This window comes from Musca vetustissima, unplaced genomic scaffold, assembly GCF_032173495.1.
Source record: "Musca vetustissima isolate MV318-11 ecotype Yass unplaced genomic scaffold, APGP_CSIRO_Mvet_v1 utg797, whole genome shotgun sequence".
In the NCBI taxonomy this organism is placed as follows: Eukaryota; Metazoa; Arthropoda; class Insecta; order Diptera; family Muscidae; genus Musca; species Musca vetustissima.
In genome coordinates, this window is record NW_026878826.1 from 185161 (window position 1) to 247853 (window position 62693).

The 62693-nt window shown below is 34.5% G+C and overlaps 1 protein-coding gene across 2 annotated transcripts; it reads right to left on the minus strand.

Moving 5' to 3' along the window:
* Window positions 1–17487: 17487 nt before the first annotated feature.
* On the minus strand, window positions 17488–59429 carry LOC133323598 (protein PALS2). 2 transcript variants are annotated; one of them, XM_061532514.1, is made up of 10 exons: window positions 59288–59429; window positions 54137–54255; window positions 25699–25851; window positions 22564–23007; window positions 21428–21526; window positions 21204–21365; window positions 19015–19225; window positions 17887–18218; window positions 17742–17816; window positions 17488–17675 (listed from the first exon to the last, which is right to left on the minus strand). In XM_061532514.1, exons 1-10 carry the CDS (start codon window positions 59382–59384, stop codon window positions 17499–17501), a joined length of 1869 nt encoding a protein of 622 aa, XP_061388498.1. In that variant the 5' UTR covers window positions 59385–59429; the 3' UTR covers window positions 17488–17498. The 2 variants fall into 2 exon arrangements, with proteins under 2 accessions (XP_061388498.1, XP_061388497.1); XM_061532513.1 differs by having other exon boundaries at window positions 22516–23007.
* Window positions 59430–62693: the final 3264 nt, after the last annotated feature.

Consider the following 62693-nt stretch of genomic DNA (forward strand, 5'->3'; position numbering starts at 1 on the left):
TGGATCTGAAGCATGGGTACTTGCGCAAGCAGATGAGGAGTGTTTGAGGGAAAGATTCTCCGAAAGATTTATGGGCCGATCTGCGTTTCGGCATAGTTAAACGTATCGAGCTGCAGCGACTACATTGGCTAGGTCATGTTGTGAGAATGGATGAGGATGTCGCAGCTCAAAAGGTATATAAAAGCGGTTCTGATGGTTCTCGAAGAAGGAGAAGGCCACGAATTCGATAGAAAGATCAAGTGGAAGACAACATTTCGGAACATGGTCTTTCAAATTCGAAGGTCTGCGCGCAAGACCGACTCGCCTGGAAATCTTTTTTAAACTCGGTTTATGGAACAAATGCTCTGTCAAAGCCAGCTAAGTAAGTAAGATGACCTAAAGCCTTATTAATGTATGGTTTTCAAGTCGCTCCAGAGGCCTCTATTGAAAGCCGAACATCACAAATGTTACACGGTAAGGGTTGGTTGTTTTAAAAATGGTCGGTCAATATTTAGATGTTCAACTGAACCAAGGTTTTTGTGTGTAAAATAACCAAATTTGAATAGCATGACATAACAATTTACTCCGGAACAAAATTATTTGGAAAATATGCCAGGGTAAGAAAGAGGTTTTGTTGACCTCTAATATGCAAATTTTGGCCCAGACTCGGAATATAGATCTACAGAATATTATAGTTCGGTGGCACTTTTGTAGGGTATCATATCAACGACCCGTCCCACTATAATGCTCCCCACTCTGTTTTTTTTTTGTGTCTTTAGAGAAAAACTTCTATTTTTGTAAAAATTAAAAGAAACCAGTAAGGAAAGTTCAAAAGTCGGACGGGCTGACTATATGATACCCTTCACCACTTTGAGATTTTAGATATCTACATTAGCCTGTATATAGCACAGACATAGATTCTTTGGAGGACTATTGAGATGGAATCGGGCGAAATTAAATGTACTATCTAGATAGTTATTTGAACCAATTGAAAAAACCACATACACATACCACTCTGAATTTTGTATGAAATCGAGTAAAACTATGTATGGGAGCTATATATAAACTCATTGACCTAATTATGCAACCGTTGCATACACCATTAGTTGTTTGTTATCACTCTAAATTAAATTTAATATCCTCTGCCAAATTTCGTGTAAATCGAAGAAACATAGCCAATTCGGTGCAACATTTACATAAAATCGAACGAAAATATATATAAGACCTATATAAAAATCTGAACCGATCTCAACACACCTTATCACACATCATTTTGTCCTCAATTGCATTCCCTAAGGAACATTTTGCTCAATCAGACAAATATTGGGAGTTTGGTGTATCATTCACAAAAAATCGGACGAAACTATAAATGTGAGCTACATCTAAATATCAACCGATTTTAACAATGCTTGGCATATATCACTCTAGACTTAATTCAGTACTCTGTGCAAAATGTTGTCTCAATCGAACAAATATTAGGAGTTAGGTGCATCATTCACATAAAATCGAACGAAACTATATATGGGAGCTATATCTAAATATGCACCGATTTTAACAAAACTTCGAAGATATCAGTCTGGACCCAATTCAGTACTCTGTGCAAAATTTTGTCTCAATCGGACAAATATTGGGAGTTTGGTGCACCATTTACATAAGATCGGACGAAACTATATCTAAATATGCACCGATTTTCTCTTAAGTAAAGTCCAAAATCACATACCTCTTCCACGAATCACGCACCTCCTCAAAAATTATAACGGGATATAAAAAATATCTCATTTAATACGTTTAGAGAAGCGCACGGATTATCAGATTATTTACGAAACATAGGAGATCCACAGATGTCTTCTCAATGTTTTCTATACAAAGAAAATTTCTAACCATTGAATATTTAAATTTTGGTATTCCTAGACCAAAATTTAAATAGACACAAAACTTCCGTTAATAAAACGTCGCAAAATTTCTCTGTGAGATCTTCAAACATAGATTATTGCAGGAGTCTGTGAATATATTAAACCGCTATAAAATACATATCTTATTCTCATAGTATATATTACTGTCTTAAAACGCATCGAAGAGACCTAACTCTAAATATTTTAAAAACTTATTTTATTCCCTTGAAATATATTTTTCATGGATAGTATTCTTTTATAAGACATAATTTATTGGTTCAATGTCCAATAAAAATTTGACAAAATATATGATACGTTTATATATTTCCATGTGGCTGCTCCACGGTCAGCCTTAAGGAAACATTTCAATTTCTAATACAATTGGGCGCCATATTTCATGATATCAGCTAAAAAAAGATACTGCACATCAGTTAACTAGAATTTTAACATAAATTGCGTACGGAGTTTTTTTCAAAACTTTAACTAGACCCTGAAATAACAACTGCATAACATTTCATGGAATATTAACAAAAATCCATCCACACCTCCGCACACACACATATACACACCCAACCAACCAACTACTTCTTCATTCTCAGGGGTTAAAAAGGCACGCTAGTCCAACATTTTACCTGAACATCTTAATTAAGGTGAAATGTTTATTGCCACGCGAGGGCCTTTTGTTTGGTGTCCCACTGTTTTTCGGAGGGCCATAAATAATTTATGTTAATCCAAAGTAACCTTTTGTTGGGAAAACATCGGACATGCCCTTTAACAATGATGGTTGACGGTCGTTCGGTTCGGTCAGCCATTATAAATGGAATTTAGAGAATGGCTTCTTGCAAGTCTGTCCACCGACAAAAACAAAATTCCAACCAACCCATCATTCAGTGAGCCAGCCAGCCAACCGGCCATAAATGAGTTTAGCCTCTAAATGTAATCACCTTAGAAGAAGTGAAACTAGATCAGCACTTTAACTTGGCTAATCCAGGGAGACTACCTGCCCTAGTTAGTTAGTTGCAACAGTAGTTACAGTTACTAATCTCCCTATTTTGTTTATGGTTTTTACACAGATAATAATAATCATAATCCTTGTAATCCCGACGAAGTAAATTGTAAAATTTGTCCACAACATCTATAATCCTCGCAATGGGTGTTTTTATTTACTGCTTAACCTTTGTTTTTAGTAAACAGGCTAAGCAGTGCTTAGTCTATCTTTAAGTAGCCCACAATTGTTGGTTGTTTCGTAAATTATGGCCCTGCTGGAATCCAATGTAGATTAGTTGCTTATTTGTGACAACCACTCGCATTCGTGAGTGTGTCACCACTCATCGATTTGTTTTGTTTTTGTATTCCCCTTTATCAATGGACTGATTGACTGACAACTAAATGGTCTAAAAACGAAGTAGACACTTGCGTCTTAGCGTAAATATTTGCAATTTGCGGTAATTGCTTTGTCACGGTTTACCTACTGACAACGATAATTTAATTTATGATCGGTTATTCGAAAAAAGAAAATGCAATTGGAAACAATTGCAATTTAGATTATTATTGACTTTCACCGATTAGCCACTTCCATAGTCTTGTGATCAATTATTGAAGCCCCTACCGATGTTGACAGTTGTTCACAATTTTCACCAAATATGACATGACAAGCAAAAATTTTCGTTTAATTCAGCCAATATGTGGTGCGCATTTAAATTCCTTATAGTACGTTTACTTTTAATCGGATTTTGTTAACCCAGTGGATTTCAATTGTCAATTCCTTTGCATATATTTTTGCATAAATAAATCCTCATCATGTGGGTTAACCTGCTATATATGACTTCGCAGACATCAGTCTGGATCTAATTCAGATCTCTGTGCAGAATTTTGTCCCAATCGAACAAATATTGGGAGTTTGGTGCATCATTCACATAAAATCGGACTAAATTATATATGGGAGCTATATCTAAATCTGAAACGATATAAAAAAAACTTCGCAGACATCAATCTGAATATGATTCAGTACTCTGTGCAAAATTTTGTCTCAGTTGGACAAATATTGGGAGTTTGGTGCATCATTTACATAAAATCGGACGAAACTTATATGTGAGCTATATCTATATCTGAACCGATTTTCTCTAATTTCAGTATGGTTCGTCCTTGGGCCAAATAAGTGAACTGTGCCAAATTTCATTCAAGTCGGATCATAAATGCGACCTGTATTTTGTTAACAAAAATACATGGACGGACAGACGGACATGCGTAAATCGAATCAGAAAGTGATTCTATGCATATTCTCAAAAATAACCATGGGTCTATCTCGATTCCTTTTGCCTGTTGCAAACATATGCACAAAACATAATACCCTGTACCACAGTGTGGTGAAGGGTATACAAATTTTCTTCAGAAGTATTCACCACACTCACCAGATCCCGAAATTTATTACTTGTGATAATTCGGTTAAAATCTTTAAAATACAGACAATGGGGCGAGGCTTTTATATAGGGGGCTACATTAAATAATGGGCCTATATCAACAATTGTTTACAAAGATTTTTCCCTCCATGAACCTCTAAGAGCCCACTTTGATTTAAAAATGTGGATAAAACGTCAATACAAATTAATATACAAAATATGAGCCGATATTGTTAATTTCTGTTAAAGAGGTATAGGGGAGACTGGGGCACCTTCGGCACTTTTTGTTTAGAGCTCTATATCTCAGTACTTATTCAATATATATGTAATAACTTTATGGCTGATTATTGTCCTCTGACACTTAATTATAAAAAACTAGTACCAAAAAGATATCAAAAATTAGTATTGGTTTTTACAGTTTTGTAATTTTTACAGTTTTGTAAAAAAAGTCAAATTCGCCGAATGTGCCATAGTCATAGCCTGGTAATTATCATCGCTATCAGTCTGGTTGAAATTCAGATCCTCTAAAGGCTCTATTTGGTTTTAATACGCGCCACAATGTTTAAATTTTAGGGCTATATTTTCTAGCGGCGGACGTTGAAATTGTGTGTGCGACACCATCAGAAATAGGTTTTTTCTATCGCATTTTCATCAATACAAGCACGTTTAGTCTTATATATGTAATTTCGAACCATATTAAAGGATTATTTTTAAAGACAAACTCAAAAACATTTAAAGGAAATAATATTGCACTATCTGTATATGGCAGAATGTGCCCCACTTTAAAATCCCGAATCTATATAGTTTTTTTTCACTTTTTTCTATCAGTCTTGTAAAAACATTATATTTTTAATCATTTCTATAATAATAGACATCGTAATTAACCACTTTCTAATAATTATACCATGCACCACACTGTGGTACAAAAGGAATCGAGATAGACCCATGGTTCCTTTTGAGAATATGCATAAAATAACTTTCTGAGTCGTTAAATTGTAAACAAAGTACAGGTCGCATTTATGATCCGAATTGGGTGAAATTTGGCATAGGTCACTTATTTGGCCCAAGGACGAACCCTATTTAAATTGGGAAAAATCGGTTCAGATTTAGATATAGCTCCCATATATATTTCCGTCCGATTACGAAATTTGGCATAACGTAATGAATAAGGTCTAAAACGATGTGTATTAAGTTTCCTGAAAATCGGTCTAGATTTAGATATAGCTCCCATATATATTTTCGTCCTATTTAAGGTAAAAGGTGCACCAAAGTCCCTATATATCTTTCGATTCGCACGAAATTTGGCATAGCGTAATGAATTAGTTCTAGAATGATGTGTGTTAAGTTTCCAGAAAGTCGGTCCAGATTTAGATATAGCTCCTATACATGTTCGTCCGATTTAATGTAAATGATGTACCAAAGTCCCCATATATATCTTCTGTTTTGCACGAAATTTCGGATAGCATAATGAATTAGGTCTAGAATGGTGTATGTAAGGTTTCCTAAACCTTACATACACCCATTCCCATATATTTTTTCGTCCGATTTAATGTAAATGGTGTACCAAAGTCTCTATATATCTTTTTATTTTCACGAAATTTGGCATAACGTAATGAATAAGGTCTAAAACGATGTGTATTAAGTTTCCTGAAAATCGGTCTAGATTTAGATATAGCTCCCATATATATTTTCGTCCAATTTAAGGTAAATGGTGCACCAAAGTCCCTATATATCTTTCGATTCGCACGAAATTTGGCATATCGTAATGAATTAGTTCTAGAATGATGTGTGTTAAGTTTCCTGAAAATCGGTCCAGATTTAGATATAGCTCCCATATATATTTTCGTCCGATTTAATGTAAATGGTGTACCAAAGTCCCTATATATCTTCCGTTTTGCACGAAATTTCGCATAGCATAATGAATTAGGTCTAGAAAGGTGTATGTAAGGTTTCCCATATATATTTTCGTCCGATTTAATGTAAATGGTGTACCAAAGTCCATATATATCTTCCGATTTGCACGAAATTTTTCATAGCGTAATGAATTAGGTCTAGAATGATGTGTGCTAAGTTTCCTAAAAATCGGTCCAGATTTAAATATAGCTCCCATATATATTTTCGTCTGATTTAATGTAATATATATTTCGAATTGCACGAAATTTGGCACAGCGTAATAATTAGGTCTATAATGATGTGTATTAGGTTTTCTGAAAATCGGTCCAGATTTAGATATAGCTCCCATACATATTTTCGTCCGATTTAATGTAAATGGTGTACCAATGTCCCTATATATCTTTCGATTTGTACGAAATTGGGTATAGTGTACTGAATTAAGTCTAGAACGATGTGTGTTATGTTTCGTGAACATCGGTTCCGATTTGGATATAGCTTCTATATCTGACCAAATGAAAAATTTAGTATCGGTTGCAGAATGTCATGTTTATGAATCCAATTTCATTTTACTGGTCCTTTAAAAATGCGACGTCTGTTAGGATTCATCTGTTGAATATTGGTCCCCGTCCGACTTTACTACTTTCCTTACTGGTATTGTCTTAAAATTTTAAAAGTTTTATTCACGAAATACTTACGAAATGGAATGGAAATATTACAAAACATCTGTAAAAATACAAAAATCCGTGCATCTAAATATGTTTAATAGCTAGAAATTTCAAACTTTGTGACAATTATTTATTTCGATATTCGATACCTATGTATCAAAACTGGTTATGTATGGTGAGAGCTTCATATCGAAAACGCAAACGCCAATGGTGCCCCAGTCTCCCCTATTGGGGAGCTTGAGGGGTCAAATCTCGTATTAGGTGTCAAATGCGAGGTTTGACAACTCAAGCTCTCCAAAGTTCCGAACCAAAACGTGGACATATATTGTACATTTTTGGTATGAAGATTTGACACCCAATAATAAACCCAAATATTAAATTAGAACCAATTCGGTTGAAAACATGTCCAAAGTTTCTCAAAATACCGAATAATAATAAATGGGGGCTATACCGAAACATGGGTCAATAATGAACATTTTTGGGTAGGCACCGAACATTTTGGGACCATCCGAAAAGGTGAGCCAATATTGATCATTTTTATTTAGAAGATTTGCTACCCAATTATAAACCAATATACCAAATTGCAGACAATTCGGTTGAAGAACTTGCCCAACGCACATTAAAATACCGAATAATTTCTAATACTGCATATGGAGTCTACCTTGAAACATAGACCAATATTGATAATTTTTAGTAGAGAGATTTTCCACCCAATGGAAATTCAAAACTTCTTAGGCTAGCAGAAAAAGCGCGATATAAAGAGAAAAAAGTTAAGTATTTTGGAAACTTCCATCTCTGTTATGAACACATGTTAAATTTTGTTTTGATCTGGCAACTCCTTCATATAAAAAAAGATCTTTAAAAAAAAGACGCTTCCGCAATTTTTTTGTAATGGAAAAATTAGAAATGTGTGCTGTCATTAAATATTTACATAAAAAAAGGTTTATCGGGACAAGAAATACATAATGATATGGTAAATGAGTTAGGTAAAAGTGGAGCACGTAGTGGACGTCCAAAAACAGCAACAACACCAACAACGGAAATTGTAGCCAAAGTGCATGATATGGTACTGAATGATCGACGAATAAAAGTGCGTGAAATTGCTAATATCATGGTGATCTGAAATGATCGAGTCCATTTAATTTTGCATGAAGAAGTACAGATGAAAAAGCTTTGTGCAGGATGGGTAACGCATTTGTTAACAGTCGATCAAAAAACGCATAAGAATGAACATTTCTCAAGCTTGTTTGGATCGTTTTAACTGAAATAAAATGGATTTTAAACGTCGTTTCATAACTGTCGATGAGACAGAGATCCACCACTATACTTCAGAGATAAAAGAACAATCCCAACAATGGACTGAAGCTGAAGGAAGTGTCCCAAAGAAGGCAGAAACAATTCAATCGGATGGTAAGGTTATGGCAACGGTTTTGGGACTTCAAAGGTATTTTATTGGTTGACAATCTGCAAAATGGTAAAATAATAAATACAGAGTACTATTGCAAACTTTTGGATCAATTAAATGTAAAAATTCGAGAAAAACGTCCTGGCTTACAACACAAAAAAAAATTTTTTTCATCAAGACAACAACGAATGAAAGTACGAGTTGCATTACTACCCTTGTTCCCAAATCTAAAAAATCCTTCCCGGCAAGCGTTTTACCTCAAATGAGAATGCAATTACAGTTTTTAACGACAATTTTGAAGGCCTTGAAGAAAACTATTTTAATCAAGGTATAGAATTTCTAGAAAAGCGTTGGACTAAGTATATTGAATTTTCGGATTATATTGAAAAATAAAAATGTTTTAACAAAACTAACTAAGGTTTCGTTTAATTGCCAAAAGGTTTAATTTAATTTGGAAAAGGTTTCGTTTGATTTTGAAAAAGTTTCATTTAATTTGTAAAAGGTTTCATTTAATCTGGAAATGCTGTATATCTTTTTTATAAACTTCATCACATTGTGGAACAGGGTATTATGTACTTGTGCATATGTTGATAACAGGCAAAAGGAAACGAGATAGACCGATGGTTCCTTTTGAAAATATGCATAGAATTACTTTCTGAGTCGATTTATATATGTCCGCCGTCATATATAAATCGCCGTCCATGCTAAATTGCAAAAAAAGTGCAGGTCCCATTTATGATCGGAATTGGATGACATTTTGCACAGCTCATTTATTTGAAAATCACTTATCGTTGAAATCGGTTCTGATTTAAATAAAGGTCCCATATATAGTTTCGTCTGGTTTTAAGTAAATGATGCGCCAAGGACCCAAAATATGGTCGATATGCAAAAACCTACTAAAGATAGTATAAACATTGAGCGTTGAAATCGGTTCGGATTTAGATATAGCTTCCATATATATGTTCGCCCCATTTTAAATAAATGGTGCACAAAACTCCTCATGGTTGTCAGATTGACACGAAACACAGAGTCTGCAGTAGGCAGTAGTATCATGATCTCACTTACTGGTAAAGGCCATAATATTGCAATGGCCAGTAATGACTCCTGTCATTACTCTAATTTCAGCACAGGTTCCCGCGTCTACCTAATTCGTCTGCTTTTTCATTACCCGTGTCCTGGTACCCAACACAGCCGATAGCTGTTCTACACTCGAGGACGACCACAGATTTGTTGCAGGATTTGATGGATTTAAGAGCCGCCTAACTAACTACAAGGATGGTCACCGGTTCAACGATTTCTGCATCCAGACTTGTTATCAATTCCGCTGCCTTACAGATCGCGAAGATTTCAGCTTGGAAAACACCACAGTTGCTATCCAGCTTGTAGGTAAGCTCAAGGCGGCTGCCTCCGTACCTTCTTTCATCTTGGATCCGTCTGTATAGAAACCAGACCGCCCAGAGAAGTATTGCTAGGTTTCCAGTCGACGATGTAACGACTACTACATCGTCAAATTTCAGGACTGGTGATGTATAGTCGCTTATTTTTACATGTTGGTCCATTCCAGTCTTTTTCGAAGAAGTAAGATCCAATAACAACTTCGGACAAGAGAGCGCACCTAATTGTGACATTCTGCATGTAATGGCCTCGGTAATTGCATGAGGTTTGTCATAAACCCAAATACGACAATTTTGTTTATTAACGTAGCCGAAGTTGGACGATTATGTAAACCTCAATATACTCTTGAAGTACGATTTGTGGTTGTGGCAGAATGACCATTTTTGTAGTAGGTTTTAAACATTTTTATAAGTTGTGAAATAGATAAACGATCCATTTTCGTCCATGTCAGACTCTCATGAAAAGAAAAAAACAATAGTTAGACAAATATCGAACTCCACTAACATAATTTTGAAACCACGAAATGGTTAAACCTTGTCCCTACAAAATTTCAAGTGAAAATCTCAACAACTCTTGAAGATATAGTCGATTTATTGAGTCAGCATCAAGTGACGGCAAGAGTGATTCTCAAACTTTAAACGCATTTTTCTCGAAGCAGTGTTTTACAAATGACGGGCACGATAATTTATTTGCTTTGCTTCCATCCGTATGTATCGTACAACATTTTATGTCGGAAAGGAGTTGCTACCCTAGCTGATCATAAGGAACCTCACTTCACCCCTTCATAATAAAAGTGTCCACAAAAAAATGTAACTATTTATAAATAAAAATAGTTATAAATTTCAAATTTGAATATTTGTTATTTCCAATATTTCTATTGGATTCTTCAATTATCATCAGGGCATTGAAGAAAACTGTGTTGTTTTTCTGTCGACGAACTTACTTTAAACGTTTCCATCAAAATTATAAAAATATTTTCCATACAACAATTTATATTAGTCTTCTATTTTTATAAACTCTACTTTTTAACTTCCTAATACAAATACAAACTACTTAGCACAGACATAAACCATTCGAATATTATAATGTGGCAATACCCTTTAAATGTTACCATAACCAATATATTTTTCCAACAACTGCAACCAACTTCATATTGTTTATAAACGACAACTGTCAAATTGTCACGAAAAAACAAAGTCATCAAGCAGTTGACAAAGAAGAAGAAGAAGAAGCATTCATTATATTGCAAAAAATTTCGTTGTTTTCTCAATACAATTTAGGTATTCTCAAAAATGGTAAGTTTTCTTAATAAAAAATTATTTTTAAAACTTAATGTAATTAATGGTTCATTTTACCTTTTAGGAACAATCAATTAAAGTTCAACCCACTGCAAACACCGTTTTGGATGCCGCTCCAACTGTGGCTGCTCCCGGCAAAAGCAATTGCCTAATGCAAGTTGCTCACATCCATAGGCTGCGCGATTCGGAGGCTAACTATGACACACATCAATATAACTTACAAATGCAAGTGTTGAGGAATCGTGAAGGCTTAAATGCCCCTCTGAAAATGGGAATGGAGTTGCATGCTGCCCGTCAAATTGGTCGTTTGCCATTTTTGCAGTCAAGGTGAGATTGTAGATACGAACCTCTGAGTTTTCAAAGGCAATTTAAATGAAAGTGGTTTTATGATTGTCAATCCTTCGGTCGACTTCCTCCCAAGGACAGATGACAACGTTTTGAAAAAGGAAGGACCAAATGCACTTTACGGACACCTCTCAGATCATTTTGAAATTACTATAGGTAGCCCTTCTGATGCCGATTACAATAACATAATTCTTTCGGGGAAAATCAGTACTTCTCCGAGAAGTACTGAAGTACTCCAAAGTTCCAAAATTACCCACACATCTTATTAAATATCTTTCAGAACACCACTCCGAAACGTTTGAAATTTTTACTGTAGATAGTGTCCATCACAACCACATATTTTTTCAGAAGAACTTCATACTTCCGGAAATATGGGGTTTCGAAATTTAAATTGATACCACCGGGGGTTTAAGACTTTCACCTATAGACAGGTGAAAAATTGGACTATGCGAGCAGAATTTTCTATTCATTTCAAATTTTTTTGAGTAGACGGCCATCGGCCGGGGATTTAAAGCTTTCTACTATGGACAGTGGAATATTGGGCTACGCGAGCAAAATTTTTTTTAAATTATTTTTTTTTCTAAGTAGCCAGACTTCGGCCGTGGATTTCATATGCATACCTCTGTTGAACTAAGACAATCCGAGATGAGTCTCTTAAGGCAAACAAATAAAAATTATTTTTAAAAATTTGGAACCCCATATTCGGAATCCTCCTCAAACAAATTAAAAAGTTGTCATTCGTATCAAAATGACAATCTGTAGCAAAAATTTCAAAACGTTTCGGAGTGGTATTCTTTAAGATATTTAATTAAAATTGGGGGTGCTTTTTGAACTTTGGAACCCGATATTTCGGGAAGTACTAATTTCCCCCCGAGAAAATTTATGTTGTTCAGATCGGCTACCTATGGTATAAATTTCAAAATGATCTGAGATGTGTGCGTAAAGTACAACTGAAATATTAAGAGTCCCAACGGAGGCTTGAAGGCCCCTATCTAGGAAATTATGAGCTTCCGCATGAAATATATATCACTGTACTCGGAGGATATTGCTGTTACGGTTCATGAGCAATATAGGTGTTATGAAGCGAATGGTGAACCGTGTATGGTCTAAACTTAGTTGATCTTAATAGTTACACTAACCATAGATTTAGTGCAACTATCGGCTATATAGACCATTAATTTGTAGTGCCTTTATCAAAAACTGTCACTAAACTGTGATACCGTAGACTTCCGTAAACCAAAATAGCATATCAGAAATCAGCATACGTGTATACAACGTTGTCATATGCTGGGGGTATATATCTTTCGGTTACGCCGATGTTAAATTCTATAGGTTCAAGTTTCAATACAGTTCTTTGTCATATTCAATTTAACATAGCCTCACAATACGTTACATTTTAGAACCCTCTTTACTTTGGCTGCCCTTCAACACTTACATATCTTCATTTTCTGAGTAATAATCTGACAATGACAATTTTCAGTTATTATTTATATATATTTATATAATCTGGGTTTATATTTATTATATATTTCATATTTCCTTCTTTTTTACAGCCGCATGATGGAAGATGTTTTATTGGGCCGTGACGAAATGATCACATTCCCCGACTTTTTGGGTGTACCAGAAAATTTCGAATTCATTCGTCAACCTCATGTTGTCATGGAAAAATCTTTAGGAATTTACTAAACATCTATTATCCAAATTACATTAAATGTACAATGGAAACTATATAAAATATGTGAAGAGGTTTTTTTGTAATTAAACATTTAAGAAAATAAATAAAAATATGTAAAATGTATATTTTTAATTTTTTTTATGTATTATAGTTTTTTTTTAGTATGAAGGTACTAGATAATAAGTTTGGAAATTGTTAACAATATATTCGTCCTTATAGAATATCGTATATGATCGATAAAGATATTTGCAACTGATCGTATGTCTTCTGATAAATCTGAATATTATTTTAATGCATAATATACCACCGACGCTTTGGCATAATTTAAGGTCGACAATGTTTCTTGAGCGATGTCACTGGTACAACCAATCTACGACTGAGGAATATATCTATATTAATAAAAGAGTAAAGTGATTGACTGACTGACTTAACGATTCATAAACGCCCAGACAAAATGGATCAAGCAAGAATCTTGAAATTTTGGGTAAGGGTCACTCTTGGTCCAAAGGTGGAAGACAAGGCTGGGTTTTTGGAAATTCGTCATAGAACGGTACTAAATGTGATACCATTTGTATTTGGCGAACCCGTTTGAGCTAGAACTCTTAAATTTTAAATGAGGGTCACTGATGAAATGTAGAAAAAATATAGCAAAGGATTTTTTGGACATTCGAACTATAAGTATGCGAAAAGTACTAAAATGTACTAAATTTGGTATAATTTCGTAGCATGTGAATGGATAGAGCTAAAAACTTGAAATTTGGAATTCGAATTAGGGTTGAGATGTAGGGTATATTTCAGGAGGTGGTTATGAAAGATGGAATCTTGACATTTGGAGTTAGGATCACTTTTGGGGGGTAGAATTGAGCTACTTAAGAATTTTTGGAAATTCCTACTAATGTAAACTAAATTTTGTACAATTTAAATTTTGGTGAAATTTGTACTAAATGGTACCAAATGTGGATATGGGTGAACAGATTGAGCTGGAATCTCGAAATTTGATGCTAGGATTTGATGTTTTTTTAAGTCTACTAAATTTGGTACAATATAAATTTTGACAGCTGGAATCCTGGTGTTAGGGTTACTGTTGGGGTGTAGGATTGGTATATGTAGACGTATATGTAGAAACGGTACCAAATGTGGATTTGGATGAACCGATAGGGCTGGAACATTGAAATTTGGAAAGGTTTGGAAATGTTACTGTTGAAGTAGTTTTGGAAATTCATATCTGTGGGTACTAAATTGTACAATTCGAATTTTGGGTGAACTGATAGAGCTTGGATTCCGAAAATTTGAAGTTAGGATCATTGTTGGTATGTAGTATTAGGCTATTTAGAATGTTTTGAAAATTCGTACTAATGGTACCAAATTTGGATTTGGGTGAACCGATAGAGCTGGAATCTTAAAATTTGATGTTAGGATCACTGTTGGGGTGTAGGATTTGTCTTTGTAGAAAGTTTTGGAAATTCGTACTAATGTGTACTAAATTTTGTACTTGAGTGAACCAATACAGCTGGAATCCTGAAATTTGGAGTTAAGGTTATTTTTGGGGTGTAGGATTGGGATATGTAGAAAATTTTGGAAATTTATACTAATGTGTACCAAATGGTACCAAATGTGGATTTGGGTGAACCGAACACTGGAACACTAAATTTTGGAAATAAGGTTATTGTTGGAGTGTAAAATTGGGGTATGGATATAGTTTCGAATATTCATACTTATGGGTACTAAATTGTACTACATTTGGTACAATTTGAATTTTGGGTGAACTGATGGAGCTGGGATCCTGAAATTTGGAGTTAATATCATTGTTGTTTTGTAGGATTGTGCAATGTAGAATTTTTTGGAATTTCGTACTAATGTGTACTAAATGGTACCAAATGGTGGTTAGGATAAATGTTTGGTTGTTGAATTGGGGTATGTAGGAAGTTTTGGAAATTTCTACTAATGTGTACTAAAGACACTAAATTTGGTAAAATTTGGATTAAGAGTGAGCCGATAAAGAAAATTGAAACTGAAATTGAGTACTAAGATTTCCATTGGATTGATTGCATGATGTAGATAGTAATGGAAATTTGTACTTATGTGTTCTAAGTGGTACTAAATGTGATACAAATTGGATTTAGCTGAACCGAGAGAATCCTGAAATTATAATTAATGGGTCGATTACGGATGGTAACCATAGTTAAGTGGCATTGCCAAATTTGATTTATGGATGGCAAATGTTATCAACTTCAGTTGCTTCAAATATAATTTTTCGGCAACCACTTATTTCTCGTTACATTTTGACGTCTTAAATGTAGCACCCAAATGTAGCACGCGGCGTGCGGACTTTTGGCCAAACCAAAGCCACTACCGATGATGTGTGAAGAAAAGTAACCAGACACACCTATTATTGTTATTTTTATTAGGCTAAGCACTTCATATGCATTTTGCAATTTATCTTTAATAGGCCTGCAGGCTTTGAATTACAAGTTAAATAAAATTTAATTGAATTGTAGTCAGCTTCCTTTAAATTTATTAGCGAAAAATATTTCGCACAAAATGTCATCTCTTTCTCCCACTCCCGGTAATCAAGAATAGCTAATTTCCCCCAAAGCGGATTTTTTCGCTTTCGAACTTCATTCAGAATAAGGCGAAAGCGAGATTGCAAAAAAAAATGCACTGTGAAATGTTGTTCAGAATAAGTCGAAGGAGAATAGCGAGTAAATTCACGTGGAATTGACATCCAGAATAAGGCTGAATAACTTGTCTTCGACTCCCAAGCAAATGTTATTGGGGTCAAACCTACGAAGAAAAAATTGCATTCTTCATTAGAAAAATAAGATCCCAAACTCTTATTATATGCCAAATACCTCAGAAAAATCCTTGGCCACAAACTAAAGTGGATAAGGAATGTGGATGAGTGCGCTAATCATGCAAGAACTCGATATGAAAGAGCTAGGTATTAAAACCGGAAATGGTACATTGCATGTTCCAGTACATGAATTCATCGCTGTAGGAGGTCACAGTCGTTCGATCATCTATTGAATATTACATTGTCGAAATCCGTAAGATCTACTGCGAGAACCCCGCAACAGAGGGTCTGAGAATCCTGGCTGTAGAACTTTAAAATGTTGTGACAAAATCTTTCAAAGTTAAGCTATAACATTTTATCTCTTTCTTTATTTCCCTCCTTTTTTCCTTTCTCCTCTATTTTATCTTCTATTGAAATAAAACTGCAATTAAATATTTGAGCCAAATATGCATTCTATATTGTATAACACATCTTAATACATATATTTATGTAAGTTCGAAAGCACAAAACAGCTTTAACATTATATTTCGATATATTTTTGATTTTTTGTAATAATAATTATAGTAATAGTAGTATAATTCAGAATAGTATAGTCAATATATGGTTTGATTTTATTTTTGTGTTATTGTAATAATACATTTAATATTTTGTTGTAGATGATATATGCATGTTTTTTTATTTATTTCCACTATTGCTAAATGCAGAAAACTTCTATGGGAATTTCAATTGAAGTTGTTTTTTTATTTATTAAATAATTCATAGAAACTAATAGAAAATGGTTTTATTGAAAAAAAAAACTATTAAATACATACATCATGCTTGTACTTATTCAGTAAGAAATAATTATATATAAAAAATATGAAAAAAATAATATAAAAAATTAAAATTATATAATAGAAAAAATTGCAACAATTATATTGTAAATGGACGAATTTGAGTTACAAATAGTTTGCATTATTAATACAAATACAAAATTATAAACGATTTGTATTTTCTTGCACTTAGTTTTATTTTGGGAAAACATATATTAAAATAAAAACTAAGATTCACCAGGGAGAATGAGAATTGTGAGAATTTCCCTTAATTCTAGATTAATTTTGCAGTTCATTTTAAAAAATAAATTGAGAATTAAGTTAAATTACCCAATTTCCCAGCCCTGGGAGAATGAGAATTGTGAGAATTTCCCTTAATTCTAGATTAATTTTGCAGTTCTTTTTCAAAAATAAATTGAGAATTAAGTTAAATTACCCAATTTCCCATCCCTGGCCTTAATAATGTAATAAAAAAATTTTAAAAATTGTTTATCTTTTTTATCTAACAAAAAAACAAACAAAATTAACAACTGCATTTGATTTTTTTAATACATAATTTGTTATGTTTAATAAAAACACACGTACATATATATATATCAAGCATAATTGCTATACGATTTAACTATTAAGAAATAGAAGTGTGTTTTTGTATATTTTCATTGTTTTAAACTCGACCACTAAAAGCTAAAATTAACAATAAGAACACTTTGTATCTTGTTTTTTGTTGTTGTTTTGTATTCATAGTAGTATTTGAGGAAAAAAATTATTATATTTTTTTAGATAAATATTTTTTCTTTCAGCAATAGCTTTATTTTTTCAGAGGAAGCAGCAGTCAAAAGCTGTTGTTTTTTTTAATAAAAATTATATTCGTCGTCGTCATTATCATCTCTCGTTTCATTTCGTTAGTATAAAAAGTTGAAGGTTAGCAATTTGCAAAGTATTTTTTTTAATATATCCAATTAACTGGCACCCATTGTTCTTGATGACTCATCTCATCAAGTGTCTCCACAACTTGTCGGAACGTGTCATCAAAATCTTCGTTGACTATGACCATATCGAAGTATTTTTCATATTTTCGTTGTACAAATGCACTCTCCTCAACGGTGGATATTAGATCGTCATCCTAAAACAACAACAAAAAAATCTATTTAGTAAGGGATCCCCAAAATATACAATATATGTTACACACCTCATATAAAGATGCCAATGATTCCAAGGTACGGGCACGCCTCGAACTAAAACGTATTGAACTTTGACGATCAAACTGCAAGAGACAAACAAAAAACTTTTTTATTTACAATTTCCCTCAAGAATAATTGTTTGCAAATACCCACCGTCAAATTCTTATTTGAACCGGTTGCACGACGTTCGGCATAAATTGATTTTAATTGTTCCATACCCGGTGCCCCAATAAATATAACAAATGGCATCAAATCTTGACTATTGTGTAAAACTTTCAATGCATTCGGTGCACAGTCTAATACACACATTCGACCGCTATTGATGACATCCTTTATCGATTGTATGTGTGTGCCATAGAGATTGCCATTGTGTTCACCATATTCTAAGAAACGATTCTCTTTGATTTCCTGTTCCATCCATTCACGATCGGCAAACCAATAGCTGACACCGTTCTCTTCAAGGGCACGCTTGGGACGGGTGGTGTCTAAAAAACAAATAAATTTAAATTAGAAAAAGAAGGATGGAAGTCGTAATAGGGTAGTTTATAACCATGATGCTCTCCGGTCTTAACCCATAATAAATCAAGTATGGAAGCGATATATCTATCTGAACTATCTAGTACAACTTATTGCAGACTTTTGGATACTAGTGTGGTAACCTAAACAGTATAGTTATAAACGAGTTTCAAATAAAATAGAATTAAGACTGTTCTATTTATACGGATTTTTGAGTAGTATTTGGAATATAATTTTCATGAAACCGTACGAAATTATGTACGGAAACTATATTAAAATCAGAGGGGATTTAAACCAAAATGAACACACATCATCATTCTTGACCAAATTTGGCACCTAAAAAAAGGTCATGTGAATCGATTATTCGTTGTGTATCTGGTGAATCATTTACGTGTATGAAGAATTCGGATGAAATTATATATGAAAGATACATCTAAATTTGAACTGATTCTAAGCGATAGTGTTACGTCTCGTAATTTACTTCCAGAAATTCGGGGATATACATAGAATCACGTCCTAATAACTGATATAACTCGGGTCTATAGAGTATCCTTCTACATATACCCATTGTGATGTGTATAAAAACACAAGTTAGTTATAGACCACTAGAGAAGAAGTCTAAGAGATCCCTTTTTATTTCATTTATAATCATTCTTCTTTATTTCATTTATAATTGATTTTTATCAAAATGTGAAAGCATTACAAAACTACACAATGAAATTACCATGGTATACTTTAATGTATTTTAATCAATTTCATACTTACGTGGTATAACATAACCAAAACGATCTGGATCACTGTTAACCAAACGATTTTTGAGAGTTCGTCGACCCACACCTGAGACACCAATTAATACCAAAGTTTTTCTACGGAACGGTGGCATGCGTGTCACTTCTTCGTATAACATTAGTTCAGCCTTATCAAATTCACAATTTGCCACCGAACGATACATAGTCTTACGTTTACGTTTTGAGATCTGAAAAAAAAATATAAAATAAAGAAATTAAAACATCAAACATGCCACAAAAATCACAAATGAAGACATAAAAAGGCAACTCTGGAAATAAACTCTCTACTATCATCTGATAAATCCTTTCTCGACATTTGAAAAACAAAGGAAATGATCCCATAGTCGAAATATTTGTGGGGATTAATGAAATATGAAACAGGTGGGCCCCAGATAAATGATAAGAGACTGATAAGCTGTCCAGGGTTCCGTTGCTTTGTATCTTTTTGTGAGCTGGCTACTTCTTATTACTGGATTATGATGTGTGGCTCGGGCCGGGTAAGGACCCATACCATAGTGTGGTGAAGGGTATAAAAATATATGCTTGCCTGATTTTTTCTATTTTGGTCCTTTTCGTGAATTAAAACATATTTTCAGAAAATTCCAACATATTCATGTTCATGTGTTTAACAACGCATTGAAAATTCCAACAATCTCCATGTGGACCGCGTGAAACATAGGGAAATTTCAATGTTGTCTCTTGGGTCCACCAAAATTAACCAATTTGGAACCCATGAAGTGTCAGTAACTATTGCGACCGTTGGAGTTAATCCTTTAAGAACCGCTTGAAATGTCCGTAATACTTTGGGCCGTTGGATTTAACCCTTTAAGAACCACTTGATGTGTCCGTAACCCGTCTGATTACGGACACATCAAGGGGTTCTGCTTCCGCCTTCGGGGAGCAGAGCTGAATGCTAACGGACGCGTCCACCGGTTGCGGATAGTGGGAAGCCCAATACTATTCATTGGGTAACTGTGAATAACAAATAAACAGTTGCGGACAAGCAGCGGACTCAGGGGGAGAGTCTCGGAGGAAATGACCGAGTGCCTATGATCCCTGAGCTAACTAATAACCATCTCAAAGATTTGGGTCACTGACCTCGTGCCCATCAGTGTTCTATGGTTTGACGTGCCGACTATATTAGAACGGAGCCTTGTTGATGCCTGGTCACCTCAACAAGTTTATTCAGGGTATGTTGCTAAGTCCTTGCCATGGTTGGCCTAAATCCCTTACTAAAAGGCCGAAATTCCGCCTTAGCCAGGAGAGCATCCCGAATCAACTCTGGGATGACTCACCCTTGTCAGACGAGAAAGACATCATGGAAATATAGCGATTAGCACTACGGTGACAAACACAGTAGCGATCCTGGTATCTCCTCCGAAGCAAGGTGAGATCTCCCAGATGATGAGTAGGGGTGTAAACCCTGGCGAGGTTGAGGATCCGAACTCAATCTCCATGGCCTGCAGATCCTAGCACACCTAGGAAGCTGGTGCCTGAGACGTCTAAGCCCTCAGTACCCCCAAGGGTAAACAGAGTACTGAGACGACTCAGACACCAACATCCACGAAGACGGAAGATAAGGGACTGTCGAAGTCAGCCCGCCATCAGCCAATCCACCCCCTGCCGAATTGTCGAATTTTCAAGCTTGAACACCCTAGCACAGTTTACAATACAGTTATAATGGTTTGGATTCAATTAAATCTGCTTGAAAATGTCGACCATAGTCAAACCCTATAACTTGCTAAACTATTTAATCCAAACCCAATATATTATGACATTAACTTCTAAGTCATTAAAATCGGGAGATAACTGACTGTTGGCATGCCACTAATAATGCTATGTGATAATAATAATGCTATGAGGACTTTATCTCAAAAAATATATCAAAATATCTTTTACAATTTTCTAATATTTTTATTTTGATTTTAATCCGAACTAAGGGCTAAACTGTAATTTCTTTCTTATGCCACATTCCAATATCAATAACCCCGTCAACATTTCTTTTAGAACCGAAAACAAAAAATGTTTTTTTTACAGAATTCCCTACAAGTAAAACTTATAAGTCTTCAAAACACAAAACTTCCAAAATTCTCCACTTCTTGAATTCTTTACTTTCTAAATTCAGTTTTTATAATAAAAAATCCCCAGTTTTTATTTGTAACTTACCCTCGTTCCACAAATACCAATTTTGTGCACATAATCAGCTTCGGGAGCCACAAACGCCTTACGTCTCTCTTCCAATTCCTGAGATGGTATCAAACCAATCTGATCACTTTGAGCAGTTATATTTTTGGCTTGCCACCAATTGGGATCTTTGACATTGATGATCTGGTAAGCAAATAAAAACGTATTAAAAAATGTTCTTCTAAAAATTAAACATATTGGCATACCTGTAAAATATCGCCCGATTTAAATGTCAAACCAATATCCTTGCAGGGTAATAGGGAATCTTCGGATGGATTATATGTAAATAAGGCACGCATGTAACACTAAATGCAAATGGGGGAGGTAAGTTATTAAGATTTTATAAAAGAATATTTAAAAATATATTTATAAAATTTATAAATTTAAACCTATTTATGATAATGTTTGGACTTTGATAATCTTCTTCTTCTTTTTTGTCTTATTGCCTAATTTTCTACTTACTGCATGAATTGTTTACTTTTTGTTTGGCCTGATTAACATTGTAACCAATTGAAAATTGTTTAGTAAATATTATTAATATTGGAATATTGAAAATTATATGTATTTGAATATTCAAAATGTAGACAAAACCAAAATTTAGAGCATAGTTTTAGGCATGCATTTAATATTTTAGTTTATAATAGAACGTTTCATTTCCTTCACATAGGAATTTCAGATAAAGTATTTTTTATTTTTGATGTTATGAATAATCATGATTAAAGCAAAATTTAACAAAATTAAACATCAATTTAATTAAAAAAAAAATGGTATTAGTTGGCTGGCGGAAGAGTCTTGTAGGATACCACTGAGACAAGATTTTACAAACAACAAATATTAATAGAACACTTGAAAGAGGCTCTAAATAAGATCTCTGCACCAGTGGAGATTTGTAGAAGGTCGTATAAAAGATGTGTGGAGATCATGGAAGTCATATATATTATATATTCAATATATTTGAATTTTCAAATCAAGGAACTAATCAAGGCATTTTAAACATAGAAAATATTCCAGATCACCTACTTGCCTGTAGATCTTCCACAAATAAAAGCAGATCTTCCATCTGCACAATGTCTAAAGAAAAGTGTTCTCTCTATAGAAGTACTTTTCATGCAAAAGCTCAAAAATTAATTCTGCGATTGCCAAAACAAAAACAAATTTAAAAAATGCAATCCAGCTGTTAATGAAAAACATGACGAGCTACATACATACATAACATATTTAACAAAATAATACTAATAAAAAATAACAACATTCAAACTACAACAACAACACCAAAAAGACAAACACAACCTACCGTCAGTTTTTTGCCCGGTTCAATTTTAGCAACACCATTTTGTTTTACCTGGCCCCTTTGTAGACGTGCCGATTTAATTTCTTCCTCAACATTTGGACCAATTTTCAATGTGAGATTTTCCTTAGCCCGCGATACTTCGACCTGTAATTCTTCAGGGGTATGTACAGGAGTACCATTTACTTCTAATATAACATCACCAGGATGTAATAGACCTTGTTTATCGATAACACCACCAGCTAAAATACGTGCTACCACCAGCTGTTTATGTTCATCCACTTCGACGGTGAGACCCAGCGGTTGATTTGGATTGCGTCGCAATCCAACCATTTTTATTGTTTCGATCGGCATTTTTGTTGCAAACAAATCGGGAGAGAATAGATAGCCACCTGATTTACGTTGTGAGATTTCTTCAAGTTTTGTCAGAGAACCACCGGCAGCTTTTAAACGTGCTTCGTAGAGATAACCTATTTCATCGTGGGCACGAATGAGGGCCTGTAAAAGAGAAATAATAAAAAGAGATTAATATAATGCTTCAAAAATATATTTTTAATCAGAGATTATAAAATTCCTCGAAAAATATCCTTAAAAATACGGAATTATTTATGCTTTCAAAAATTCCCCCAAAATTATGCTATAAAAATTCCGCGATTACGGAAATGATAGTCCTCAAAAATAATAAAACAAAACCGAAAAATCCAAATCCATCTTTTAAGTGTGGACATTCAAAATGCTTGAAATCCATCGGGACATTTATACAGGAGATATTCCACACGGTAAATTGGTGCCAGGAGTAAACGAAATACCAAACTACAGACTCTTTGGAAAGGCGACTTAAACATACCAAAAACGTGGACTGATATCGATATTTATAGTAGGACGCCAAAAATTATTCTTTTAAAAAACTACGCCTTTAGGCCTGATAGCACGCCAAAAATTATTCTTTTAAAAAACTACGATTTTAGGTCTGATAGTCCGCCAATAAATATGCTTTAAAAATCTACGCCTTTGTGATTGATAGTACGCCAAAAATATGTTTTTAAAAATCTGCGACAAAAATATGCTTTTTAAAATCTACGATTTTAGGTCTAATAGTACGCTAAAAAATATGTTTATAAAATCCACGCTTTTAGGTCTGATGGTCCCTCAAAAATATTCTTTAAGAAATCTACTCTTGTAGTTGCGATAGAGCTTCAAAACTATTCTTTAAAAAATCCACACTTGTAAGTATGAAAGTCCTTCAAAAAACATTATTTTAGAAATATTGTTGAAAAATCCACGCCTGTAGATCTGATAGTCTCCCAAAAACATTCTTCTAAAAATCCACGCCTGTAGATCTGATAGTCTCCCAAAAATACACGCTTGGAGTTATGAAAGTCCTTTAAAAATATTCTTTTAAAAATTCACGCTTGGAGGACTGAAAGTCCTTTAAAAATTCACGCTTGGAGGTCTGAAATCCTTTAAAAAATATTCTTTTAAAAATTCACGCTTGGAGGACTGAAAGTCCTTTAAACATTCACGCTTGGAGGTCTGAAATCCTTTAAAAAATATTCTTTTAAAAATTCACGCTTGGAGGACTGAAAGTCCTTTAAAAATTCACGCTTGGAGGTCTGAAATCCTTTAAAAAATATTCTTTTAAAAATTCACGCTTGGAGGACTGAAAGTCCTTTAAACATTCACGCTTGGAGGTCTGAAATCCTTTAAAAAATATTCTTTTAAAAATTCACGCTTGGAGGACTGAAAGTCCTTTAAACATTCACGCTTGGAGGTCTGAAATCCTTTAAAAAAATATTCTTTTAAAAATCCACGCTTGGAGGACTGAAAGTCCTTTAAACATTCACGCTTGGAGGTCTGAAAGTCCTTTAAAAATATTATTTTAAAAATCCACGCTTGGAGGTCTGAAAGTCCTTTAAAAATATGCTTCTAAAAATCCACAATTGGAGGTCTGAAAGTCCTTTAAAAATATTCTTTTAAAAATCCACGCTTGGAGGTCTGAAAGTCCTTTAAAAATTCACGCTTGGAGGTCTGAAAGTCCTTTAAAAATATTCTTTTAAAAATCCACGCTTGGAGGTCTGAAAGTCCTTTAAAAATTCACGCTTGGAGGTCTGAAAGTCCTTTAAAAATATTCTTTTAAAAATCCACGCTTGGAGGTCTGAAAGTCTTTTAAAAATATTATTTTAAAAAACCACGCTTGGAGGTCTAAAAGTCCTTTTAAAATATTCTTCTAAAAATCCACGGTTGGAGGTCTGAAAGTCCTTTAAAAATATTCTTTTAAAAATCTACGCTTGGGGGTCTGAGAATCCTTTAGTCCACAAAAAAATATATTGGTTAAAACCCCACGTTGTTAGTCCGTTCAAAAAATCCAAGCGTGAAGGTCGATAGTCCACCCAAAATATTCTTTAATAAAAAATTCACCCTTGAAGGTCGATAGTCCACCCAAAATATTATTTAATAAAAAATTCACCCTTGAAGGTCGATAGTCCACCCAAAATATTCTTTACTAAAATATACTTTAAAATATCCATGCTTATTAGTCTGATAGTCCATCACAAATATGCTTTAAAAATCCACGCTTGTAGTTCGTCAAAAATATGCTTTAAAAATCCACGCCTGTAGTTCGACAAAAATATGCTTTAAAAATCCACGCCTGTAGTTCGTCAAAAAATATGCTTTAAAAATCCACGCCTGTAGTCCGTCAAAAAATATGCTTTAAAAATCCACGCCTGTAGTCCGTCAAAAAATATGATTAAAAAATCCACGCCTGTAGTCCGTCAAAAAATATGCTTTAAAAATCTACGCCTGTAGTCCGTCAAAAAATATGCATTAAAAATCCACGCCTGTAGTCCGTCAAAAAATTGCTTTAAAAATCGACGTTTGTAAGTCTGATATTTCCTCAAATAATATTCTTTTAAAAACTCAGACTTGTAGGTATGATAATCCCTCAAAAATTTGATTATAAAAATCCAAGTTTGTAGGTCCGATGGTCCCCCAAAAATTTGTCTTTAATAATTAACGCTTATAGGTCCGACAGTGCCTCAAAATTGTGTCTTCAAAAATCCACGCTGGTAGACCTGATGATACGCAACAAATATTGTAAAAAATTCTTGCATGCATGTCTGATAGTCCGCCAAAAAATATTCCATCAAAATATTCTTTTAAAATCCAAATATTGTTTTCAATACTTACCCTAAAATGTGGTTGTGCCAAAAGTTTTGCCAATTCCCTCGATTCCAAACGTCTGGATGGTGAAAATTTCCTAATGATATCGTCACAGATAGGTTTGTTATTTAAATGTGCTGGCAAAAATGCAGGAACTGGTTGTGGTTCGGTCGGATTCAACTGTAAGAATAGATGGGACAAAAGATACGAATATGAGAATAAGCGGCATACCACATCATTATATCAGATGCTGATTCGTAGCAAAGAAACAAACAAGCAAAGCAGGCAAGTCTGTATGTCTGTGAACATAATTTAATTAAGTGGCTTTAATTGTTACTTTGTTGCGTAGGTCAAGACAGGGCCGCCAGCAGCGAGAGTATGAAAACGGAAAAGATACAAAGATACAAATGTCGCTACATTTTTTATTTCTCAGCCAGTCATCGGACAAGCACGCACTCCTGCGAGAAAAAACGCACAATGACCGTTTGGTATTTAATGGCTTGGGAGGGCGGAAAGAGTAAAAAAATGGCTAATAATAAGATAGAGAACAATATTGAGAACTATTTCTTATTGTTTGTTCACAAATAATGGAGTAATAACATATTTAATGAACTATTTAACCTTTTGAACTTTGTTGATTGTGTGAACTTCACAACAACAACAACAACAAAAAATTATATGTCGTCCCTAATAAGCTTTTCTTTATTTCCATACAGAAAGAAGAAATTGAAGATATGTTGCAAGCTAACAAATTTCAACGGAGGTTAGGTCAGGTCACTAGAATTTGTTGTCGAAATTTGTAGCCAATTCAAATCAACCAATCCACATGACCTCCAATATGATGTTATACAATTGACACATCTCTGCAGATCTAATAATTTTTTACTATTATTATTATATTTTTTGTAATGAAGGTCAGTAATTTGAAATAAACTTGAACTACATTAAACATTACTACGTTTTCTTCTTCTCGTTCACAGTAATTTCGCTTAGAAAACGCTTACATACACGCAAACACACACACACACAGTAAATAATTGCATTAATTAATTTTACTTGTGTTTTTGTTTCTATGTTTTTTTTTTGCTCTTCATATGGTAACCGTCGATTCCTACGGTTTCAAAACCATTAATTCGTTCATTCATCCAATTTTTTTATTTCGTTTTTAATTCACTTTTCTTTCTTTGTTTTTTATATTATTTTTTACTTTCTATGGCAGTTTTGAGAAAAAAAATATAATTACAATTAAGGTTGGGCCACAACGAATTTAAAATAAATCGAAATGAGGATCGTAAAGAAATTGAATTGCCACTTCTGAACCAAATGGGTCTATGGATAGAGCTACACATATTGTAGAACAAATTTTGATACAGAAGTTCATACGATTGTAGGAAATATACTTCCGATCCTGGAGAAAAAATTACAAAAGTTATTTGTAACACCTGTAGCTCTGATAGTACATAAAGACATATTCTTCATATTAAGGTATCGTATATAAACAAAAACAAGTGAAAACACGTTAAGTTCGGCCGGGCCGAACTTAGGATACCCTCCACCATAGGTATACTGACAGGTACTTGAAATGAAAATATAGGGAAAATACCAAAAAATGGACCTATACCGACATTTCTACAAACCGTAAGCCATAATAAAAATTTAAAAAAATTTTAATGGGTAATTATACCCGCAACCTTATGGCTAATGAGGGTGTATACACTTTGACACGGGGAAAATATGCCTAATCGAAATATTGGTTCTAGACCCCATGTTTCTTTGGACCAAATTAGTTTCAAAAATTTTTGATTTCATCCAAATTTTGCCCATCATATTATTTTTCCAAACTTAGTTCTAGTTTGAAGATGGGGAATATCGGTCCACTCCTTCTGGTACCTCCCACACAGGGGCTAGGTCTAAATGCGGATTATAGTTTTTTATCTCGATATCCTCCGCAGGTGAAAAGATTACAACTGAGTCTTAGAACCAAACCCAAAACACGGAACAAATTAGATAGCTATTTTAATATGAACCAGTAAGGAAAGTTCAAAAGTCGGACGGGGCCAACTATATGATACCCTTCACCACTATGAGTACATACAAGAGGGTAATGGGTAAATTTGTCCAAAACTTAATACACATCACTTAATTCAGAACGTTATGCCAAATTTCGTGCCAATCAAAAAATTTCTTTGGGGGCTTTGGTGCACCATTTACATTAAATTGGGCGAAAAAATATGGGAGCTAGACTTAATTCAGTACGCTGTGCCAAATTTCTTGCAAATCGAAGGATATATAGGGACTTCCATGCACCATTTACATAAAATCGGACGAAAATATATATGGAAGCTATATCTAAATCTGAACCGATTTTCCCAAAACTCACCCCTCACCATTCTATACTCAATTCAGAACGCTATGCCAACTTTCGATGGATATATAGGGTCTTGGTGCACTATTTACCTTAAATCGGACCAAAATATATATGGGAGCTATATCTAAATCTGAAGCGAAATTTAACACACATCGTTCTAGACCTTATTCAGTACGCTATGCCAAATTTCGTGCAAATCGGAAGATATATAGAGACTTTGGAGTAATATTTACCTTAAAGCGAACGAAAATATATGGAAGCTATATCTAAATCTGAACCGCTTTTTTCCCAATTTCAATAGGGTTCGTCCTTGTGCCGAATAAAGTAACTGTGCCAAATTTCATCCAATTCGAATCAAAAATGCGACCTGTACTTTGCTTACAGTTTACCATGAACAGACGGACGGACGGACGGACATGCATAAATCGACTTAAAACGTGATTCTATGCATATTCTCAAAAGGAACCATTTGTCAATTTCGTTTCCTTTTGCCTGTTACAAACATATGGGGTTATATGGGGACTACCCCAAAAAGAGGGTGAGATTTGTTACCACTAAATACCAAATTGCAGCGAATTCGGTTGAAAAACGCGCTCATTAACCCCAAAATATCGAAAATTGGGGGTACCCATATATGGGGGCTACCCGAAAAAATGGATCTATGTTCATATTTTTTTGTGGAGAGATTTGGAACCTATTAAGAACTAAAAATACTAAATTACAGCCAATTCGGTGAAAAAATACGATCAAAACCCTCAAAATACTGAAAATTAGGAGGTATCGTTATATGAGGGCTACCAGAAAAAGTGGACCTATATTTATAATTGTTTGTGGAAACATTTAGTACCCAATAAGAACCCAATGTACCAAATTTCAGTGAATTCGGTTGAAAAACGCGCTCAAGAACCCCAAAATACCGAAAATTGGGAGGTACTGTTATATGGGAGATATGCCTAAACGTGGACCGATATATCCCATCTTCGAACTTGACTTGCCTGCAGACAAAAAAAGAGGTTTAAAAACTACAAACTTATAGATCGAATATTCCTTAAATTTTCTAAATCTAAGCTTATATTGAATTATTCTTCAATCTGTAAAATTCACATTATACCTAAGGAAAAATTCACAAAATTTTCATTTAAAGTTGAAATTTAATGACTCGAAAGATTGAAAGAAAACGTATTGTAACCAAGATTATAAATAAATATTTACAATATGATCCCCAAAAAGATCCTAATTAACCTCTAAATAAATTGTTTCAAAATCTACTAAATGTGGCGTTGTGCCTTGGATAGCGTGAAGGGCTACTACCTATTAGTACCGGTAACTAATACCAGTATATGGGATAAATCAAATTTTCAAATATTTGTAAAAAACGACGTATAACTCTCTCCGGATGAAATGCATTCCAAACCTTTGATATTTTAATATTCAACTTCGATATAAGCACATGAGGATGACAAATACAAAAAAAAAGCAGGATAGCGCCACATAGAGAAAAATGGCAAAACTAAATAAGCAAGGACCCCTACCACTGCAAAAATTGAAGAAACCGTTGTTTCTAGGCAACGAAAGATGGCAAATCCAACACCTAGGACAATTATCTAATTAGATAAAATATTGACCCTTTGTGGTTAATCAAATATACAACTCTTTTTAAAAATGTTAAAAAAATCAATGCTCTGATAGTCCTTCAACTTTATAACTCTTTCTAAAAATATTTAAAAACCAGTGAGCGGAGCAGTATAGTCGGACGGGGCCGACCATACGATACCCTACACAACTACCACGGAAATCTAAGTTTCTGCGGATTTTTATTCCGAATATGGCCAATATTTCGTAATAGTTGCACACTCTTGCCCGATTAGAGGTCAAAAGCACCTCTTCCTTACACTGACATATTTTCCGGATATTCCCAATATTCAGTACAGCCCTTCTAAACACTTGTCCAGATTCCATTCACTGTGGGTTCTGTTGTGATGTTCGGCATGTGGTCTATAGATCGAATCGAAAAAACACAAAAAATTAAGTTTTCGGTCCACTCCATCCCAATATTATTATCAGATCATCACCGAAAATTATAGGCGTTGTCCTTGACCATACCTGGATTCTGATGGTAAATTTTAAAGCGGTCAGGGCAATATTTCAGCCCTCTAGTGTGGTGATGGTTTACTAAATAATATATTAATACGTAAGCATCTGTTCTTATTTAAGTGTAACTGCCACATCCGAGTACATACGACAATATAATTGGTATCAATTTAAAGGTCAACCACTCCTCTTGGATATAATATAAACTTTTCTGGTCCAGGTCCTTCAGGAGTAAATATATACGCTGTAGAATACAAATTTTGTCATTTTTCACACAAAAGTCAGGGTCCATTTGACCCGCTAAATATTGGCCGATCTTTATCAAAACATGCATGCTTATTCTCTGGCCGGATCCCCTTCTCCATGCAAAAATTCGCGGTGTTTGGGCCATAATTGCGGCCTCTGGAGGGACCAGAAAAACCGACAAAAAAAAGTTTTTGGTCCATTTCATCCCCTAAATATTAACCGATCTTTACCAAAAACAATAGGGGTCTTCATTGGCCAGAACCCATCCTACATGCAAAATTTCGTGAAGATTGGTCCATAACTGTGGCCTGTATCGTGTTTACAAATTATAATGGACAGACGGACGGACGGACACACATGTCTAGATCGACTCAGCTAGTCGAGATATGACGGCGTTACAAACTTTTGGGGCTGCACAAAGCTATAATACCCTGACAACATAGTAGTGTAGGGTATAAAAATCAATGCTTTGATAGTCCTTCTAATATATTAAATTAAATAAAAATATTCTTAAAAGAACTTCCAACATATTTTTAAAGAATTTATATGCGCTCCGATATTCCTTACAGTCGATCGATCATAATGACTCTTCGTACTGTAGGGTAATCAGACACATTGGCTTCATCATACATCATCGCAATTATCAACAAGCCACAGTTCATCAAGTTTCAATTTGCAAAAAAAAAATACAACAACAATAAAAGCAAAAACACGTAATGAAATTGTACATTGTACAATTTAAAATGAACGGAGGAATTCCAATTGCAATTACTTTCTATGAATCACTCATTCATAGCAACAACTAGGCAACTGTAGATGCATTTTAATCGTCGGCACACAGTACATACATGTGTATGACGAATTATGTTAGTGGCTAACTGAAGGTGAAAAACTTATTTTGAGAGCCTTAGAATTAAGAATTAAAAAAAAACTATGTTCTATATTAAAAAATCTACGCTACGATGGTCTTTTAAAAATAAAAATATTATATATATTATATATATATTATAAATATACAAATTTTATATAAAAAATAAGCCTTCTTAGGAGTAAGATATTCTATAGGCCTTCTACGAATGAAAGTCTTTTTTAGGTTCCTTGCAGTTACGAGAGCTATTGCAGTTCTTCTCATCACGATATGTCTTCAATAGACATAACCAACTTCTGAAAAAAACAAAGAAACCCTGTCATATATGGACGAAGTTCTTCTTTAGACCTTTTCTAGTTAAAGTATATTTTAAAGGTCTTATCTATTTAGAAGACTTTCTAAGGAGTTCTATACTTCAGATACCCTCAATATATCATATATAGACAAAAAACTTCCACAAAATAGAAAATCATTAATACGTCTTGTGGAGTTAAAATGCTTGTATAGGATGCTATTTAATTTCAGCTTCTACAGGTCTTCCGTAGTATAGAATAACTTATAAACCAAGAAACCCCTTCTATTGATCCTCAGATAACTTTGCAACCTCTCCGTATACTAACAACATGTTCATGACTTGGCAATTGTTAAAATATATAGGGGTATTTTTTAACAATTGCAATGAACCTCAAATGAAAGCCAAACAACAAACTAACTTTCATAATGCACATGTAATTCACACACACACACATAGTGACAACCATACACCTATGCAGACACAGATACAGGTAATTACTTAGATACCTTTAGAAAGTGCTATTGTTTTTTTTAAGTTCAGTTCTCTCACACTAGTGGTTTGTTTCTTTGGCTCTCTCCCTCTAAACAAAGCTCTCATTAACTCCCACACACATTTTTCGTTTCTTTTTATTTAATTCTCATATAAATTTTCCTTTTTAATTGAGAATTAATTCAAGTCTCACGACGACGAAGAAGAAGAAGCCACAATAAAACAAAGCGATACAACAAATAATTTAACAAATGGTATTAACTGAAATGTGTTTTGTTGTAGTTGTCATTGTTTTTTTTTTTTGCATTGATAAGAAAACATGGCTAACCAGGGCTTTAACCTTATTGCTTTCCAATACACATTTTTGTTTTTGCCATTCCATATAGCCGACATCTGTAACTAAGTCAACCACAAACCGTTGCATGCATTGAGGACTTACTGTTGCTGACTGGGTTATTGACTGGTAACAACAACAACAACAAGTACTACTGAACTGAAGTAGAAGTTGTATGAACATGCCTCAGCATATGGCTTCAATATTATTGACTTAGTTATTATTGTTGTTGTTATAATTATTATTAGCAATCAATGAAATATGTCACTCGGAGAGGGAGGTCAAAGCATTCCTGAAGTTTGGCTAAATTAACACTAAAAATTAACTACAATTTCAAGCTTATAGATCGAATCTGGCACGTACACAGGATTTCATTGCAAAATTTTTGTATGAAAAGGGAAGGGACCCCCTTGCGTCCGTCCCTGGATCGAACATATCTTTTAAAATTTATATTTAAAATAGCATGCTTAAAGCTTGAATAGTCCCGAACACTTGGGCCTGGATTTAAATCTCGAATAGAGATGATACGGTAGATGATACGGGACGTTTCTTTGTACCAAATCCGTTTCAGACCATTTGAAGTCAATTTACAAATGTCCGTCCGTCTGTATGGTCGGCTGGTGCGCACGATAACCCTTGAAGGGAGTAACCGACTTCATCCAAACTTTTCACATCGTAATATTTCTTCAAAACATAGTTCAAGATGGGGATGGGGAAACGCACTATCCGATTTGAACCAAACTTGCACAACCCATTATCTTTACCAAGCTTAGAATAAATCCAATGATGGGACCCATTGGTCCAATCCTTCTGGTACCTACCTACAAAAGTTGCATTATTTATAAATCCAATATCAGGTGAATGGAATGTCCGATTTGAGCCAAGCTTTGCAAAACATGGTATCTTTACCAAGCCTAGAATAAGTTTGAAGATGGGACCCATTGGTACCTCCCCCACAATAGGTTAAAATGTTCAATACAGTAAAAACTCGCTAATCCGGATAATTGATTGCAGACCCCAATCCGGATTACCGAGATTTCCGGATTATCGAGTTTTATTAATTGGTTTAAATTTATATTAATTTGGTGATAATTTAATTATTTTTATGTTTTTATTAAAAATGAAAATTATTCATTTCAAAGATATGAACTTTGAATATAATAAGTACTATTTTCAATTAAATTTGCAATGATTTTTTATTAAAATAAAAAGTAACGTATCTTTACAATCCGGATTTTTGAGTCAAATAGGTCAATCAATCCGGATTATAGGATACGCAATGGGTTGTGAAATGCAGTCCGGATTACCGAATAATCCGGATTGTCGAGGTCCTGATTATCAAGTTTATACTGTATTTATAAATCCAATATCAGGCGAATGGAATGTGCGATTTGAACCAAAATTTACAGAATCTAGTATCTTTACCAAGCCTAGATCAAGTTCTAAGGTGGAATTCTTGGGCCTTTCCTTCTGATAACAACCCCATTTAAGGGAACCCCCCCCCCCATTCTCGATTTTTTATTTTTAAGATTTTAAATGGGCTGGTAAATGAATACCAATGCTTGTTAAGGTTTGTAACTTTGCACATATATATTTGAAGATTTAAAAAGGAAGAAAAATAATTTACAAAAAATTTTTGTTGTTGTTTTGTTGTTGTTTTTTGTGATCAAAGAAAAGTCCTTATTTTTGATGGCGGGCATGATAACTCCTCACTGGAACATCGGAATCCGAAAATTCCAACGGTGTTAGAAGGAGTACATGTCTGGCTCTCGTATGAACTAGGATTATTGACTTCGCTCTAAAATTAACAAAATGGCGGACCTTTGAAAAAATATTTTTGAAAAATCGCCGAATTTTTACCAAAAACCAAGTTAAAAAATAAGGAAGATCTTCACCGATTGGCTTTATCATAGTTCATACGATAGCTATACACTCACAGAGAAACGTGTAAAAATTTGAAATCGATTGGGTTATTAGTTTTTGAGTTATCGTGCCCGCCATTCGCAAAAAAATGTTTAGAGAAAAACGCGTTTAAAGTTTGAGAAGCCCTTCAGCCGTCACTTGATGCTGACACAATAAATCGGCTATATCTACAAGAGTTCTTGAGATTTTTACTTGAAATTTTGCAGGGACGTTCTTGAATTAGTGTAGATTGGAATTAAGTCAACAAAAATTTTGACCCCGAGAATGGGGGGGGGTCCCCTTAAATAAACTTGTAATTTGAATTTGAATAATCGATATGATTCGAAACCTCTTTGATAAAGACATATACCTTACGAATAATAAAACATGTGTGTGGTTCCGAAGACCTCTGCAAACCAGTGGCTGAGAGTATATGTCTGTCGCACTGTGTCTTGTTTTCAAAAAAGCAAAGCGACTAAATCTGTCCTAGATAGCGTCACGAAATATATGTTTGAGGTTATAAATCGCTACTGGGTTGTGTGCATAGACATTCTCTTTACGTGGTCCCAATGGAAGTAGTTGCAAGATCTCCGTGGATAATTGAGGTTACATCTTCAACACGACTTCATTGCTCGCTTTGTGACCAGATCAATATCATCCGACCTTTTTATGGTTAATCAAACATCGATCCAATTTTCAAAAAATAGCCTGACGAATTATATTTTTGATGTCTTGAAACGACCCTTATCTTTCACGTAGATCCAAAAGAAGATTTTGCAAGATGTGAAATCACAAGAACACATACTGATTTTTTTTTTGAACATTTTCAATGACATCGTATAGGGCCGGCTTGTTAAATGTAAACGGAGCCCAAAACAATACCATCCAACTCCGAACTTTAACAATCATGAATCATCTCTCGATAACACAACAGTTACATTGATTTTCGAAAAATTAAAGTTCAATGACCCCGTCGAAATACAATACAAATCGGGTTTTCTGAACCCCAGATGTGACAATTTTCCACAGAGGTGGAAGTGTGGCCTATCAGTTGGAATTCCGAATCATTTTAATTTTAATAACTTAATCAGCAAGGACACAACATAGTCGAACTATAAATGTCACACCTTGAGGATGGTGAGACTTCTTAATATCTACCTATTTTTACCCACCACCTTGAGGTGGACTTTCCAAATAACTATAATCGTTCGGGATTTTTATATGGAGGAGACAAAGTAATGCCAAACTACTGATACTCAGGACGGAAAATTTAGCAAGGAAATTGGATATTCCGCAAATAACGCATGACCTTTGGCTATGTAGAAACATGGACATATATTGAAAATCTTCTGTAAACATGTTGTTTACCCACTAAGGTCGTGGATGTAAAATGTCATATGACTATATTATGCTAAAATATAGTCACCTGGGTTGGAAAATACACGCCTAGGACAATCAAACTATGTAAAAAAGGTCGGCCGATCGGTCGATCAATTTATAATTTTGGTTAGGAAGATTTGCCAACAGATGCGAATTCAAAATATAAAATACTGTCTACCCGTGCCAGTAAATCACAAAATACGAACAAATTGGTGGACTATACCGATATTTAGACCGATATTGAAAATGTTTAGTAAGTTGAAAATTTGACACCCAAAAGTTAAAAATACGTTTTTAAATTTTCAAAATATCAAAAATCGACTATACCAAAACGTTAACCGATATTCGTCATATTCGGTAGGAAGACTTGACGCCGAATGTGATCAGAAATATCATGTTATAGCCAATTCGGGTTTATAACCAGCTCAAAATTACCGAAAATACCGAATAATGGGTGTATCTTTACATGGGTTCTACTCTGCAAGTTGACCTGAAAGACACCTGGCAATCTAAAAACCCCATATAAAGCAAATATTCAACAGTTATTCAGACAATAAGTCATATTAATGTAATTTATTGTATTGCTATTAAATGCGTTTAGGAAGTGTATGGACGTTTTGTCTCATTACAAATAAACAATACCCATATTGTTATGGTATTTAATATTTTTTGTTCATAAAATAACAATACACCCCACAATTTGTAAAGGAATTTCCCTAAAAAAAATAAAAGAAGCAACACCTTGAAATGGTAAAAATGTGCAGGTGTTTCGAAAAAAAGTTTAATGTCAAAAAATAAAAAAAATAATAACAATTAAGCAGCAGCAACAAACCAAAACATTGGCCGCTATTGTTTGCCAAAGAAAACCTTTTGTGAATTTTAAAAACAAACATTAAACGTGAGAAAGAGAGCTAGATAGAGCATGGGGACCACTCCCAAAAATATTAAGCTCGGTTTGAAGCTGAAGCCAACACACCAAAAGAGTTTTGTTGAGCTATGTACTCACACAAGAGTTGCAGAGAGAATGATTATAATCAAAATACTCTTCAGAGAAACAGAGAATGAGAGAGAATCTGTATTGAGAACCATACAATATTACACAATTCATGTTGTTTAAGACCGTGTTAAGAAGACAATTCACCATTTATAGTTTGATCATTTAAAAAAAAAATGGTCAACGGGCCTAAATCACACGCACATGAGACACGCACACACTCACATACACATGAGTGTATCTGCAATTCCTCTCACCATAAGCTCATGTTAGCTAACTGATTATTGTTGGGTGTTTTCTTATTTGGAAAAATAAATGAATTAAACAACGAAGTCGAATAGAGAATACCCTAAAGCAGAGCTTCAAATATTTTTTTTAATTCGGGGTTATGGGTCCGATACAGACTGAAACTTATTCTTTCAAAAATCCGCTTGAGGGTCGGCTATTGCCTCAAAATTATTCTTTCAAAAAACCACTTGAGGGTCGGCTATTGCCTCAAAATTATTCTTTCAAAAATCCGCTTGAAGGTCCGCTATTACCTCAAAATTATTCTTTCAGAAATCCGCTTGAGAGTCGGCTTTTGCTCAAAATTATTCATTCAAAAATCCGCTTGAGGATCGGCTATTGCCTCAAAATTATTCTTTCAAAATCCAAGCTTACGGCTCGGATATTGGCTCGAAAATATTCATTAAAAAAATCCACGCTTAAAGCTTGGATATTGGCTCGAAAATATTCTTTAAAAGATCCACGCTTAAGGGTCGGATATTGCCACAAAAATATTTTTTAAAAGGTCCACCCTTAAGGGTCGGATATTGCCTCAAAAATATTTTTTAAAAAATCCACGCTTAACGGTCGGATATTCTTTAAAAAAATCACGCTTGTGGTTCGGATATTGCCTCAAAAATATTCTTTAAAAAAACCACGCTTGTGGTTTGGATATTGCCTCAAAATATTTTTTAATAAATCCATGCTTGTGGTTCAGATATTGCCTCAAAAATATGCTTTAACTAATTCACAATTCCTCACATTGACGAAAATTATGGGGTACCGTTATATGGAGCCAAACCTAAAAGGTGGACCTATATTGATAATTTTTGGTAGGACGATTTGAAACACAATAAGACCCCAAAATATCAAATTAGATTCGGTAAAAAAATGTATCCAAGCTCCCAAACTCCCGAAAATAGCGAAATTTGGTAGGTACCGTTATTTGGAAGCTACTCCAAAACGTGGACCGATATCGATGATTTTTGGTAGGAAGAAGTTTCACGTAATAGGAACCCAAAATTTTAATTAAGATCCTTTGTGGTTGAAACATATGTCTGAAAGAATCAAAATAGCGAATATTAGGGAGTACCGTTATATGGTGACTTTACCTAAACGTAGACCGATATTTTTAGAGGTTACCGTTTTATAGGACCTAACCTAAAAGTCCCATAAACGGTAACCTCCATTTGTCGGTATTTTGAGAATTGTATACATGTTTTCCAACCTAATCTTATTAACCTAACCTAAAAAAGATAATTTCGGGTAAAAAAATTGTCACCCAATTCGATTAAAAAGCGTTTCCAAAATACCGAATTTTAGGGTTACACCAAAACGTGGACAAACATCATCGGAGTATTAGCAATGTCTGGGACAAATTTTAAAGCCCTCTCTCAAATATTGCGGGCATTATTGTGATTTCCGCAGGTAGTCGGAAATAGCTAAATCCACATAAAATTTTATTCTGATCAATAGCAATTACAGTTCCTAGTTCTATAACTTCGTATTCCTATATAGTATAGCCATATAGTCTATTTTTGTAAATCGAAGTACTTGAAGTGATATTCGCATTCTGGAGCCAAACTATAACTTGAAGTCCGCATAAATCGATTTTTTTTATTTTCAGGATAATTTGGTTCGAGTAATTAAGGTTCGAATATGTACTTTATGGGGTTTCCGATGAATATTTTAAAGTTTTACAAAACGGAATAAAAATTCAGCTTATGTTAGAGGGTACAAAATACACGCTTATAGCCTAAATATTGCCTCAATATTTTTCTTTTTTCAACACATTCGGCTTGGATATAGTCTTCATGGTTAGAAGTTCCCAAAACATCTTGGCCAGTCAGTCAGTCATGGCTTAAACACAAAACACAACTACACAAAACACAACTACACAAAAAACAACACACACACAAACATGTTTACATTTTGTATCATTCATATATGGATACGTCATCGTCATCATGTGCCCCGACCCGTTACCGCCACCACCACGCCACCGTTATATTATTTCACGAAGCAGAAGAAGACTTGCCAGTAGAGTGGGGGCTGTTTGATGGGAATTAAAGAAAAAGTGGTTATAACTGGTTGGTTGTTTTGGTTATTACACATTGTTGGCTGGCTGGCTTGTTGGCTTTTTGAAAACAATTTTACTTTTTTTTCGAATTTAGTATTATACACAGCAGAATTATTGGTCACCAAGGTAACTTCAGGTTGGTTTGTTCCACAAAACTTTTTTTTTATATTTGCTACTAATCGTTGGAATACACACGAGTTTTACATGCCAATGCACTAGGTGTACCATAAGCTTGAAGTTAGATGCAACACCCCGAATATGGTAGATACACTCACACGCACACACACACCTTTCAATTGGAATTTTCAAATTCACTTCCAACTTTTTATAATTCTTGGAATATTTTTTTTCTTTTCAAATAAATATTTGAATTAATTTATTATAATTTTGATTCAACACTTTTTTCCAATTGTTTGCAGTTTAAGCAGCTATGCGCGATGACTGAATGCCGTTGAATGGGGGATACACCTTAAAAATTTATTCGATTTCCATAAGAATTTCATCTCCGAACAAACGAAACCAAACGATAGAGAGAAAGAGAACTGTTGAATATCAATTAAGCATAGATTGGCTTAAAGCGGAGTCATCATCATACAAGACGTATACACAAATTCACACGAACAGCGAGAGAGCCACAGAGCGTTTTAAACTTGCAACACACACACAAAGAACACTTTAAGCCAAGTTTATTTTCAAACCAAACAAGAGAGAATTTCTGTGAGAGAACAGATGAGCTCACATGTACTTCTCACTCACTACCGCCACGATTATTAAACCGTTGGTTGGTTGTTTTCCAAGCGTCAAACCTTACCTAAACACAGTCGAAATGCTACTAACTTGTGGTGGGTATAGTTTGTGGCGACCAAGCCCCAAACTCATCGTCAATCACACAAAAATGAGATACAAAAAAATAACAATTGTGGGGAATTTCTTAGCTTAACTGCTTTAACACAAGTTGTGGCGGCTTGGCATATAGCCAATATGAGTGGTGTCAGTCTGGCTAAGCACTCAAAGCTAAAGCAAACACACACTGGCACATAGCGTGAGTAGTTCGAAAACTATTGTCTCTTTGTGGTGGGGTAAACAAAAACCTAACAACATGTCACATTCTCATTTGGCCATTAATTGGGGGGAATTATTTGTTTTCGATTGGAGGAAAAAAACGGGGAAATTTGAAGTACACTGTAAAAAATTAGTTATTATTTATAGTTTTAGTTTATTAGATCCATATAAAGTAAATTTTGGAAATTCGAACTATAACTATCCGAAAAGTATTAAAATGTACTTAATTTGGTACAATTTCGTAGTATGTGAATGGATAGAGCTAAAAACTTGAAATTTGGAATGCGAATTAGGGTTGAGATATAGGGTCTATTTAAGTAGATGGTTTTGAAAGTGTGTTCTCATGAGTACGAAAAGTACTGTATTTGGTACAAATTTAATTTGGAGATACAAATCGAGCTGGAATCCTGAAATTTGACATTAACATTACCGTCGGAGTGTAGGATTGGGATATGTACGTAGGGTTGAGATATAGGGTCTATTTAAGTAGATGGTTTTGAAAGTGTGTTCTCATGTGTACGAAAAGTACTGTATTTGGTACACATTTAATTTGGAGATAGAAATCGAGCTGGAATCCTGAAATTTGACATTAACATATTCTTTCAAAAAACCACTTGAGGGTCGGCTATTGCCTTAAAATTATTCTTTCAAAATCCAAGCTTACGGCTCGGATATTGGCTCGAAAATATTCATTAAAAAAATCCACGCTTAAAGCTTGGATATTGGCTCGAAAATATTCTTTAAAAGATCCACGCTTAAGTGTCGGATATTGCCACAAAAATATTTTTAAAAGATCCACGCTTAAGGGTCGGATATTGCCTCAAAAATATTTTTTAAAAAATCCACGCTTAACGGTCGGATATTTTAAAAAAATCACGCTTGTGGTTCGGATATTGCCTCAAAAATATTCTTTAAAAAATCCACGCTTGTGGTTTGGATATTGCCTCAAAATATTTTTTAAAAAATCCACGCTTGTGGTTCGGATATTGCCTCAAAAATAGTCTTTAAAAACTCCACGATTGTAGTTCGGATATTGCCACAAAAATATTCTTTAAAAAATTCACGCTTGTGGTTCGAACATTGCCTCAAAAATAATCTTCCAAATATCCACGCTTAAGGATGGGATATGGCCTCTAAAACATTCTTTAAAATATGCTCCGGAAAAAATTACGATTACAGGGTTGTTACGGGGGGGCAGCGTTCTAATATGGACCTATATTAAAATATGCAGAGATTTGTTCTTGGAGGGTAACCGGAACGGAATGCCAAATTTCGAATGGAACAATTTCGAATGGAACAAATTTAATTTGGAGATAGAAATCGAGCTGGAATCCTGAAATTTGACATTAACATTACCGTCGGAGTGTAGGATTAGGATATGTACGTAGTTTTGGAATTTTTGTACTTATATGTGTACGAAAAGTACTAAATCGTACTATAATTTGTACAATTTGGATTTGGGTGAACGGATAGAGCGCTAACAATGAAATTTGATGTCAGGATCATTGTAGGTGTGTAAGATTGGGGTCAGGATTCAGTTTAAGACATTATAATAGAGCTAGAATCATGAAATTTTGAGTCAGGATCATTGTTGAGGTTTAAGATTGAGATATGTAGGAAGTTTTAGAAATTTGTACTAATGTTCACCAAATTTGGTACAATTCAAATTGTGGGTGAAGCGATAGAGTTGGAATCCTGAAATTTAGATTTATGATCACTGTGGAGTTGTAGGATTGGGGTAAGAACGAGGTTTTGGAAATTCGTACTACTGTGTACTAAATTTGGTACAATTTGAATTGTGAGTCAACCGATAAAGTTGGAATCCTGAAACTTGGATTTAGGATGACTGTGGGTATGTAGGATTGGGATATGTAGGAAGTTTTGGAAATTCGTACCACTGTGTACTAAATTTTGTACAATTTAAATTGTGGATGAAGCGATAGAGTTGGACTCCTGAAACTTGGATTTATGATCACTGTAGGGGTGTACGTTTGGGTAGTAATGGAAATTTGTACTTATATGTACTAAATGGAACTAAATACAAATTGGATTTATGTTTACTAACTAGTACTAAATTTGGATTTAGGTGAAACTATATTTGAAATTTGGATTTATTGTGTTATATAGGAACCGTTCTGTTCTATAACCTTTTTCCATCTCTCAGGAAGCCTCTACAATTTTGGAAAGAGGGCATAATGAATGCCGTCTTTCCAAAATTGTGGAGGCTTTCTTCCAAAATAAGGACGAGGAGTCGTTTTCCATCACGACAACGCAAGATCGCATGTTGCAATGGTCGTGAGACAAAAACTATTACAGTTCGATTGGGACTTTGCTTTTCCGATTATTATATACCAAACCATAAGAAATTGATAAGTTGAATTCCCCAAAAATTGGAATAATACTGATCATTATTAGTAAGAAGATTTACTACCATACCACAATCCAAAATACAAAATTACAATCAATTAGGTTATAAGGGGCCCAGGCATTATCAATATTGATAATTTTGGGTAGAAGGGTGTGTAACTCAATGAGTGTCCAAAATACCAATTTACAGCCAATTCAGTTGGAAAACATGCCAAAAATCTTTAAAAACCCAAATATTTGGGGGTATCGTTACATGGACCGTTACAACTGGGCCGATATATTACATTTTCAATATCAAACATCCAAGTGGTAATAGCGATGTATAAGCAACAAATTTTATATATACATAAGCACCATAAGGTGGTGCATGTTATAATCCCAAGCCAATGATATATCTTGTATAGACTTATCCTGAATTTTGTATCCTATTTTGAAATTTTCGGATAGGTCTACGAAATCACTGTCTACTTTCAAAGAGAGCAATTTTACACCCTCCACCATAGTATGTTACTTATGTTTTTCCATATGTTTCCATAGTCAAAATAGAGTTGTCCATATCGATGAAGGGCCATATTATCATAATGATTGATTAAAATTATATTCTCGACAAATCTTTAAGTTCATATATAGGTCCCGCCCCATTTTCGATATGTTGAAGGTCATTGAAGAAATTTTCAATGCGATTATTGAAATTTTGGTATTTTATTTATTCAAAGGATAAAAAATTACTGGAGGGTAATTTATAACGACATAGCTCCGATATAAAGGCCCACACCTATAAAAAGTACTTCCGAAAGTAACGGAATTCAAAGCTGAAATATTGTTTGCAGTCGAGTCAAGTTCAAAAGTTCAACCCCAACGACATTGACACGTATTTCAGGAACTCGTGTATTTGTATATGCCTAAAACGTACTTTTTAGTAATGTTACTTTTAGTACATTTAATACTAAATCGCTCATCCCCGATCCGAACTTGTTAATATGCATACACGATATGTGAATCGTGTTTGTCCGACATACTAATCCATATGTTCCACATTGAATACCACCGAAAAAAATGCATTCGTTTATTTTAATATCTCTCTGTCTGTCCGGTACTACAAACCAAGTTTACTCATTCACTTAACCTATATGTCACATTTATCTCACGAAAAAAACATATACACCGCATGAGAGACTGGTTATGCGGCATGTCCACTACTACTAAGCTTGGGTAGGAGGTGTAAACTCTTGCACGTCTTCTCTTCTCAATAAACAGGTATCTATAAAAAACAATAATAATAAAAACAACAACAACATCAGCAATACAATCGATGTTTTTATGCCGCCGAAAAAATCGACGACGACAACAACAACGACTAGCAGAATGCACAACAAAAGACTCGTTTGGGGTTTTTGGTCGGTTCCTAGATTGTTTTATTTATTTATCAAAATAAATATTTTTTAATTTGTTGTTGTTGTTGTTTTTCATAAAGGTTTCTTGGGACCGGTTTTTGTAGTACAAAATTTTCTTGTCTAAAAATTACTATGACAGAGTTTTACATTGCTTCTAAAGTTTATCTTGTTGAAGTTTAGGGCTTAAGAAATACTACGTAGAGAGGTGTTTTACTTGTTTGGGGGTTACATACATACGTATGTATGCACGTGAGTATGTCCCAACACGTTGAAAGCTTTTGTTGTAACCAGATGTAAGTGGAAGCTTTTTTTGATTAGGCGTAATCTTGCAAACGTCACGAGGAGACTTTGGAATGGGACGCAAGATACCTCTTTCACTGGAGAGAAGAGATCTTTTGTCGACAAAAAAGGTCTTCCGTGGACAGAAGAGACCTTATATGGCCAGAAGAGGATGTATGGAAATAGTAGTGCCATTCGGTGCACAGAGCAAATCTTAGAGAAATCTTTTGTGGGCAGAAGAGGTCTTCCGTAGACAGGAGAGGTCTTCTGTGGACAGAAAACGTCTTTTGTGAACAGAAGCGGTCTTCTGTGGACAGAAGGGGTCTTCTGTAGACAGAAGAGGTCTTCTGTAGATAGAAGAGGTCTTCTGTAGACAGAAGAGGCTTCTGTAGATCGAAGAGGTATTCTGAGGACGGAAGGGGTCTTCTGAAGATGGAAGTGGTCTTCTGTGGACTTAAGTGGTCTTCTGTGGACAGAAGAGGTCTTCCGTGGACAGAAGGGGTATTCTGTGGACAGAAGGGGTCTTCTGTGGACAGAAGGGGTCTTCTGTGGACAGAAGGGGTCTTATGTGGACAGAAGGGGTCTTCTGTAGACAGAAGAGGTCTTCTGTGGACAGAAGAAGATCTTCTACGGACAAAAGAGGTCTTCTGTGGACAGAGAAGGTATTCAGTGGCCAGAAGAGGTCTTCTGTAGACAGAAAAGGTCTTCTGTAGACAGATCTTCTATGGACAGAAGAAGTCTTCAGTGGACAGAAGAAGTCTTCAGTGGGCAGAAGAAGTCTTCTGTGGACAGAAGAAGTCTTCTGTGGACAGAAGAAGTCTTCTGTGGACAGAAGAAGTCTTCTGTGGACAGAAGAAGTCTTCTGTGGACAGAAGTGGTCTTCTGTAGACTGAAGAGGTCTTCTGTGGACAGAAAAGGTATTCTGTGGACAGAAGAGGTCTTCTGTGGACAGAAGAGGTCTTCTGTGGACAGAAGAGGTCTTCTGTGGACAGAAGGGATCTTCTGTAGACAGAAGTGGTCTTCTGTAGATAAAAGAGGTCTTCTGTAGACAGAAGTGGTCTTCTGTAGATAAAAGAGGTCTTCTGTGGACAGAATATGTCTTGTGGACAGAAGAAGTTTTCTGTGGACAGAAGAGGTCTTCTGTGGACAGAAGAAGACTTCTGTGGACATAAGAAGTCTTTTGTGGACAGAAGGGATCTTCTGTGAACAGAAGAGGTCTTCTGTAGATATAAGAGGTCTTTTTTAGATCGGAGAGGTCTTCTCTAGACCGGAGAGGGCTTCACTAGTCCGAAGAGTTCTCCTGTATACAGAAGAGGTCTCTTGCAAACAGAAGAGGTCTTCTGTAGACAGAAGAGGTCTTCTGTGGACAGAAGTGGTCTTCTGTAAACAGAAGTGGTTTTCTGTAGACAAAAGTGGTAATCTGTAGACAGAAGTGGTCATCTGTAGACAGAAGTGGTCTTCTGTAGACAGAAGTGGTCTTCTGTAGACAGAAGTGGTCTTCTGTAGACAGAAGTGGTCTTCTGTAGACAGAAGTGGTCTTCTGTAGACAGAAGTGGTCTTCTGTAGACAGAAGTGGTCTTCTGTAGACAGAAGTGGTCTTTTGTAGACAGAAGTGGTCTTCTGTAGACAGAAGTGGTCTTCTGTGGACATAAAAAGTCTACTATTGAGTTAAAATGTGGACAGAAGAGGTATTTTGTGGACAGAAGAAGTCTTCACTGGACATAAGAGGTCTTCTGTGGACATAAGAGGTCTTCTGTGTACAGAAGAGGTCTTCTGTGTACAGAAGAGGTCTTCTGTGGATAGAAGAATGCTTCTGTAGCCCGAAGAGATTTTCTGTGAACAGAAGAGGTTTTCGTTGGGCAGAAGGTTTTAATTTGACATTCCGGGTTCTTGATAGGTTGGAAAAGGCATTATATAAAGGTATTGATCCATTTTCGATATTTTCGATGTTTTTCATAGCCTCTATTTCAGATTCTGACCTATTGCTGGCATTAAAAAAATAATCGCAGTTTTAAACAATGTGACTGAAATTTGGCATGAAAAACGTGCTATTACATAGCCCCACAAAAAGCGATCTATCCAATTTTCGTTATTTTGAAGTGGCTATAAGTAGAAGTCCGGGCTGAAAAATATTATCGCAGAAAATTGTCGGCATTGGTCAATGTTTTGAATTATACACCATATAAAGGTCTCACGCCACGATCGGTAGTTTGATGGCAGTTCCGGTTTCTTAAAAATTTTCGATATTTTTGGTCTCTCACGAAAGGCCCGCTTAATTTTCTATATATTGCTTATATATTTTTTTTAAAAACTACCACCTTCAGCTCTTTCGTCGACGTAATGAGGGAGGCAATTCTACTATTTCTTTGATCTCCAAAATTATTTATTATGCAAATAATTAATACATTAAATATATTATCAAAAAATAACACACACAATCATCATTGCCATCAATCACAAATAGCAGGAGATTCCTACGCTCCCTATGTAGCCATCATTACTCACCATCATCATGAAGTCCACGGTTGCGGTATAGACTATATAAACAAAATTCACTTAACAATGTGGTTTTCCTCAAAATTTTGCACACAACATCCACTTCCATCTATCCATCCATCACAGTGAAAGGAAGAATAACAAAAAACCGAAAAAACTCAAATCACGCAAATTCCAAACATGTGATGGCGTGACCTTTGACTATTTAGAACAGCTAGTGATTTTTTGATTAGATATTCTCTGGGACCACCTCATCCTCCCTCACCTCCACCCTCATGTAGCAGTGAAAGTAATTAAGAGAACACTTTACATGTTTAAGCATAAAATTAACACAAATAGATTGAAAATGATAAGATGACGACAACGCACGAAGTGCTTTGGAATGGATAAAGAGGTGGGTGGCGGGATGAATGGATTAGTGGTCAGTGGTCGGTTGGATGGTTGACAGATTGCCTGACATGCACTCAAATGAAAAATTAGTTCACAAAATTTATTGTGCCCATGGGTCAGGCGACTAATTTACATAGACATTTATTTTTGGTTAAATTAAGATTTCATGTCCATGTCGGATGTGATGTGTAGAGGGGAGAGATGACCTTTTTTCCAAATGCGACAAAAGGAAACCAAATTTTCTTTCGACATGAAATATCTGTCCGCAGGCCGTACGTCATAGGTAAATGACAGGGAAAAAATTGCGAGAATAATACCACTTTAAATAAATTTTTTTTAAATTTTATTGAATGAAACTTTAGAATAAGTTTAGATTTGTTCGAATTGGTCACCTTTGGCACGAATTATGGCCTTCATACGGCCCGAATGTTACTCTGCGGTATATAGGCCCATTCCCGGCGAAGCGCTTGCTTGAGGTGATCGACACTTTGGTATTTTTTAAGTGCCAACCTTGCTTTCAAAAATACTCCAGACCCAATAGTCCAACGGATTGGTATCCGGAGATTTTGGTGGCCATCGGGGAACCTCATTTTGTAATCATTCTTGGGTGGCGCGTGCTGAGTGCTGTTGGAATGTCCAAGGTCTGCGGCCAAAACGTTTGCATGCCCAAGGCCTAATACACCCTCCAGAATATTTTCGGGATAATATTCGGCATTTATTCTAATGTCACGGTCGATTAATGCGAGCGGAGAACGACCATCGGCTGTTATGGCGGCCCACACCATCACCATGGTCGGCGCTTGAGTTCTGTTGACCAACCGAAGGTGCACATTTTCAGCTAAACTCTTTAGACAACGAATGTTTTCTCATCGGAGAAAACCAAATTCGACAGTTCATCACTTTCGGTCAAGCGAAGCAACTCTTTTGAGTCTGTTTGGAATTTCGATGGCTTTATCCCGAGCTCATTTTTCAATATTTGCCTTATGGAGTATTGCGATATGTTTAGCTCACGAGCGATTTTTGGGCAGCAACGCGGGTTTCGATCAAGTCCTTCTTAACTTTTCGAACCATTTCTGCTGATGTTGCGGTATTCTTCCGTCCACTTGACATTTGAAGCATAAATAATCGGATTGGCACATTTATCGTCCGACATGCAAATAGTCTGCTAATTGATTGCATACATGACCTTTTAAATAAGGCCTACCGGGTGGCGAATTAATGTCTTAGTCTTTTCTTCCATCAACATTTTAATCGCGAAATACCAATCAGAACCGGATAAAATCTCAAAAAATACTTTCAAAACCCGTAATGATAGTAACGTGCACACATTTTTTGGTTCACCTAGTACTAGTATATCCAAAAATGTGACTCGGAATGTCAAATTAAACCTGATCGTTAAGAGAAGATGGTTAAAACCTTCAAAATACCGTAATGTTACGCCCCATGAACATTTATATGCGAGCTAAAACTAAAACTAAAACATCTATATGAGCTAAAACAAACACCTATGTATATCGACAGTTTTTTGCATATTCTTTTTTCATCATTCATGAACACGGAATGCTTTTTCGGAAAGAAAACGCGATTAAAAAATTAACATATTGAAAATTGAATAGGACCTTTGTCAAATCCTTTATAGAAATTTGTATGTATTTTCACCCGTTCAAAAACCCAGAATGCCAAATTGGTCACGCAATTAAAACATTTATTGTGGTAAACATTTTTTGATCAGCCCTCGATTCGTTTGAAGTATTTTTGAAAATTTTTTAATTTAGAACACTTCGATATACTGCACTTCAGAGATTTTGTGTGAAAATAGAAAATGATTGCATGCAATTTTTCCATAAATAACGGTTTTTATGAAAATACATCGACTTTGAAGTGGCCACAAAATTAAAACATTGTGTGATTTTTTTTACTTTTCTGTATTTTTTGAACATATTTTTAAAAAATCACTTAAATTTAGGTAAGTTATGCAAATTAAGCATCGATAAAATCATTTACAGAAAACAAATTTTGAAAAAATTTGTAAAATTTACCAACATTGCCAAAAATTTTGTACAGTACACCTAACATTCAGAAAATCAGCTTTATTATAGAAAATAAAGGTTCGAATGCGCCGGATGTGCTAGAATTAGTAGAAAACATTAAATAATTCTCAAAATAAATACATATTTGAAATAATAACTCAAAAAATGGCAATTAACTTAAAGGAACGATTCAACTTCGATAGTCTCTATTGAAGAAGGCCGGAATATTTTTGCAGTATGTGAGAAAATATCGATTGATATTGGAATTTATTATATCAAATCGATTGTTCGAGTAGTACAGTAGTACAGAAGTTTCTGGCACACAGCTGTATTTTTGATGCTCAACACAAGACTTTAAATATTTGTCAAATTGTAAATTTTTTTCTTCTTTTAGGCTAAAATAGATTAAATGGACATTATACTATTCAAAAAATATTATTATGGAAAATATTGTCATGTTCAATAGATTTTAAGGGTCAAGAGTTAACCATCAAACATGCTGCTGTGTACCAGAAACGTTTTCTCGTCAACATAGGTGTTGATCTCTGTTCGTTCTGGTGTGACTGATATATTTTTTGATAAAATATATTCTGTACTACTCGAACAATCGATTTGATATAATAAATGCCAATATCAATCAATATTTCCTCACATACTGCAAAAATATTCTGGCCTTCTTCAATAAAGGCTATCGAAATTGAGTCGTTCTTTTAGGTTAATTCCCATTTTTTCAGTTTTTATTTCAAATATTTATTTATTCTGAGAATTATTTATAGTTTTCTACTAATTCTAGCAATTTCTGGTGCATTCGGAACTTTATTTTCTATAAAAAGGGTTATTTTCTGAATGTAAGGTGTACTGTACAAATTTTTGGCGATTTTGATAGATTTTACAGATTTTTTCAAAAATTTTTATCAGTAAATGACTTTATCGATGCTTAGTTTACATAATTTAACTAAATTAAAGAGTTTTTTGAAAATATTTTCAAAAAATACAGTAAAGTAAAAAATCACACAATGTTTTAATTATATGGCCACTTCAAAGTCCATGTATTTTCATAAAAACCGTTATTTATGGAAAAATTGCATGAAATAATCTTCCATTTTCACACTAAATCTCTTAAGTACAGTATATCGAAGTGTTCTGAATTAAAAAAATTTCAAAAATACTTCAAACGATTCGAGGGCTGATCAAAAAATGTTTACCACAGTAAATGTTTTAATTCTGTGACCACCACTGTATGTCATTTTCCAAAACCCCACAAAAACCTGTTTTAATACTTTTACGTGACACGCAATAAAAATCAAAAGTTTCAAAATATAGTACATTTGATAGAAAATCGTTCCCGATGTCCCCAAAATTCCATTCTCTAGGACCTACCCCGAAACATAGACCCACATTGATCATTTTTGGTAAGAAAATTTTAACCTAATGAGAATCCAAAATATCAAATTACAGCTAATTCTACTAGTTTTTCTTATACAATTTTTAGAACTTCTATTTGGCACTTTTCTAAATTTTTTAGCACTTTTTTAAACAAAATTTAGCATTTTTTATCAACAACGTTTTGGCAATACTACTAGTGACAGTTCAGCACGGAGGAAAGCTGCAAAGGAACATCAGTTCGTATTGATCAATAAATTGTCATAGCAGTAAAAAATACCCATTTAAGAATTTGTAAAACGGTTATCGTTGGATATAACTTCAAGAACAGGGCGCGGAAACTACCAAGAAAGTTATTTTACTTCTGAAAAGTATCGAAAACCCATATGCATTGAAGAACATATACCGCTTATTTGGATATTTCAGCTTGCCAAACATACTCCAAAAAAATCAAGGCCAACACAATCATCAGATCTTTAACCTATAGAAAAATCTTTGGAGTATCATAGATAGCAAAATCAAAGGAGTTTTAGAAACAAATTTTGTTGAAGGACCTGAACCTATATCAAAATTGTTTTGCTAATAATGGTCAACCTTCAAGAATTTGGAAAATCAAATTACAAATTAGTTTTTTTTTTTTAAATCAACGCACAGCTCTATTGGTTCTCCAAAAAAATCCATGCTTAAATATTATTGATAGCGTTAGAGGTTATTGAAGAAATACACGCTTGTAGCGATACTGGATTTTCAAAATAATCTATCTAAAAAAAAAATCTATAAATTATTTTGTTAAAATCACAATGATAATGATAGGCAAAAATATGCTGCACAAAAAGTAGTAATTTTCAACATTCATCAAAAGTAAGCACTTTTATGCGTAATTTGTAGTTGTATTCAATGAAATACTTTGTTGATATAATGAAAAAAATATTTTATTAACTAAAAAAAGTGGTATTTCATTTAAATTAAGGATAACAGTACGTTTACATTACACCGGATTAAGTAAACCCAGTGGGTTTTAATTGTCAATTACATTACATATTTGTCAAATAAATCCTCATAAAGTAGGTTAACCCTGCAAAAAGTTCTAATGTACATGTCGTTTAATAAACTTCAAATATATATATAAATTTCTAATTCCAATTTTGAAGTAAACGTTAAAACAAATTACCCTTTTTACTGTTCTGTTTTATACTCGTAATTTCGCCTTCCAGCCATATGTATGAAATGCATTGTCTCTCATCATCTGTTGTTTAAATCAGTTACATCTGTTGTTTAAATCAGTTACATCTGTTGTTTAAATCAATTCAATATGTAACAGAAACGTATCAATATTGTTTCTGGATCCGCATGTTTTTGGAAATGGTCAAATAGACAGACCTTGTGAAATATCATAGGCCAGTTCTCCAAAATGCCCTCTGCGTGACAAAACAACTATCAGCATCAATTTCTTTGCCGTCTCCAATTCTGATTGATCCAATTTTGTTATGGTGGTTTCGCTTTTATGGATAGGAAAATGCATATCAATATTTTCAAACATCTTTTCACAAACAAAAATTTGTGTATTAATTTTTTGTTTTTTTTTCCTTTTAGTGGATTAAAATACACAAAATTTCAACTTAAATAATAGCTTCTGTTTACTTCAAAACAACACAAAGAACTAAGCGTCACCACGTGATTATGGGTTTTGTTGTTCTTCTTCTTTAATCCCACACACTTTTTGTTGGATACGAGTGTCTTTGCTACATAATGTGTTTAATTTTAAAAATATTCTGTTGAAACAATGCTTTTTGATATTATTTCTGCTTGAAATTAAACATTTATACAAATTACACAATATTTTGTTGAATATTACGGACTTTCAAGAAAATAAACAAAAAATCACAGTGATTTTAACTGGAAATGTCAACAAATAATTGAGAGTGTACGTTGACAGGTTTACTGGGTTTCATTTAAAAATCCACGCGTATAGCTGTGCTGGTTTCCCAATAAAACTTTCTTTAAAAAATCCAAGCCTATAGCTGTACTGGTTCTTCAAAAAATATTGTTTAAAATATCCACACTTACAGCTCTAATTGTTCATCAAAACATTTCTTTAAAAAAATTGATGCTTGAGGATTTTTGGATGTGCATATTTGGGTTCTTTCAAAAATATTCTTTGAAAAATCCACACATATACCTCTACTGGTTTTCCAAAATAAATACCATTATAGGTTTTCCAAAAAAGTACGGTTATAGATCTACTGGTCCTTTAAAAATATTCTACTGGCTCTTCAAAAAATCCACGCTTATATCTGATGTAGTCAATAATATTCTTTCAAAAATCCACACTTATAGTTCTTCTCATTTCCTCAATAAATAACCTTTAAAAACCAATAGTTCTACTGGAACTTCAAAAATATTCTTTAAAAAATCCACACTTGTATCCGTAGGGCATTCTTCAAAAATATTCTAAAAGCTCTGATCAATTAAAGAAAAGAACAAAAACAATAATAAAATTCTATTCAACCATAACGAGATGTCATTGTCAATTCCGCAATCTTCTAACACACCCTCCATTTTTTGCCCAAATATGTACCTCAATAAATTATTTTAATTGCTTCCGAAATCTGTGCACTCAAATTAATAGGTTCGTTCGTTTACTCAATAATTTGTACGAATTTGTACAAATTATTACAAAATGTTGTTCGTTTACCCAAAAGTCCAGTAAAAGAGAGTGAATTGAGAGAGCAGATTTGACAGTTGTGTTACTGAGTATTTGCAAATTCTTACAAGGAAAATTTACTCAGTAAGAATTTTCTTGTACCATCAGCTGATATTTAATCAGCTGTTTTGCTATGTTTTGTAAACAAACAAAAAATTGTTCTCAAGAAAATTGATTGTTTTGTGAATTTTATTTTGATTTTGTATCATTAAATACCAAAATGGATGAAGAAAACGCAAGTATTTAAAAATAAGAGTAATAAGAGTAATTGGCGAACGATTTTTTAGGTTCCAAATCGAAACAAAAAAGTGTGCATCCCTAACATGTCTGGAACACCATCGGTTATGTCCACCCCATATCAATTGCAGATACAGGAATAACAGGTCACAACCCTTCAAATGTTTATGGGGAACAAACAACATCAATTTTCCGCTTGTTATCCATTTTTCTAATAAAAATGCTGTCTTATAGTTTGCGCCAATTTGTTTGTTGTTTTAATCAGCTGTGTCGAAACAATCTTTCTACTGGATGTTGTTCGTTTACTTTTTGCAGTTTTCTCTCTTGAAAAGGAAAAATTCGTATTTACTCTCTGCAAATTCTTACTGAGTAAATATTACTGGGAAAGTAAACGAACGAACCTAATATTATACAAATTTATCGTAATCGCAATTAATGCTCATTTTTGCCGTTTACTTTTACAATTCCATTCGTAAACAAAAGCAACATTGATACGTATCCCGCCACATAAAACGCCGAACATAAACAAACGACAAAAACACAACATAAACCCCGAGCGTGGCATCAAAACAATCCGACAGACACGCAATGTCGAATGTCAAAATCCCTCTACATCAAACAGAAAAAAATATGTGTCAATTAAAAAAATGTCCGTTACCAAATGGTTTTATGGTAATCCTTTGTTGTGCTGGGGTGACAGACACACCGTACTACGACGTATTTGCTTCCGCAGTGAAAGTATGACACAGCGGAAATAGTGGCAGCATAAAATATTTTTTGTTGCAAGAATACTGTTTTTTTCCGAAACTTACCAAAAGTTCTTTGTTCGGCGTGGAGGGATTGCTCAGCAGAAGACCCTTGAGAAATATTTCGTTTGTTGAGGAACGTTCCAATTTTGGTGGTTTCCCATCGGCACCATCTTTGTAAGCATCTGGGAAAAGAAAAAAACAATAAATATTTTAATTATCTTCATAATTTTGTGAGTGTCTTGCTTTATTGCTGTGGCATAAAATTAAATAAATAAAAACCATAGGTATTAAAAACAATTACACTGAACAGCAAAAGTTTGTATACAGTTTTTTTCGGAAAATTTTCTATCTCATTTGATCTTAAAAATATTTCTTACAAATTGGCATTTATAGTTCAAAAGGGTATTTAAAAAAAATATATGAAAACCGCACTCTTTGCCCTATTTTCACATTCGCATCCCTAGTGCCTGTCTTTTGTCGTCCAGTGTACGTATGTCTTTTGTTTTCTTTTTGTTGGCTTCGATATTACTAAAAATAAGACAATGACCCGTACATTTTATTTTCTTCCATAACAGCAAGGCGTCAAATAGACAAATGGCAGCTATCAAAATTTTAAAAATATCCGCACACACGATCAAAATGAACAGACAAGATGAATGTCGAATGTACCAAATTTGTTATTATTAAATATATTATGCAGTGTATTTTTTTATAAAAAAAAACAACATACATATATACGTTTTTATGTTATAACGAACGCCAATAAATTCATGGGTACAATAATGGAAAATTTAAGTTTGAAAAAAATGTAGACTAAACCGGAAAATCGTCATCAAAACTTGGTGGGTTATATGATAGCTTATAAATATTTTTCATACAAAATTTTAGGCGTTGTTTGGTATTTTCCGGTTCCTAGTACTTTGTTGCACTTGAGTACTAGTACTTTGTTGATTATCGGTTGATCATGGAGCATAGATCAACGCTGGAGTGTATACCGACAGTACTCGACTTATTGGGCGCCACAATAAGCTGCCAAGTCCGTGCCATGGTAAAGAGGCTATGCCATGATCTACATTAAATCCTCCACAAAATCAACAAAGCATTCGACTGATACTGGTGTGTTTGCCAGTTGGGTTGCTTCTAAAACCATCGACTCAACAACTAAATCTACTAAATCATTTCTCTCACCAAATATATAAGTTTCGCATCGAACAGAAACTACCGAGACTTTTCCATCCGTCCCAGTCATTTTGACATTACGTCCTATCTCTTTAAATGTCTAAGTCTTGATTTAGATTAGGCGAGTTTACTTGCGGCAAGTCTTTGTTTGTAGGAGAGAGGGGCAAGGGGAATAGAAATGAAAAAAATTGCTCGTACCGACAATTTTCTGGCAATTCGTTTTGTGTATTTCGTATTTGTTGACGTTTTATATGTATTTAAATGTGAAAAAACAACAAATAGAAACATATTTTGCATGGTACAATTGTAAAAGGTAACAGCAAATCCCAGCTGATTTGATTCCAACGTAGTACTAGTGTCAATATGAATTTGACAAATTATGTTTTTAAAAATCGCCCAACAGGAAAATTGGAAACGCATACAATTTGAAATTGTTCTTTATTAATATGCTCCCGTATTCAATTTACTCAATCTGCCTGCTGGGAAAGTTTCAGAAAGCAAATCTTTCTTGAAGGAATAACTAGCTATTCCCAGCATTTTCATATGCGTTACACATATATATGGCAATGGCTCAATTAAAGGAAAGATGTGGAAGCGATAGAAATATAAATTTGAAAGATTTTCATTCATGTTTTTCAATTTTTATTTTGAGAATTCGAAAATATTTCATTTTCAAAATAAAAATAATTTGATGATAATTTGTTTGTTTACATTTTTATTTCAAATGAGTTGACACTAGTAGAACTTACAAAAACAAATTTCCATGTGGTTGTTGTATCGTTTTTTTGTACAACAACACTTGCTGTTACCTTTTATTATTATACCATGCATATTTTGGAAACCGAATTGCCTTGTATAGACGCATGAAGCAAGTTCAAAAGAGAACGACAAGAATTGCCGCAAGTAAACTCGCCTAATCTAAATCAAGACTAAGGAAAACCCAAAAATCGTTATACATACGACATAAGTTTGATAGTTCCGGAAAGAACTAGTTCATAGGAACTATTTCGAGAAAGGAACGATCGGAACTAGTTCCAGCTCTTTAATTAATGTAGTTTCCTTTTTCTGATCTCGTTCCTTTTTTTATGCCCTCCACCATAGTATGGGGGATATATTAATTTTGTCATTCCGTTTATAACACGGAAATATTCATTTCCGACCCTATAAGGAATATATATTCATGATCAGGGTAAAATTCTAAGACGATCTAGTTATGTCCGCCCGTCTATTCCGTCTTCTGAAGGAATTGAGATATGGTGCTGAAATTTTGCATAGGGTTGTCAAGTTCGAATATGGGATATATCGGTCCACGTTTAGGCATATAAGGGTATCCCCAATTTTGTTTTTCAGGTTCTTGAGCGCGCTTTTAAAAAAGGGCTGAAATTTAGTACATTGGGTTCTTATTGGATACTAAACACGGTACCATCTAATTTTTAGTTTGATCGTATTTTTCCACCGAATTGACTGTAATTTAGTATTTTTGAGTTCTTATTGGATAACAAATCTCTCCACAAAAAAAATAAAAATAGATCAATTTTTTGGATAGCCCCCATATAAGGGTACCCCCATTTTCGGTATTTTGGGGTTCTTGAGGGCGTTTTCCAACCGATTTAGCTGCAATTCGGTATTTTGTAGTCGTAAATGGTAACAAATCTCCTTAGCAGAAATTATTAATATTCCCCCCTTTTTCGGGGTAGTCCCCATATAACCCATTTTTTATATTAAAATAGTTATCTAATTTGTTCCTCGTTTTGGGTTTGGTTCTAAAACCCTGTTGTAATCATTTCACCTGCGGAGGATATCGAGATAAATAAACTAGAACGTAAGGTTCGATAATGAACTATATATGAACAATAGCCCGCATTTAGGCCTAGCCCTCATATAATACCTACCGATTTTAGGTATTTTTAATATTTAGTGTAAAAAATGTATTCTGATTCAAAAATTTTAGTTTCGAAATTGAGCTATATAATTCATCAATTTGGCATATCACCTCATATAATGATAACTACAAATGTTCGGTTATTCCCAACCCACAATTTTCACCATTTTGTGTGGGAGGTACCAGAAGGAGTGGACCGATATTCCCCATCTTCGAACTTGAACTAAGTTTGGAAGAAATAACAAGATGTGCAAAGTTTGGACGAAATCCAACTTTTCTGAAACGGATGTTGTCCAGAGAAACATGAGGTCTAGAACCAATATTTGGATGGGAGCACATATTTATCGTATCAAAGTGTATACACCCTCAGTAGCCATAAGGCTGAGGGTATAAATATCCATAAAAATTTCTGAAATTTATATTCGGTGTAGATTATAAATAACATAATCGGGTTGTAGAAATGCCGGTATAGTTCCTTCCATCCTTTAAACACAGAAGGAAGTTGGTTAACATCTAGCCGCGGACTAAAGCGAGAAACATGAAGCTGGATGTGCTTGCTGGGGAAATTGCTCAGATGATTTGAATAGAGTATCTGTGAGGTATGGTCTACCTCACAGTGTTAGCCACTGGTGCAATAACGCCCACCAGCAACGTAGTGCTGTACAAATAGGAGAGCATGCTCAGGAAGTAAGCGGCTGCGACGTCGGTTACTGTTGCGTATTCCGATGTTGACGGCGAAAATGCTCCTACTTCCAGCATCCATTGTATCCTTCCTATATCGATATATGTGTGAATGTGAATACGACAAACAGAATGGAGTCTAGGCTCGTGTATATCATATGGGTCAGCCACATTCCTCGCCAATTGGACTTCTCATTGTAAAGTAAATAACGTCACACAGAAATTTCAATAGTCGGATAGCTTATTGATGATAAATTTTGTAAATCAATTTAAAGGAAACATGACACAAGCTATTTGGTATGCTGCACTGTTTAAAATTTAATCTTCATCATTCATTATTTGGTGTACAATTAACATAAATAGGTCGAAATTATATATGGAAGCTATGCTATATCTATATCTGAATCGATTTCAAGGAAATTTGCCAGAGATTAATTTATATCAACTTCAGTACGTTTTGTCAATCGGTCTAGATATGGATCTTAAGTGTACCAGTTACTTATAATCGGACGAAAATATATATAGGAAGTATTTGTCAATCTTAACTGATGTTCAAAAAACTTCGCACACATCATTCTAGACTAAATCCAGTACGCTTTCCAAAATTCGTGAAAGTCGGAAGACATATAGTGGCTTTGGTGATCCTTTAACATAAAATCGGATTAATATATATATATATATATATATATGGGAGTTATAGCTAAATATGAACTGATATTCTTGAAACTTAACACACATCATTCTACACATAGTTCAGTGCGCTATGCCAGATTTCGTGTAAATCGAAAGCTATATAGGGGCTTTGGTACACCATTTAGATAAAATCGGACAAGAAAAAATGGGAGCTACATCTAAATCTGAACTGATATGGTTCGTCCTTGGGCCAAATAAATGAGCTGTGTCAAATTTCATCCAATGCTCCTCATATAGGCCTCCGAAAAAAAATTTTAAAAAAGTTACGGCTCATATATGCCTCCGTAAAAAATATTTTAAAAATCTACAGTTTATATATGCCTCCGTAAAATATATTTTAAAAATCGGGGCCTTTTTAAGGGCTCCGTAAAAAAATATTTAAAAAATCTACATTAACCCCAATTTGATTATATCTTATCCATTATTAGAAACCTTCAAAATCTATATCTTTTTCAAATCTACAGACCTAACATGGCGCCCAACTATATGGACAACTATTTTCGTGGCCAAAAAACTGTAGAAGCGTATTTAAATGTTTCGGTGTTATAAATGTTTTAACCGCATTTTTCTGCGGATAAAGTGTAATACGACATTCGAGTTCTTGGTAAAACTTCGCAGAATATTTTCAATATACCTACTACGTTAAACTCAAGTTTCTGCAGTTTGGTCTTCACAGCAAAAAAACTTCCTGATAGATAAATTATGATGTCCAATTTTCAATATTCTTCTTATTTTCATTAATTCCTATAAATCATCTTTAGCGGTTATTTGGTACTTACCATTATCTGTGGCATCCACTTCATCGCTGTTGACCTTATTGATGCTGGCCAGCAAATTGATTTTGTCCTGTCGTTCTTTACGAGTTAAACGCACCATGACCGATGTTCTGGGTGACGACAACGACAACTTTTGAAATAATGCGGCGCCACAATTTAAAAACCGTTACAATAATGCACTCACACACGGACACACTCTGAGTAATTGTTATGATTCCTTTCTCTCAAGACAATCAAATTAAACACAGACACACACAGTCATACACAACAAATGTGTGTATATGTGGGAGGGGGAGGAGGGAGAGTAGTGGGTGTAATCACTTAAATCTCGGTAAGTTCATACGATTTACTGCACAAACGATGATGACAATGTTTGAGAGGGGGTGGGCAAGACACGAACCACAATTGTGGGTAATAAGAAAGGACACGAACACGAACGAGGAAAAATGAAAGGCAAGTTGTTTTTCTTTTCTTCTTTTTTCTAGTTTAGGTTAACAGGCCAACAACCTAATCTTGGCACTTCGGCAAAGACAATACACCAACGAACGAACGAATGGAAAGGCAAACCAACACCACTGTGAACAAGACTTTTCTTGGCAGGACGAAAGGCAGCAAGTAAGAAGTGGGGGCTACGAAGAAAAAACTGGAAGATGACGCACAGGCACAGATTTGCAATTTCTTTTAATTTTGTGTTTCTTCCTCTGCTGTTGCCACAATGTTGACAAAATATTCTCTTGGTCACTTTCCGCTCTTTCTCTTCGAGTGATAAATGGTCACAAATAAACACGTTTGTTGTTTTGCTTTTTTGTTTACATCTAAACAAAACAACAAGAAAAAAATTAATAATTTTTACAATTTTTCCTTCACACACACTCAACTCTTTTTGTTTTTATTGCAACACAATTTACGCAACAATCTGTTGCCACCAATATTTTTCTTAACGCCACATAATACGTCTACTTCCCTCCCTTCAAAAACACTTCTTTTTTGAACAGTTTGTTGTCGTTATTAATTCGTTTGTTGTTGTCTTGTTTTGTCTTGATTCTTTTTTGACTTTTGGCTTCTTCTTCGTCTCATACGACGACGTCACTTTGCATTTAATATTTGTTTATGTGCTATGGTATATTCAAAACGTTTGGTTTTTTTGTATTATTTGTTGGTTGCACGCTGACGGGGCAAGTAATCCCCACTCAAACACAGACACACACACTCACGCGCATTCACATTAAAAACGCACGCCCAGGAAACTTTTTTAACACAAGAAATTATTAAAACATGAAATATTTCTTCTTTTTTTACATACACTCTTCTATATAAACAATTCAATAAATACGTCATATGAAAAGGAATCAGGCAGGGGAAGGGGATGTGTGGAAACCAAAGGTATTTTGTCCAGTAGACAACTAATGGACACGACACAACAATACGAAGAACAAATACACGACGACTTGCTACAACTTTGCTTGCAGACCATCAACTGACAGATAGTTGAACGGAACACAACAAAACTTTTGAAAAACACAACACACACAAAAAAGCTTAGGCAGCATAAATTCCGTTGGATGAGAGGGAGCGAACGACAGAGAGAGAAGAAAAACGTGTGAGCGGGCAAATTTGTACAGGAAACAGTGTTGTATAGCAAACAAATGTATAGAAAACCGTTAAAATTACTTTGAATGTGTTAAAGGGGCAGTGTTGCCATACACATGTTTTATACAAAAACGTAGAGAAGTTTAAAAACGCTGTGATTAACGGATAAATAATTGAAAATATGATACGTATTGAAAAAAGATTAGTAAATTAAAATAAATTATAATTAAAATAAATATATTTGACAACCAATAAGAACCCAAAAAATCAAATTAAAGCTAATTTGGCTAAAACCTAAAATCTTTCAAATAAAACAGGATACTGTTATATGGAGTCAATATTGCGAATTTTTGTTACCAGTGACGATCCAAAATACTATATTACAGCCAATTTAAATATTGATAATAATAAGATACTAAGTTTATTTGACACATCACTAAAATCGGGAAATATGAATGAATGGTTATGATTACTTCCAAAAACGGAGTGGGGAAATGTTGATTACATCCATACTTAGCTGGTTTGTGAAAGAACTTTCGCTTCATAAGCCGAGCTTAAAAAAGATTTCCAGGCACTCGGTCTTTTGCGCAGTTTTTCCAATTTGAAAGACCATGTTCGGCAATGTTGTCTTCACTTGAACTTTCCATCTGATTAGTGTCCTTCCCCTTCTGCGTGAGCCATCATCCATTCTCACAACATGACCTAGCCAAATTAATCGCTGCAGCCCGATAGGTCTGACAATGCCGATGTCCGAGAATAGCTGGTACAACTCATGGTTCATTCGACGGCGATATTCACAGTCTAGATCAGATCATCTCATAAATCTTTCGGAGAATTTTTCTCTCAAACACTCCAAGAGCTGCCTCATCTGCTTGCGCAAGTACCCATGCTTCAGATCCATATAACAGCACGGGTAGTATCAGTGTCTTTTAGAGTATGAGTTTGGTCTGGCGGAAGGTGGCCTTGTTTTTTAATTGCTTACATAGACCATAGTATCTGTTGGACAACACTATCCTTCTCCGAATTTCAAAACTGATGTAATTAGTTTTATTTATGGTGGTATCAAGGTATATAAAATATTTGCCTACCTCGAAGCTGTAGTTTTCAAGTTCCACGGACTGAAAAACATGAATGAAAATCTTTCAAATTTATATTTCTATCGCTTCCACATCTTTCCTATAATTGAGCCATTGCCACATATATGTGTAACACATATGAAAATGCCGGGAATAGCGAGTTATTCCTTGAAGAAAGATTTGCTTCCTGAAACTTTCCCAGCAGGCAGATTTAGTAAATTGAATACGGGAGCACATTTAATAATGAACAATTTCAAATTGTATGCGTTCCCAATTTTCCTGTTGGGTGATTTTTAAAAACATAATTTGTCAAATTCATATTGACACTAGTATTACGTTGGAATCAAATCAGCTGGGAATTGCTGTTACCTTTTATAATTGTACCATGGGAGAATTATCAGGAGAAAAGAAGAGAGGAGAAACAAATTTTTCTGGAAAAAGAAGAAAAAACAAGAAAAACGTGAGCGGGAGCAAATCAAGATGTACAGGAACAAAGTCCGGACGGGTAAAAAATCAAACCGAATGCTTTGGTGCAGGCTTATCCTCCTGTAGGGATAAAAAAGGGAATCTGGTAACAGATACAGACAGCGTGCTGAGGATATGGAAAGAGCAATTACATTATTGGACCATACCAATGCGGCAACAGACCTGGCAAATCCACCACTGACCAGATTTTCACTCTGCCGCATTCGGCAGCCCTATCCATTCAGAAGTGTTTAATAGTCTGGTCTGGCAATAAATGG

Excerpts from the sequence above, each read along its gene's own strand:
- LOC133323598 (XM_061532513.1), bottom strand. The coding sequence starts at position 59,384 with ATGGTGCGTTTAACTCGTAAAGAACGACAGGACAAAATCAATTTGCTG. Across the intron at positions 54,256-59,287 it reads AGTGGATGCCACAGATAATG|ATGCTTACAAAGATGGTGCC; the intron begins GTAAGTACCAAA and ends TTCTTTTCCCAG. Across the intron at positions 18,219-19,014 it reads TTTTGGTTATGTTATACCAC|ACACCACCCGTCCCAAGCGT; the intron begins GTAAGTATGAAA and ends TTTGTTTTTTAG.